At 46.5% G+C, this 70,673-nt stretch overlaps 2 protein-coding genes across 11 annotated transcripts; one reads left to right on the forward strand and one right to left on the reverse strand.

Moving 5' to 3' along the window:
- The first annotated feature begins 32,485 nt into the window (after positions 1–32,485).
- Positions 32,486–36,078, forward strand: PGLYRP1 (peptidoglycan recognition protein 1). The gene is made up of 3 exons (XM_077133594.1): positions 32,486–33,006; positions 35,217–35,338; positions 35,825–36,078. The coding sequence occupies exons 1-3, from the start codon at positions 32,720–32,722 to the stop codon at positions 36,001–36,003; spliced, it is 588 nt and encodes a 195-aa protein (XP_076989709.1). The 5' UTR covers positions 32,486–32,719; the 3' UTR covers positions 36,004–36,078.
- Positions 36,079–36,595: 517 nt separating this feature from the next.
- Positions 36,596–58,836, reverse strand: CCDC61 (coiled-coil domain containing 61). Of its 10 annotated transcripts, none has more exons than XM_077131377.1 (15): positions 58,648–58,742; positions 53,064–53,106; positions 51,292–51,450; positions 50,966–51,048; positions 48,350–48,507; positions 47,123–47,281; positions 39,503–39,713; positions 39,334–39,416; positions 38,736–38,905; positions 38,548–38,623; positions 38,165–38,310; positions 38,001–38,079; positions 37,762–37,816; positions 37,046–37,121; positions 36,596–36,923 (listed from the first exon to the last, which is right to left on the reverse strand). In XM_077131377.1, exons 3-15 carry the CDS (start codon positions 51,437–51,439, stop codon positions 36,826–36,828), a joined length of 1,542 nt encoding a protein of 513 aa, XP_076987492.1. In that variant the 5' UTR covers positions 51,440–51,450; positions 53,064–53,106; positions 58,648–58,742; the 3' UTR covers positions 36,596–36,825. The 10 variants fall into 10 exon arrangements, with proteins under 10 accessions (XP_076987492.1, XP_076987491.1, XP_076987489.1 ...); XM_077131376.1 differs by lacking the exon at positions 58,648–58,742 and adding an exon at positions 55,132–55,256; XM_077131374.1 differs by lacking the exons at positions 53,064–53,106; positions 58,648–58,742 and adding an exon at positions 58,790–58,836.
- Between the last annotated feature and the right edge of the window lie 11,837 nt (positions 58,837–70,673).

Raw genomic sequence — 70,673 nt, forward strand, 5'->3', positions numbered from 1 at the left:
ATGTGCAAAAATCAGTTACACAAGCAATGACATACTGAGGATTCAATTAAGGAAAACATTCCATTCATAATAGCAACCAAAAGAACCAAATATCTAGGAATAAACTTAACCAGGGCTGTAAAGACCCTATACACAGGAAACTACAAACACTGCTGAAGGAAATCAAAGATCTAATGGAAAGGCATTCTGTGCTCATGGATAGGAAGGTCAAATGTAGTCAAGATGTCAATTATACCAAGTGAATCTATGTATTCAATGCAATATCAATTAAAATTCCAACAACCTACTTTGAAGACTTGGAAAAGCTAGCTATCATACTATTTGGAAGGAAAAAAAACCTCAGATTGCTAAAAATAACCTAAAGGAAAAGAATAGAGTGGGAGGACTTACACTTCTTGATTTTAATGCTTATTATAAAGCCACAGTTGTCAAAACACCATGCCGCTGGCACAAAGATAGAAGTATTGACAATGGAACTGAATCAAGAGTGCAGAGATAGACCACCAAAGCTATGGTCAATTGATCCTTGGCCAGGCCCCCAAATCCATTGAACTTTGACAGAATAGTCTTTTGAATAAATTGGTCATGGGAGAACTGGATATCGTTAGCCAAAAGAATGAAAGAGGAACCTCACCTTACACCCTATACAAAACTTAACTCAATGTGGATCAAAGACCTAAACATAAGAGCCACTACCATAAAACCCCTAGAAGAAAATATAGGGAATCATCTTCAAGACCTAGTTTTAGCAGGTACCTTCTGAAAGTTGACACCCAAAGCAGAAGCTACGAAATAAAAAATGGATAATGGGAACTCCTCAAAATTAAATGTTTCTGTGCCTCAAAGGAGCTTAAGAGGCAACCAACCCAATGGGAGAAAATATTTGGAAGCCACAAATCAGATTAAAGTTTGATATCCTATATACATAAAGAAATCATACAACTCAACAACAAAAGAATAAATAAACCAATTATAAAATGGGCTAAAGATATCAATAGGTATTTTTCTGAAGAGCAAAAACAAGTGGCTAAAAAATACATGAATGCTTGTCTTCATTATAGATAAGTGAAATGCAAATAAAAACAACAATGAGATATCATATCACACTTATACGAATGGCTGCTTTTAAACAAACAGGAAACTACAAATGTTGAAGAGGATGTGAAGAAATTGGAAGTCTCATACGCTGCTGGTGGGAATGTATAATGGTACAGCCACTGTGGAGGACAGTTTAGCAGTTCCTTAAAAAACTAAGCATTGAATTTCCCTATGTTGTGGCAATAGAACTACCTGGTATATATGCAGAAGAGCTGAAAGCAGTGACACAAACAGACATTTGCACACCGATGTTAATAGCAACATTGTTCACGATTTTCAAAAGACAGAAACAATCCCAGTGCCCATTGACAGACAAGTGAATAAACAAAATGTGGTGTTCTAGTTTGCTAGCTACTGGAATGTGATATATGAGAAACAGAATGGCTTTTTAATAGGAAAATTTATTAAGTTGCAAGTTTACAGTTCTAAGGCCATGAAAATGTTCCAATTAAAGGAAGTCTATAAAAATGTCCAAATTATGGCACCATAAGAGGTTACCTTCACTCAAGAAAGGCTGACAAAGTTAAGGATGTCTCTCTCAACTGGAAAGGCACAAGGCAAACGTGGCAATATCTGCTAGCTTTCTCTCCAGGCTTCTTGTTTCATAAAGCTCCCCTTGGGGCATTTACCTTCTTCATCTTCAAAGGTCTCTGGAGATGTGGGCTCTCAAGCTTTTTTTTCCAAAAGTGTCTCCTCTCTTAAAGGATTCTGGTAAAATAATCAAGACCCATCTGGAATGGGTGGAGTCACATCTCTCTCTAGTCAAACATTACTACCCACAATTGGGTGTGTCACATCTCTGTGGAGATAATCTAACCTAATCAAGTTTCCACAAGCTGGATCAGGGTTAAAGCATGAATGTTCTAGGGTACACAATCATTTCAAACCGGCACATGTGGTATATACATATGATGGAGTATTATGCACTTGTAAGATGAAATGAGGTTCTGAAGCATAAGACAATGTGGATGAACCATGAGGACATAATGCTGAGTGAAATAAGCCAGACAGAAAAGGGTAGATATAGTATGATTTCATTAATATGACCTTAATAAAGGCAAAGTCAGAGGTTTGCAATGTAGACTATCAGAGAACTAGAGACACACAGAAGCTAGAGATGGGTGAAAGATTTGCTAATGAAGTTGAACTAAATGTAAGGGAATGGATAGAAATAAAGTCAGTTCCTTAGTGGGTTTATAAGTAATATTGCCATATTGAAGTTGAGCCAGGTTGAAAGGGGTTATATAGAGCCATTTATCCCACCACGTAACACTACAAATATAAATAAGTTCTTGCATGAGCTACTTCAAAGGTATGAATCTTGTAGAAAGAGTCAACAATAGAGAGAGATATGGGGAAAACTATTATAGTATGTTATGGCCTATATTTAACAGGGAGATTTAAACAGTACCACACCAATACCAAAGGTAAATAATGGGGGTGCAGGGGTGGGACAAGTGTTAAGGGGAAATTTGCATTTTCTATTTGGTGAGGTTGTCGTTTATCTGTTATTTTCCTGTTGGAGCAATGAAAAGTATCTAAAATTGGGAGTGTTGATGATTGTATAACTAAGTGAGGATAATGTGAGACATGGATGTTTACTTTAGACATTATCCATGATTCCCAGTGGATTTTTTTGGATGTGGCAAGAAGATACATGGACTGAAAAGCAGAATGGTGAACTGTGATATATACATATGGTGAAATATTGTGTGGCTATAGAAAGGAGTGAAGTCGTGAGGCATGCAACAAGCTGAATGAACCTTGAGGATATTATTGGTGCAAAATAAGCCAGAAGTGAAAAAAATATATTGTATTGTCTCTTTTGGAAAACAGGTATAAGAAAATTGAGGCCTAGACTGCAAGCTCTCATACAAGTCACACTTAGCCTGGGGCTGTAAATGTTATTTCCAGATTTTGAGATTCTGTGCTATTTAAGTATCACCTAGTATTTCCCTGCATCTTTGGGTAGCTGCGTAACACCTAAGACTCAGAGTTGGAGTTCTGAACCTCGGAAAGTCAACATGGCTAAATGCAACAACTGTTAAAGAAATCAAAAATTAGGTCAGGCTTCAATTAGAGAAAAGAACGAAGCCAATCTGGTCAGGACTAAGATAAATTAGAATACAGGGCAAACAATGATATTGTCTGTATTTTAGAACTTCACAAACTGTATGTGTTAAAGGAAGAGATATTCATTTTGTCCAAAACCTAAATCTTCTATAGTACATAAAATGAGATCTCTCTATAGCTCATTTAAACCATCTAAACACATGGAGCCCAAAATGGGAATGAGGGGTTGTAATTCTGTGTAGCTTAATGTAATACCCAGATACTTCCAGGAGCATGTTACGAAGATAATTAAACAGTATTGGCAAAATACCTAAAGGGGTAGAAGAGAAAATATGGAACTATTAAACTTTCTCACTGGGGAAATTCCTGATACTCTCTCAAACATTGGGGAGACTTAAGTCAATAAGTCAAGCACTTGATCTTGAGTCTCGCACTTATTAACTTTATTTCTGTAACAGAGAAGCTTAAGCTACCTATAGTTATGCCTAAGAATTACTTCACGATAACCTCTTTTGTTGCTCAGATGTGGCCTCTCCCTCAGCTGAACTCTGCAAAGAAAATCATTACCCTCCCGACTGTGTGGGATTTGACAATCCAGGGGGAAAGTCTCCCTGACAACATGGGACATGACTCCCAGCAGGGAGCCTGGCCCTGGTACCATGGGATTAGCAACACCTTCTTGACCAAACAGGGGGCTAGAAATGTAACAAAATAAAGTTTCTGTGGCTGAGAGAGCTCAAATAGAGCCAAGAGGCTATTCCGGGGGCAGGCCATGGTGGCTCAGCAGGCAGAGATCTAGCCTGCCATGCCAGAGACCTGGGTTTGATTCCCAGTGCCTGCCCATGCAAAAAAAAAAAAGAAAAAGAAAAAACAGAGGCTATTCTGGGGTCTCCTCTTACACAAGCTTCAGCCAGATATTAGTAATTGACAGGTTCGCCACACCCCAACCAACACCATTCCTATTAACACTAAATAACATATAGCAGTTTATATGAAATTCTACACAGGTTTCATGCACTGAGATTCCTTTCCAAAAACCTACAACCTCCAGATGGGTTCCTAGGACAGATAACTTCTGAAATCCAGAGGGGCCAGCTTCTCTAAGAACATCAACTAGTTCCATCCTCCTATCCCATTTGTTGATGCCCCTTTACAACATGAAAAATGGGCAGAGCCCAGATACCCCTAAAGGTTGGGAAAAGGATCAAAGGAGAAGGAGTTATAACAGAGAAGATGGGGTTTAACAAATGAGTATGATTGCCTAATCATTACACTGATGTTTCTTTTAGTCTCCAGCGTCTTGGAGAAGCTCCTAGGAAAGACCCGAAATTGTGGAACTGTAACCTGTACCAAACTTTGAAATCTGTCCTATAACTACTTGTTAAAACATACTTTGAAATTTATTGCTTTTTTATATATCATTTTTCACAATAAGAAGTGTTGAAAGTAAGAAAATACTTTGGAATGCATTTATACAAATTGTTGCAGGACTTGTACAATGAAACTACAAAATCTTGTTGAAGGAAATTTTAAAAGACCTAAATAAATGGAAAGACATTCCACATTCATGGATTGGAAGTCTTAATATTGTTAAGAAAGCAATCCTCCCCAAAGAGATCTACAGATTCAATGCAATCCCTACCAAAATTCAGCCTTTTTGTACAAATAGAAAAGCTGATCATCAAATTCATATGCCATTGCAAGGGACCCATAATAGTGAAAACTGTTTTTTAAAAGAAGCAAATATTAAATATTCACATTTCTTGATTTCAAGCTTTTCACAACACAGCAGTAATCAAAAGAGTGTAATACTGGTTATAATGATCAGCATATGCATCAGTGGAATATAAATGAAAGTCTAGAAATAAATATGGGCAATTGATTTTCAACAAAATACCAAGACCATTCACCACAGAAAAAAAAAAAAAGCCTTTTCAAGAAATGGTGTTGTTGTGAGGTATGCAATTAGATGAATGGAACTTGAGACCGTATGTTGAGTGAAATGAGCCAGAAATGAAAAAACAGATGTTATAATACTTACTAATATGAACTAACTATAATGTGCAAACACTGAGAATTGAATTCAAGACCATAAGTTATCAGGAGAAGACTTATTGTTAAGGTTCTTAGATGTAATACCTTACAGCAGTCACATCAATCCCTGAGTTGTAACATTTATAAATTCTGAGATGCTGAGCTCCTGTGTATAACCTGATTGGTCCCTGGAGCTTTGATTATCCGTGTGACCACTGGGTCTCAGAGCCAAAGTTCTGCAGCTCTGAAATTCAACATTGCCATATACAGCAACTGTTTAAAAGGCAGAAAACTAGATCAGACTTCAATTAGAGATATGAATGAGCAGATATTGTTAGAACTAAGGTAAATCAGACTAAAGGGTAAAGGATGATATTGACTGTGCTTTAAATCTTCAACTTCCATGTAAGATGAGAGAAAGAGATGTTTATTTGATGCAAAATTTATATTTTCTGTACCATACTATTTTATCTTGTATGGTCAGTTTATTCAAACACCATAATTGCATGGAACCTTGAATAAGGAGTGAGAGCTTGTGAGTTTGTATAGGTTAGTGTGATGCCCTGATACATCCCAGAGTATTTTGGACAGAGAATGAAAAAGTATTTGCATGGGTGGCTCAGTGGTAGAATGCTTGCCTTCCATGCAGGAGACCCAGGTCCAATACCCAGACCATGCACCCCCTATTCTAGTTTGCTAGCTGCCGGAAGACAATATACCAGAAATGGAATGGCTTTTAAAAGGGAAATTTAATGAGTTGCTAGTTGACAGTTTGAAGGCTGAGAAAATGTCCCAATTAAAAGAAGTCTATAGAAACATTCAATCAAAGGCATCCAGGGAAAGATATCTTGGTTCAAGAAGGCCGATGCAGTTCAGAATTTCTCTCTCAAGTGAGAAGACACATGGCCAACACAGTCAGGGTTTCTCTCTCACTTGAAAAGACACATGGTTAACACACTCAGGGTTTCTCTCTCATCTGGAAAGGCACATGGTGAACACGGCGTCATCTGCTACATTTCTCTCCTGGCTTCCTGTTTCATGAAGCTCCCTGGAAGGCTTTTTCCTTCTTTATCCCCAAAGGTCACTGGCTGGTTGACTCTCTGCTTCTCATGGCTAAATCATTCTCTGTTCTCTCAGAAATCTTTCTTTCTCCAAAAATGTTTCCTCTTTCATAGGATTCCAGTAAATTAATCAAGACCCATCCGAATGGGTGGAGACATGTCTCCCTCTAATCCAGTTTAACAACCACCTTGATTGAATTACCCCTACAGGGAGATGACCTATTTATAGTTTCAAACATACAGTACTGAATAGGGATTAGAAGAAACGACTGCCTTTACAAAATGGGATTAGGATTTAAACATGGCTTTTCTAGGGTACATACATCCTTTCAAACCAGCACACACACACACCAAAAAATAGCATTAGCAATGCTTCCTGGAGGGGCTAGGAAAAAAATGTGGAAATATTAAACCTTCCCACCTGGGGAAGACCTGATATGCTTGCAAGCATTGGGGACTACCAATTTAATAGGCCAAACCCTCAATCTTGGGGCTTGCCCTTAAGAAACAATGATGCCTAAAAGTCACCCCCAGAGAACCTCTTTTGTTGCTCATATGTTGCCTCTCTCTCTGAGTCAACTCTGCAGGTGAACTCACTCCCCTTCCCCCTACATGGGACATGACAATCAGGGACCTAAATCTCCCTGGCAACACTGAACATGACCCCCAGGGATGAGCCTGGATCTGGCATTATGGGATTGAGAATGCCTTCTTACCACAGAAGGAGGAGAAATGAAAGAAAATAAAGTTTCAGTGACTGAGAGTTTTCAAATAGAGTAAGAGGTCATTCTGGAGGTTATTCTTTTGCATTATATAGATATCCCTTTCAGTTTTTCTAACTAGAACTCTCAGGTTTCGGTGTATCAGAGGAGCTAGAGGGAAATGCCTGAAACTGTTGAATTGTACTCCAGTAGCCTTGATTCTTAAAGATGATTGTACAACTATATACCCTTTATAGTGAGGCCAGGTGATTGTGAAATCCTTGTGACCGGCGCTCCCTTTACCCAGTGTATGGACAGATGAGTAAAAAAAATAGGACAAAAAATAAATAAACAATAGGGGGTTATGGGGCACAGGGTATTTGTGTGTTCTATTACATTTTAATTTTTATTCTTATATGTATTTTTTGAGTACTAAAAATGTTCTAAAATTGCATTCCCAGCATTGATGTACCTGGTTGACCCCACTGGTTCCCCAACACTCCAGGACACCCACCTCCATTTTCTGCCAACACACAGACACAGGCCTTGACAAGTCCAAAAATCAAACACCTGCTTCCAGGTCCTCTCTGGTCACAACCCCACACTCGGCCTAACCTGCCAGCATGGGACACGGCTGTCATCATTACATGTCATCAGTGTGACCTCAGGGACTGTGGTGGTTAGATTCAGTTGCCACCTTGGCCAAGTGAAGGCACCTAGTTTTGTTGCCGTGGACATGAGCCAATGGTACGTGAACCTCATCTGTCACTGATTACACCTGCAGTCAGCTAGGAGACGTGCCTGCTGCAGTGAATGATGTTTGACTTAATTGGCTGTGCTTAAATGAGAGAGCGCAACATAGCACAGCCCAAGCAACTCAGCATATCTTATCTCAGCATTTGCAGCTCAGCCCAGGCCTTTGGAGATGCAGAAAGGAATCCCTATGGGGAAAGTTGTTGGAACCCAGAGGCCTGGAGAGAAGGCCAGCAGAGATCACCCTGAGCCTTCCCACGTAAGAAAGAACCTCAGATGAAAGTTAGCTGCCTTTCTTCTGAAGAACTAATGAAATAAATCCCCTTTTATTAAAAGCCAATCCGTCTCTTGTGTGTTGCATTCCAGCAGCTAGCAAACTAGAACAGGGACCGAGGCCTGAACCAGACCTCAGCTTCAGATTTCCCACCTGCGTCTGTGCAGTCACCACTGAAGGGATGCAAAGACTCTGATGGTGCTGGAGAGACAGGCTCCTTGTGGGCTCTTTTGTTGAATTTCTACCAGTTGATTGAAAGATAAGCACCTATTGTTCTATGAAGGAATTCAGCACCACCTTAATGAAAGATTACCAGGAACAAGGAGAACAATATAAGAACAATAAAGAAATTCTAAATAGATACATTCACGAAAATAAGTTGATCTTTAACAGAAATACAGGGACATTAGGATGAATTTATAACTACTTTCATCTATTATGAAAATCAATTAGTAAATAATAATCATTATATAAACTGATAACAATGTCTATATCAAGAAATCATAATGTTGATTATGAAAAATAAAATCATACTGAGTTTCAGAACAATAGAATCAATTCTGATATTTCTGGTGTAACTGGAATTACAAGCTTTGATAACAAATAGCATGCTGAGTCTACAAAACTGACTTTGGAATTTAATACATTTAAGTTATTTAAATGCTATTTATTCCCTGAGGTGCTAATAAAAAGATAATTTTTTATCATAGCCAAAAAGGATCCAAAGAACAATCAGAGGATTGAAGGGACCAAAAGTGTACTTTGTAGTCACCAATCAAACTTGAAAATGATGAATTTCATGGGAAAGCTTTAAGCAAATCATTCCTATTTCATTTGAATCTGGGAGCTAAACTGTTACCCAAAGAGTGTCATCCTTCTCTCTCAGGAGTTGAAATGAAGTCAACATGAACTTTGTCCAAATCTTGAGTCCAGGAGAAAGGTTCTTTCTTGAGGTCCCGTGACTAAGCAGTGTGTGTGTAGGAAACACGTCAGCAGAGACAGAAGTGCTGGGGCACGCTGGCTCACTGTCGCCTGGGGTATCACCCACAGGGATGCAGGCATGTTGGGGGGTCAGGCTGGTGAGCTGGGGGATGACAGTGCCCAGCATGGTGTAGTCGGGGAGGCGAAGCGACTCTCCTGCGGGCAACTGTGTGACAATAGCAAGTAGAAGGGCAGGCGTGGGTGTGGGGGCGGCAGGCAGGAGGGGCTCCTCTGCGGCTGGGGGTGTGGCCTTGACCAGGAACGGGGCGAATTGGGCAAGTCACTGCATCCTGCTGGCCAAGGGTGAGGGCAAGTCTTGAAGTGGAAGGAGTAGAAGAAAGCATGGCTGCGAGAGCCCGTGCGGTGTCCAGAAGGACATTCGAGGCATTTGAAGATACATAGGGATATGGAGGAGCCACTGCTGCATAGAAGGTAGATGGGGCAGGGAACACAGGGAGGTTTGTGAGCAGTCAGGGGCTCCCTGTAGATGATGTGGCCTACGTGGAGGAATGTTCAGAGAGTAGCTGGGGGCAACTGGGTCTTCCTCTAAGGCTTGCAGGAAAGTGACGGGTGTCATAGGACAGGACTCTGGTAGGATGTGTGAGTTACTCGGGGCTTCCTGTGCATGACAGGAAGGCTCTTGGAGAAGCTGGGGGGTGACTGAAGAGTATCTGGGAGACAGCAGAGATTGTCCTAAAATCTCGCAGGAAAGTCATATGTGTCATGGGACTAGAACCAGGTAAAGGTCTGTGAGTTGCTGGGAGCTTACTGTGAGACACGGCATGATTCTTGGACAAATTGGGGGATGGTCGGAGAGTAGCTGGGGAACACTGGGGATTCCCCTAAGGCTTGCAAGAAAGTCATGGGAGTCATGGGATAAGAACCTGGTGATGTTTCTGAATTGCTGGGGTATTCCTGTGGATGATGGGGAAATTGGGAGAAATTGGGGGATGAAGGAAGAGTAGCTGGGGTCACAGGGGATTCTCCCAAGGATCACAGGAAAGTCATGGAACTCAAGGGACTTGAACCTGGTGAGGTCTGTGGGTGGTTCAGTGCTTCCTGTGTCTGATGGGGTGATACTTGGAAAAATTGGGGGATGGCTGAAGAATAGCTGGGAGACACCAGCAATTCTCCTAAGGCTTGCAGCAAAGTCATGGGAGTCATGGGGCGGGAATCTAGTGAAGTCTGTGAGTTGTTTGGGATTTCCTACGCGTGATGAGATGACACTTGGAAATATGGGGTGGAGCGGAGAGCAGCTGGGGGACGCCCGGAGACTCTCCTAGGGCCCGCAGGAAAGTCATGGGAGTCATGAGACTTGAACCTCATGAGGTCTAGGAGTGGCTGGGGGCTTCCTGTGCATAATGGGGTGACTTCTGGAGAAATCGGGGGATGGTGGGAGAATAGCTCCGAGACCCTGGGTTTTCTCTTAAGATTGTGGTGGAAGAGATGGGAGACATGGGGAAGGAACCTGGTGAGGTCTGTGAGTGCTGGGGGCTTCCTGTGCATTAGGGGGTGACACTCGGAGAAATCGGGGATGGCTGGAGTGTTTCTGGGTGATGGTGGAAGTTCTCTGGTGGCTGTAGGTGAATTACTTGGCATTGGAAGTCAGAAGGTGTGGTACATGCCTGAAGAATATAGGGACTCAGATCAGCGGGCGAGATGTGGAGAGCGGAATGGGAAGTAGGTTGATGCTGGCGACCATGGAGGTGAAGCTGGAGAACCTCCAGGGTAGGAGGGCCCACAGCTTGTGGTCTCTGGGGAAGAGCTGACCGCCAGGGCTGAGTCGCTGGGGGAGGAGAGGGAGGAGCAGGGTGAGGACCATGAGGGATTTATGGAGTCAGGGCTGGGGGATATTTGATGGGGGAAGCCTGACCTCACCCACCTTTCCTCAGATGCAGATATGGTTGGGAATTCTGCAGCAAACGGGGCCCCTGCCCTTCTCTTCATCCTACACAAATGGAGGTCGGTAAAGTGCATTTGTGTGTGTGTGTGCTTGTGTGTGCATACACGTGTCCAAGACAAGATTGTAGGGATAAGCTAATGAAAAGTGTGAGATTCACTTCCCTAAAGAATTCTGTCCTAGGCTTTTCCGAACCGCTTCCGCGGAAGGAGGCCCAGATGCACCATGGCTGATGCTGTGCTCTCAGGAGAGCGCCTGACGGTTTCTGAGCAAGGGCTGAGTTTAAATACCCTTGGGGCGGGGGGGGGGGGTGGGGGGGGGTGGGGGGGTGGGGGGGGGGTGGGGGGTGGGGGGGGGGGTGGGGGGGGTGGGGGGGTGGGGGGGTGGGGGGGTGGGGGGGTGGGGGGGGTGGGGGGGGTGGGGGGGTGGGGGGTGGGGGGGGTGGGGGGGTGGGGGGTGATCTGCAGAGGGGGCGGGGCGATCAGCAGAAGGGGGCGGGGCTTCCAAACTCTGCCGCTCACCTCAGCTCTTCCATTTGCCAGCCACTTACACCACAGGAGATTGCTGTGCTGTCCGATTCCGTATCAAAGTGGCAAAGAGTTTTAGGCAAAAATTAGGATTTTTCAAAAACATGTCAACTACAAATGGGGATTCCTTTCAAAGTCAAAACTGGATTATTCTAGCGTCTCTTACCTGGTGGTTCAAAATGTTAATGTTCTGACACTATTTTTCTTTCTTCTACACTGTCTGAGGTGGAGATTTTCTTCAAGATGAGATTCAGCCGAAAAAGAAGGAGCAACAATTGAGGACTTAACTGCTCACCTGAAGGAACTTGAGAAAGAACAGCAAACTAACCCCAGGGCAATTAGAACAAGAGGAAATGAAGTAGGGAAGACTCTGAACGCTGCACAAGAATGCACCGAAGCCTCTGAGAAGCGAACAAGCTTTTATTGCCATGGCAGACTCAGAGGACTTCTATCCAAAGTCTGATCCCCGAAAACCCTTTGTTTCCAGATTATAAAGGCTAGCAGGCAGGGCAGGAGTCACTATGGGAAGGAACAGGAGCAGTGCCAAGCAGACCTTGCAGGGTGGGATTTTACTATGGTAATGGAAAAGGGCTGTGCTATAAACTCTGGCTCTTAGCTGAGTTCTTTGGTCTGGAATGCAGGCGAGCCTGGGCATGCCTAGACATGACTAAGCAGATGCAGCAGACATTCTGTTTCACTACCTGTCATGGTTAGGGACAGGTGTCAACTTGGCCAAGTTGTGGTACCTGTTCATCTGATTGGGCAAGCGCTGGCCTGTCTGTTGCAATGAGGACATTTCATAGGATTAGGTCATGATCGCGTCAGCTACATCCACAGCTGATTCCATTTGTAATCAGTGAAAGGGGAGTGTCTTCTGCAATGAGTGATGCTAAATGCAATCATGGGAAGCCTTTTAAGGAGGACTCAGAGGAGACCGGTTGCATTCCTGCTTTGGCTGGTGAGCCTCTCCTGTGGAGTTCATCCAGGCCATCCATCGGAGTCATCGGTTTCACAGCCTGCCCTGTGGATTTTGGACTCTGCGTTCCTACGGTCACGTGAGACACTTTCATAAATTTTATATTTGCAAGTGTTCCCTGTTGATTCTGTTTCTCTAGAGAACCCTAACTAATACACTACCTCTTTCAGAAAGCATGTTTCACACATTTTTAATAGTACACAAATTCATATAGTCATTTTAGTAAGGAGATACAGCAATAATACTGGGGCCACTCTTATGAACTACCCCCAAAATTACAAGGATTAAAGCAGAATAAATGAAGGGGAGGACAAAAGAACAATACAGAGAATCAATAAAACCACAAGTTGGTTCTTTGGGAAAATCTATGGGCCACTAGCAAGGCTGACATTGAGAAAAAGGAGAGAAAATGCAAATTGAAAAAATGAGAAATGAGATGGGGTGGTTACCACAGATCCTGAAAAAATAAAGGAAATCATAAGATGATACCATGCTCTAGGGTAACTTTCCAGAAACCTACAACCTCCACATGGGAGCCTGGACCAGGTAAGTCCTGAAACCTAGAGGGGCCCAGCCTCTCCAGAACACCAGCTTCTACCATCTCCTGACCCTTCATAACTGACAGCCCTTCCAACATAAAAAAAAAACATAGAATGAGCACAGCCCAGATACCCCCAAAGAATGGGAGAAAGATCAAAGGTGATGGTGGAGTCATACAGAGAAAGTAGGCTTTAATGAACGAGTCTGAGTGCTCAATCATTATATTGATATTTCCTTTAGTGTCCAGGATCTCAGAGCAGCCAGGAGTAAACACCTAAAATTGTGGAATTGTAACCGATACCCTACTCTGAAATCTGTTCTACAACTAATTGTTGTGTTGTGCTTGGAAATTTATTGCATTTTAATATATGTTATTTTTCACACAGAAAAAAAGGTGATTGCGAGGACAAAAAAAATGCATGTATTCCTTCTAGCCGCCTATATTGTGCAGCAGCTAGAAGAAGATCTGAGATGATGGTGTGGTAGCCCATGACAAACTCTGGGACCTGTCCTGTGACTGCTTGTTGAAGAGTGCTTTGCAAACCATTGCATTTTTCTCTCTTTGCTTTGTATATATGTCATTTTACACAATAAAAGAATCTAAAAAAAAAAAAAAAGATAAAATTCAGGCCAGTGCCCCTTTTAGGGGCGCGAGTCCCTGGTGCGATGGACACCGTTGGGCTGCAAGCGCTGCAGGGGTGGGGAGGGGGGCAGGGCCCCGAGGCCGCCAGAGTCTCACCCCTCCCCGCCCGGGCTGTCCTGCTAGACAGCTTGGAGCCCCCGGGAGGTGAGGGCGCTGGAGTCTGGAGGAGCTGGACCCCTAGGCTGCGTCGGGGCACCGGGGCGGCGCGGTGGGGGCGGGGGCCGCGAGCAAGACGTGCCCTTGGAGAGCGGCAGCGAGACCCCAGCCGGGTGGCCAAGGAGCGCCACAAGATGTACGAGGACCGAGGACAAGTAAAAGAAGAAGGAGAACAGCGACGAGGCGTTGAGCGGCGGCGCGGCAGGGGTGGCATCAGGCTGGAGGAAAGCGCAGATAGCACCCTCGCCGTTGTTACACAAAGAACGGATCTTTTGGAGACAGTCCTGCAAGACCTACATTTTTAGAACTAGTGTTAAATCGAAAAAGACTGCCCTTGCTAAGAAGCCTTGAAGTAGTGCAGTTTTTACCGAGACAGCAACAACTATTAAACCAGCACGTTTGGGAGCCAAGACAGCAGCGATTTCCAGGAAAACCAGTGTGAGGGAGTTTGCCGAGAAGATCTTTTATCTTACTGAAACAAATGAACATATTTTTATACTGAAGATAAACGGGGTAAGCTATGCCAGTGGAATATAAGCAGTCGTTTTCCTGCTAATGTGTGCATGCATTTGGGGATAAGTCAGTATTGCACTTTTGTGCATCTAAACCTTTCCAGTCGCCATAAATTTAAAGAAATCAGCTTATCTTTCCAAATAACATTTAATTACAGTGGATTTTAAACAAAACGTTCCTCTTCAGTCATTGTTACTGAAGGTAATGAAATAGCTACTTTCTGTGGAAGTCATGAAGTTAATAGATAATTATCCCGGATCATCTGACTAAGAAGTTCTTCTCACAGGGCAGCTGGAAGTGTATAGGTGTGTGTTTTGGTTGTGGCAGTGACCTTGATGACTGCTGAATTTTCGTGGATGGGTTGGGGATGCATAGTGTTCTGCCATGTCAGGGTTAATCCCACACAATTAAGGATTATTCCACTCACAAGCCATTAACACTGCTTCTAAGGAACAGAGAGTACTCTTGTTACAGTAACACATAGCTAGGACACCTAGAATTGGGTTCTAGTAGTAACCTTTTCTCTGCAGCTAATACTGGAGCTGTGACGAGGTAAGCGTATTTTATATCTGTAAGAAAAGCAGTCATTGTTCAGTACCTGTGAAATTAGGATGTGCGTCTCTTTGCAGAAATGTGCTGGTAAAATCCAACCAGGATTAACTAAATATGCTGGGGTGAATGCATCCCCTAAAGCTGACTTCTCTACTTCAATACCCATTGGTTTTGTTTGTTTGGTTGGTTTTTGGGTGCATGGTCCGGGAACCAATTAGTTTTTATCTCTTTTAAAGCAGACACTCTTTTATGTTGCATTTGTGAACAGTTATCCCACCAATGCCAGGTCAAATTGTTTTTTTATATGCATTTCCTTTTTAAAAAGATCCTGAAAATAAGAGTGACACCAGCATTTTGTCAATGTTTTTTGAAATTGAACTATTTAAGACTGTGTCATTCCTAAAAACATTCAAAGAATGATGAATAATCTGAATAGATGATGCTTTTTTTCTTGTATTTCTCCCAGGCAAACTTTAAAAAGGCAAATCTACCAATAAAAGTAACACATAGACCAAATGTTAAAATAAATTTAGTAGATTGAAATGCTAGTGATCAATGAAAGGGAGCGGTAATGGGTATGGTATGTATGAATTTTTTTCTGTTTTCTTTTTATTTCTTTTTCCGAATTGATGCAAATGTTCTAAGAAATAATCATGATGCATACACAACTATGTGATAATATTGTGAGCTATTGATTATATAACAAGAATGGAATGATCATATGGTAAGAATGTTTGTGTTTGTATGTGGATATGCTTCATAAAAAAAAAAAAAAAAAAAGAGTAACACATAGTCGGGGCCAGGGTAACTCCATGGTGGAATTTTTGTTTGCCAAGCGTGAGACCCACTCATGCCAAATACATATTAAAAAAAAAAAAAAGAGTAACAAATAAATGTCAAGAGAGTATTTCCAATATTAGGATTCTAAATGTATATGCGTTGGGTTTAAACATTGTGAAAATATTTAAAGATTTGTTAATTTCTTATAGATGGTTTTTAAGTTCTGAAAATATATCCACTTAAACTCAGGCATGACATTTCTAAGTACTTGTGGAAAGAATCTTCTCCTTCATTTTGTGTGTATATGTGTTGCATGTCTGTGCAAAAACACTTTTACACAAATGAATCATTAAAGTCCATGTGTTGACATAAAAAAAAAAAACAGATAAAATTCAGAATGTGATTCTCAAGTTCCAGGAAAATATTCAGGTTAGGAAACCCAAAGTTTGCACATGGACTACTGAGTTCACCTCTAGTGATGCTGAACAACCATAATCCTTTCATTTCAGCCAAATTCCATCTGAGTTCATTCTAGTGAGTTCCTAGAACGTGGCATCAGTGACCTTGAAACAGTGACTTTATCTGGGAGAAGTGGCGGCATGAGTGTTACTGCTCTCTCCCCTGCCGTCCTGTGGTGGTTTGGAGCTGTATGTGCCAAAGGAAAGAGCATGATTTTCAACTTAATCTGCCAGCATGGGGAAGCTTGGTGGGTCGGGCAGTCAGCAAATACTGCATCCCTGGGCCAGGGAGAACACTGACGTTGAGCTGGGCGGGTAGACCGGCTGCTGTGCTGCTACTTGTGTTGTGACAGCCATACGTGGTGGTATTTTTCCCTTGCTGAGAGACGGTGTGATGCTTTTCTCCAGGGCTTGCTCTAAGGCATAATTCTCACCCCAGGGGTTGCACCCTGTATGGATAATGGGCCCTCATGGCAAGATAAAGGCGGTCAATTTTGGACCTGGCTGGCACCCACCACTAGCCTTCCTTCAACCTAAAGGTCACCCAGACTGTACCACTGCTTGGTTTGGGAAATATAATCTGGCCTGTTGGTTAACCTGAGGGTCAAGGTGGGATTGCATCTCCCCTCAACAAAGGAGGGGAGTCTCTGCGCCCAACCACTTGATGGTTTCAATAGCAGAACTGAGGATTTCAGAGATCAAACAGAAATTTGGAGTCAACTTCATCACGGCTCTTGCCAAATTTACAAGCCACGAAGCTCTTCCTGGGGAGTTTGGACTAAGGACATCAGTGACCCCTTTATAGGAGTGTCCAGCTTGCAGCCCACCCTATGGATTTCACAAAATCCTGTGATCCACGTCCTTAAAAAAAATCTACTGTACTTATCTCCTTTCTCTGGAGAACCTTGACAAATACAACCCATCTTCCTTTGTTCTTCCCATTTGTTAACTATGGAACCACCTGCCACCCTGGAGGTCTGATCCCCATATGCCTTGCCTCTGGGGCTTGTGGTTGCCCTGTCTCTGCAGGCTTGGAGCCCTTGACCTGAAACAAAAGCATGAGACAGGTCAGAGCTGGGCTCCTCCAGGGTGACATGTGGGTGAAAACCTGGAAACCACATTTCTGTCTGCCTTCTGGGACCTCCAAGCCCCCGGAGCCCAGTTATCCACAGCTTCTGATACTGGGGACCTAGGATGTTGGTCTTATATGGGTTTTCATTTCTTTAAGAACTTAGAACAAAGGTCTGAACCCTTTCCTCACATCTTTCCCCATCCCGCGCCCCTTCTTATTCTCGAAAACGGGTTTCCCTGAGGCCAGTATCTGATCACAAGGCCAACTGGTGGAGGGATGGGGGAGTCTCTCCATGTCTGCAGAAGCTACATCCAGGCCTCACCTCTGCTTTCCAATCACGCGTCTCCCTACATAGGCCTGGGATGGGCAAAAGGAGATGCTTTGTGACATCTGGCGATGCGGATGGGAGAGGAAAGGAGACCTCTGTATGACTAAGTGACTGAACTGAGGGGCGACATCACCAGAGAAGCAGGAGGTGAAACTGTACCTCCCACGCACACAAACTGGGGAGTAGGTGGTGGCCTTCAGTCCAAATTCATTCACTGGATTTTAAATTTGAGTCCCGGCAGAGGTTAGGTGCATTATAATGGGAAACCCAGGCCATCACGCGTGGGAAAAACAGTGTGTTATTCATGGGTCCCAGAGAGAGGGAAGGACCATGAGGGGTTGGTGGGAACCACAATCAGCTTGGGAGGGGATGGCTTACCCAGCAGGTGGGAAGCACACAAGCAGAGCAACAGGGAGCTGGGGGCTTGTGCCTTTACTGTGGTCCAAGTGAAAAGGTGAGTAGATTTCCCAGGGAGGTAAAGGATAGGTCAGTTTAAAGCAAATACATGCGAAAAGGGAAAGGGACTAGGGGCCCAAGGGCAGTGAGGATGGTGAGCTCAACATTTGGGATTAGCCTTGGGTCTGCAGTGAGATGTGCAAGTTGTGGGTGGTGGCTGCAGATAAGGGTGTTGGGGAGTTTATGCCCCAGGGCTGGAGAGCGGCTTATTGACTAGGCCAAAGGTCGGTGTTGAGGTAAGTGGCTCAGCCAAAGTAAGATGGATGCTGAGGCAGCACACAAAATTGTTGACAGTTATAAGGGCAGATGTGAAAAAGTGAACACTAACATCACATTTGATGGTCAAAGACTGAAAGTTTTCCCTCTAAGATATGGAACATGACAAGGATACTCACTATCACCACTATTATTCTACATTGAATGGGAAGTTCTAGTCAGAGCACTGAGGTAAGAAAAAGAAATTAAAGGCATCCAAATTGGAAAAGAAGAAGCAAATCTTTCAGTTAATAAAAATCAAAACTTTTTTTTGCAGATGACATGATCATATATATAGAAAGTCCCAAAAGGTCTACAGCAAAGCTACTAAAGCTAACAAATGAATTTAGCAAAGTGGTAGGGTACAAGAACAACACGCAAAAATCAGTAGTGTTTCCATACACTAGCAATGAACAATCTAAAGATGAAATTAAGAAAGAAATCCATTTACAATGCTAGCTAAAAGAACCAAATATCTAGGGATAAATTTAACCAAGAATGTAAAGGACTTATATATGGAAAATTATAGAACATTGCTAAGATATCAGAGACAACTTAAATAAATGGAAGGACATCCCATGCTCATGGATTAGAAGAGTAAATATTGTTAAGGATATCAACTCTACCCAAAGCGATGTACAGATTCAATGCAATCCCCATCAAAATTCCAACAGCCTTCTTTGCAGAAATGGAAAAGGCAATCATCAAATTTTCTTGGAAGGTTAAGGGGTCCCAAACCAGCCAAAATCATTTTAAAAAAAAAAAAAAAAGAAGAAGAACAAAGAACAAAGTCACGGGGCTCACACTTCCTGATTTCAAAACTCATTACAAAAGTACAGTGGTCAAAACCCCATGGCACTGGCACAATGACAGATGGAATTGAATTAAGAGTTCAGAAATAGACTCCCCACATTGGGGGCCAATAGTTTTTTGACAAGGGTACAAAGTCCTCTCAACTGAGAAAGAATAGTCTCTTCAACAAATGGAGCTGGGAAAACTTGAGGTCTATACGCAAAAGACTGGAAATGGACCCCTATCTTACAGCATATACAAAAATTAATTCAAAATGGATCAAAGACCTGAATATGAGAACCAGTACTATAAAACTCCTAGAAGAAATCATAGGGAAGCATCTTCAGGACTTTGTGTTAGGCAGTTTCTTGGACCTTACACCAAAATCACAAGCAACAAAATAAAAATAGATAAATGGGATCTCATCAAAGTTATAATCATTTATGCATCAAAGGACTTCATCCTGAAAGTAAAAGGACAACCTGCAGAATGGGAGACCTTGGATCTTTGGCACACAGTCAAAGACAAAAGCCACTGCCATGGCTTTGGGGAGAGTCTTGGGAATTTTGTCTCAAACTGAGCTTTTCTTATATTTGTCTTTCAGTTTTTCCATGTATTCAGTCAGTTGTTCTCTTTATTTTGTTTCCAATGATTAATTTTGGTCCATTTTTTTTTCTAGGCCTGGTTTAAGAAAAAAAAAATCCTTAAGGATGTTTAAATTTCAAGTTGGATCAAGAACAGGACATTCATCTTCTCTTATATGGAATTTTCCCTTCTCAAGAAGCAAGTTCATGTACAAATATGTTGATCGATGTCTGCCTAAAGAAAACTATCACTGGTTATTGCTTATGTTAACGAATGACTTGGCTACATTAATGAGATACAGAGATGGCCAAAAAGTAGATACCTATAGATCTTGCGATATGAAAATCTTAGTCAAGGGTTGTTTTTTAAAAACAAGTACATTTAGGGTGGGCCACGGTGGCTCAGTGGCAGAGTTCTTCTTGCCTGCCATGCCGGAGGCCTGGGTTCGGTTCCCGGTGCCTGCCCCTGCAAAAAAAAAAAAAAAAAGGTACATTTAAAATTTTTGCAGGTACTGGTGGGCTGTTCACACTGAAGCAGCGTGACCACACTGGAATTTTAAGTTTTACATATTTTTCATGTGGTTAGAGAGGAAGATTTTTCCATCCTTCAAAGCAGTCATCTTCCCCAAGATAGCCAAATCTATTTTAGCAGAGAACCATGACAATTATCATTTGATGATGCTGACTCAGGATGAGAGAGTGATCGTTTCCAGCCAGTAAGCTGAAAACTCTTTTTGGTTTTTAATATAACTTTTTGACATGCATCAGTTGAATATGAGCTGGTTGTTAAAAGACTAGCTTTATTTTCTATCTAAATACTGGAACTTAATCTTTTATATTTTCTTTGCAGACCACGCCACTATGTTCAGTTTATGAAAGTACTTATCAGCCGATAAAATCAAATAGTAATTCAACTGATTTGGGGAAATGCTTCAAATGAAATGTAATAACCAATGATAGAACTTACCAAACCCCAATCAAAACCATTCCTGCCAATACTAAAAAAGAATACCTAGGACATTACGTAAGATTCTACAAAGGTTCCATGCACTGGGGTAACTTTTCAGAAACCTACAACCTCGGTAGGTCCCTGGACCAGATAAATCCTGAAATGCAGAGGGGCCAGCCTCTCCAGAACATCAACTAGTTCCATCCCCCATTACATTTTATGAACAGCCCCTTTCAACATGAAAAAGTTAGAATGGGCATAGCCCAAATACCCCTCAAAAGTGGAGAAAGATCAAAGGTGATGGTGGAGTTATACAGAGAAGGTAGGGTTTAACAAATGAGTATGATTGCTGAATCGTTATACTAATATTTCCTTTAGCCTCTAGTACCTTAGAGCAGCTAGAAGTAAAAACCTAAAATTGTGGAATTGTAACCCGTACCAAACTCTGAAATTTACAACAAATTGTTGCAATGTACTTTGAGATTTATTGCTGTTTTGTATATATGTTATTTTCCACAAAAAAGAAAAAAGGAGTATAACAGAGAAGATAGGATTTAACAAATGAGTATGACTGCTGAATCATTATATTGATATTTCTTTTGTTCTCCGGTGTCTTGGAGCAGCTTGAAGAAAAAAAAAACAATCGTGGAACTATAACCTATACCAAACTTTAAAATCCGTTCTGTAGCTACTTGTTAAAATGTATTTGAAAATTTATTGCTTTTTTGTACATATGTTATATTTTACAATAAAAAAGGTTTTTAAAAATAAATAAATAACCAGTGATAGTTTTCTTTAGGCAGACATTAAAGCATCCATTCGAAAGGAACTATCTTGTCTAATTTAAGGACATTGTCAAGGAAATAGGTCCACACCACCATTTTAGTTTGTTAAAGCTACTGGAATGCAATATACCAGAAGCAGAATGGCTTTTAAGAAGGAGAATTTATCAAGCTGCAAGTTTACAGTTCTAAGGCCATGAAAATGCCCAAACTAAGGCATCCAAAGAAAAATACCTTAATTCCAAAGAGAGAGTGGATGAAGTTCGGGGGTTCTTTCTCAGCTGGGAAGACACATGGTGACAACTGCTACGTTTCTCTACTCATTTCATAAGGCTTCCCCAGGGGCATTTTCCTTCTAAATCTGCAAAGGTCTCAGGCTGTGTGGGTTCTGTTGGTTCTGAAGCTTTTTCCAAAATGGTTCCCTCTTAAATCCTCCTCTAAGCAGCCTCCCCTTGAATGGGTGGAGACACATCTCCATGGAAACCTAATCAAACCACCTAATCAATCTCCATGGAGATGCTCAGAAAGCTCCCCACTCAGCCCTATTGAATGAGGATTAAAGAACATGGCTTTTCTGGGGTACACAACAGTTTCAAACCTGCACAACCACAATAAGACCTTTAAAGTCTAGAGGTAGCTCTCCCAATTTCTCAATTTTTTTCTGTACTTCCCCCTCCCCATATGTAATATTTGGTACTATCATCAAGGTTTCAGCACATCTTGACTTAATTCATTTGCACATTTCTGTGTGATTTCTGTATTTTTTGTTGTCGTTGTTCCTAAGGGAAAGAAAGGACCAGAAACTCAGAACCTACTTCAGGTTGAGGTTAGCGTCCGGAAGAGCACAAAGGGAATCCATCCACCCATTCCTGCACCCCAGAGGCGAGGGAGGTACCCCACCCCCAAGGAAAAGCAACCTCTTCCAGCTACTGCCTCTGTGTGTTGGAGCCTCGCCAGGCTCTCTCCCACTTCTCTTAACGGGTTTCCCCGAATCCACTGTGGCCCCTCCAAGCCATTCTCCACGCGGCCGCCAAAACGAGCTCTCAGAAGTGCAAGGGCTCCCCAGGCCTCAGCATGTGAAATGCAGACTGCTCTGTGCGGGATGAGGCGCAGCAAGCAGAGGCTCCCGCTGACCTCGCAGCCCCGTCTCTTCCAACGTGGGCTGGTGCTTTACACACCGGAAACATCAGTTCTTCTTATAGTCCCACGGTGCTCCAGGTGGGAGCTCTTACCTGCTCCACGCCTTGGCCTGGAACAACCGTCTCCCTCTCCTCTTTCTGGTTAATTATACCCGTAGAGTCAGGCAGACCTGTGAGACTGAAATGCTGTGCGACTTTGGACGTCTAGCCTCATTTCTCTTGGCCTCAGTTTCCTCATCTGAACAAAGGGTGCCTGCCGCACGGACCTGCTCTCGGCTGGTTGAGACGAGCCTGGCATCAGCATTAACCTCAGTAACTCTTGGCTCTTGGTTATTTATATTAAGGTTGCTATTACAGTTATTAGAAGGAAGTCACGCCACCCCACCCCACCCCCCGGAGAATCACGGAACAGGACCCTCGCGAGACTGAGAAGGCCTCTCTGGCGCTTGCAGGCTGCGGAGAAAACGCGCGGGGCTGGCGGCCGCAGCAAGGATAAACTAGAGGGCGGCGCGCCCTCTGGCGGCGAAGGAAGGGAACTGCGGAGAGGGTTGCGCGCCCTCTTCCCGGCGCCAAGGTCGGTCCAAGGTCGGAGCTGACTATGCCAAACGCGTCACCCACGTGAAATGCAGTCCATTGAGGTATTCTAATGCTTATTAGTTTATTAACCGACTGGCCTGCCTCCTTACTGAAATGTGGGTACAGAAACTTGTTTTGTTCACTGCTAGCAACGACAAAAGGTAGGCGGAGTATGCAGTGGGTGCTCGATACATAAGTGTAGGATGGAATCTGTGCAACTCTGCCCTTAGACCCAGGCCTGAGCTTTAAAGGACCTGCCCTGGCGCTCGTCTGACCTCATCCCTCTCGACAGAGACAAGGAAACCTCAAGACGAAGGTCCTTTTTGGACCGCGCTCAGGAGCCCCGGAATTCCCTGTACAGCCAGCCCGTAGCCTCCTTCCAGACCTGCGTGGGCCGCTTCCCTGAGCCACCGTCACGAGCTGGTCAGGTGTGCACCGAGGAACAGCTGTCTGTGGAGCTGGGGCAAGCAAGTGGGGTATCCAAGAGAGCCCATGGTAGACGGGGCGGGGTGGGGAGGTTAGAAAATAAGAGGAGTGGGCGTGGGGTTGGGGGTCAGAGGCCAGCTCTGCCCAAGCCTCCCTAGACCGAAATTCCCAGGTGTCGGAGAACTCTGCCAGACTCCGGTTCCTCTAAGGAACTTAAAAGGGATGTGGAGGGGCGCAAGGGTAGTTCAGTGGTAGAATTCTCGCCTGCCATGCGGGAGAACCGGGTTCGATTCCCGCCCATGCACTTTCCAAACAAACAAAGGGAAAACCAAACAAACAAAAAACTCAACAAATGGTGCTGCAATAAGGGGATACAGCACATGGAAAAAGAATGTAATATGATCCCCACCATACAGCATACATAAAAAAGGGGGGGGGATGATGTGGAGGGTGGGAGCACCTTGGGAACTGAGGTTGAAATAGTTAAGGGGAGGCTACACCTCTAGGCTCCCCTCGGGAATTGCCTGGATGGTGGGGGGGAAGAGAAGTGTGGTTCCCTCCCCCAATAAAGAGTAGGAGATAGTAGGTGATGATCGTGTGGATTTTCCAAGTGCCTAGAAGAGGAGGCTGACAGAGCGTGCCCAGGTGAGCCAACAAATGTGGGAGACAGCTGTCCCCACCCCTTCTCCTGCCCAGAGTGAACCACGGTCCTTGGTAGAAAAAGAACATCGGTGTTGAAATTGTGCTCCCCGTTATTTGGTGTGAACTGTTCCTTTGTGGGTCTTTTTCTCTTTTGTCTTTCTCGAAGGTGTTCTTGTGAAGGTGTTTTTGTTTCGCAGCTGGTAGGTGGGTGTGTAACTCTTGGCTCTTTAGCAATCCGGTACACAGACCCTTGCCCAGGAACCTGCAAATACGGGGGCAGCCCCGATTGTCACATCAGCCCTGTGAAGGAGGTAAGTCTATTTCACGGATGGAGAAACTGAGGGTGGAGCAACATGTTATCACATTGCCAACTTCGTTTTAGTAATTGCGGATGCAGTTTGAGCAAGAGGAAAAATTCAGCCCCTTCCTATAAACAGAAGATTCGTATACCCCTGATTCCTCGGAACAGTCCCAGACCCGGTATGATTACGAATAGATCTCCCTTTTACTCTCTAAGTGTCCTGATTTTCACAATAAATTGTAGGATGACTGTGCTTACAGACCTTGCTGTATAGTAGGAGAGAGAGAAGTCAATTAAGAATTTGAAAGATAAATAGTGGCTATTTCTCAATTAAAATATTTTTAAAAAAAAAAGAATTATACAGATCAATTGATAGCTACACCTGCGGTAAAATATGAAGAAGGCAAGAAAATGACGTGGGGGGAACAAAGAGAGGGGTTTGTCCCTATCGGAGACATCAGAGAGGGCTTTCCTGAGGAGGTGGCATGGAAGGAACAGCAAGGGACAGGACAGGGCATGGGAGCAAGGGAGGGAGGTGAGCTTTCTAGACTTAGAAGTCTGGGAAAAAAACAATCAAGATTCTAAGTTGTAGACGAGTAAAACATATGGAATAAAGATGAATAATAGGGAGAACAAATGTTAAAATCAATTTAGATTGAAATGCTGGTGATCAGTGAGGGGGAGAGGTGGGGGGTATGATATATATGAATTTTTTTCTGTTATCTTTTTATTTCTTTTTCTGAATAGATGCAAATGTTCCAAGAAATGATCATAACGATGAATATGCAACTATGTGATGATATTGTGAATTACTGATTATATACGTAGAACGGAATGATCAAAAGTTAAGAATGTTTACGTTTGGTGTTTTTTGGTATTTTAAAAAAAATTTTTTTTAATTAAAAAAAAGAATCTGAGTTGTGTTTTAAACACGTCCCTGCTATAATCACTGTGCCGGTGTGAAAGGATTTATGTACCCTAGAAAAGCCACTTTTTAATCTTAATCAGACTTGTGGGAACAACAGTTTCTTCTAATCCCTATTCAGTACTGTAGGTTGGAAACTTGATTAGGTTATCTCCATGGAAATATGCCTCAATCAGTTGTGGGTATTAAACTTGATTAGATGAAGACGTGTCTCCACCCATTTTCTGTGGGCTTTGATTAATTTACTGGAATCCTATAAAAGAGGAGACATTTTGGGGAGAGTGCCTTTTATATATATATATTAATGTTCTGATTATACTTTAATAATATTCCAATGATCAATTGTTACAAATGGGCCACACTAACACAAAAATGTTAACAGGGAAAATTTTTTGTGGGACGTGCATATGGGAACTCTGTTCCTTCTGGGTAATTTTTCTGTAAACCTACAACTTCTCTAGAAAAGAAAGTGTATAAAAAAAAAAAAAAGACTACTAAGAAATATTACTCAAAATTTGGAGATAATGCCAAGAGTCTAACATGTCTTTTCTTTTTTATATATATATGTTCATTCCATTCTTGTTATATAATCAATAACTCACTCTCTCATCACATAGTTGTATATTCATCATCATGATCATTTCTTAGAACATCTGCATCAATTCAGAAAAAACAATAAAAAGAAAACATAAAAAAATTCATACATACCATACCCCTTACCCCTCCCCTTCACCGATCATCAGCATTTCAATCTACTAAATCTATTTTAACATTTGTTCCCCCTATTATTTATTTCTTTTTAATCCATATGTTTTACTTGTCCATCGATAAGGTAGACAAAAGGAGCATCAGACACAAGGCTGTAACAACCACACAGTCGCAGAGAGAGTGCCTTTTGAGAATGAGAAGAGAGCCATTCTCAAACCATGACCGAAGGGCCAGAAAACCAGAGTCCACCAGCCAGTGACCTTCCAAGATGAAGAGGGAAAATGCCCCGGGGTGAGCTCCATGAAACAAGAAGCGTGGAGAAAAAACTAGCAGACGTCATTGTGTTCACCATACGCCCTTCCAGCTGAGAGAGGAACCCTGAACTTCATCGGCTTTCTTGAACCAAGGTATCTTTCCCTGGATGCCTTAGATTGGACATTTCTATAGGCTTGTCTTAATTGGGACAATTTCACAGCCTTAGAACTGTAAACTTACAATTTAATAAATTCCCCTTTTGAAAAGCTGTTAGTTTCTGGTATATTGCATTCTAGCAGCTAGCAAAACTAGAACAATCACTATTTGATTTTTATTTCTATCATTTTTGATACAACAAAGAAAACAAGTGGGGTTTTTTATTTGTTTGTTTTGCTAACTCCAGGAGACTCTGAAGAGTTTTATACTGGCCAAATGAATTACAACAAGATCAATAAGCCCAGTCAGTGGGTTCAATATTACAAAATTCAATTTCCAAAAAAACATACAGGGAGTGAAACTAATTTCCTCCTGCCAAAAAAGTACCCAGAAATACAGTCTCAAGATTAGAGGTGACGTGGCAATTACCCACCGAGGTTGCTATTAACACACACAGTACATGTCTTGATTTTATGTTGACAAGATACAAAATAAATAAAACACTAACAAAGGAAGACTTCACCCCACCTGGCTAAGGTTTATATTCTTAGACTCTTTAAGGAATCTGCTATATAAATATTTCCCATTCTGTCTTGTAAACCTAAAGCTAAGATTCAAAGTTTGTGAATTTCTTAAGGTTCCTCTATTTAAAAATTCTACAGTTTGTACAAAGGCCCAGTGGGGGATGGGACGGTCAGGGAATCATCGAGGCCAGCAAGAGCAGCAGTGTGGCTGGAGGGTGGAGAGAGGGTCTTAGGAGTGAAGGAGGTGAGGCTGGTGTGGGGGCAGTTTGGACTTTGGCCATTGTTCTAGTTTGCTAGCTGCCCGAATGCGATATACCAGAAACAGAATGGCTTTTTAAAAAGGGGAATTTATTAAGTTGCTATTTTACAGTTCTAAGCCCGCAAAAATGTCTCAATTAAACCAGGTTATAAATATATCCAAATTAGGGCACCACCAAGAGGTTACCTTCACTCAAGAAAGGCCGATGAAGTTCAGGGTTTCTGTCTCAACTAGAAAGGTACATGATGAACATGGCAACGTCTGCTAGCTTTTTTCCAGGCTTCTTGTTTCACAAAGCCCCCATGGGAGCATTTTCCTTCTTCATCTCCAAAGGTCTCTGACTGCATGGGCTCTGTGGCTCTCATGGTTCTCATGTATTCTCCAAAACGTTTCCTCTTTTAAAGAATTCCAGTAAACTAATCAAGACCCACCTGGAATGGGTGGAGTCACATCTCCCTCTAATCCAAGGTTAATACCCACAATTGGGTGAGTCACAGCTCCGTAGAGATACTCTAATCAAGTTTCCAGCCTACAGTGTTGAATGGGGATTAAAAGAAGCTGCCACCACAAGATTGGATCAGGATTTAAACATGGCTTTTCTAGGATACATAAACTCTTCCAACCAGCACAGCCATAGGAGGAGTTGGGGCTTTATCCTAAGAATTGTGAGAAGCCACAGAAGAATTTGACTCGCCTTTGAAGGTGGCCTTCAGGAAGGAACTGATCTGAGCTTTAACCTCATAGGGATCAAAGTGCATGCTGAGAGGTCATTGTGAAGGTGGGAGCAAGATCCAGGGGAGAGGAGGTGGTGTCCAGAGCAGGCTTGAGAGAGCAGAGATGGACAGGAGTGATCTAATTCATAAGGTATGTATGACTTGGGGGTGGGTTGGCTATTCATCCAGTCATTCTATAACTATCTGTTGAGTTACTGGTATGTGCTGGGCATTGTTTTGAGATATGGGAGGGAGTGGCAAGGATGGTGCTGAGATTTATGGCTTTTGTCACTGGACAATGGTGATACAATTCCCTTAGACAGGGACTCCTGAAAAAGGGCCAATTTTGGAAGAAAAAAATCATGAATCATTTTGGAACTTTTGAGTCAGGGGTGCTTGTGGAGAGATATGTCAAGCAGGTGATTGGACACATGGACCGAGAGCTGAGGTAAGAGCTCCATGCTGGACACACTTGCATGTTGGTGATGACTAAAACCACCATGTGGAAGAAAAACAGCTAGGAGAAAAAGTATAGTATAATAGCCAGGGAGAGAAGAATGAGTCAGAATGGAGGAGAAAGGACAGCCAGAGAAGGAGAAGGAAATCCAAGAAGGTCTTACATCACAGAAGCTAAGGGAAGTGAATATTTCACTAAGAAATAGTCAATTGTTGAATGCTTCCAAGTTGCCCAATGTCATCCAACTAATAAATAAACAGAACTGAAATGTAAAAACAGGTCTAACTACTTACTAAATAGTGCTGGGAAAAAGAGCTAGCCAATTTGGACAAAAAGTTAGACCCCTACCTCACACCATTTGCAACTGTAAATTCTAGTCAAGTTAAAGGTCTAAAAGGAAAATATAAAGCAATAATACTTTTTAAAATAAATTTTTATAATTTCAGAGTGTGCAAGACCTTCTTAAGGCATGACAGGAATACAGAAACATTTTTTTTAAAAAAAGGAGATTTTTTTTTTTCAATAGACTGGAAGTAAAGGTTTCAGGCACACTTGCCAAGACATCATGCTAATATCCCTAATATACAACAACCCCACAGGAAAAAATAATTAAAAGAGATGAAAAGAGAGTTCACGGACAGCCAATGCCAACAACTGGAATATGAGTAAAAAGAAAGACACCACTCTCACATCCAAGGCAATGAAAGTAAAATGATGAGACACATTAGATTGGTGACACATAGGAAAACTGGAGGAGGGGATAAGAAATGCTAATGCCTTTTAGAATGGCAATTGGCAATATCTATTAAAAGGTGTACATCTATTTCCTGATCTGGGTGCTGCATGCACTGGGTGTGTTTGCACTGTGAATACTAGCAGAGCTGTCCACTTAAGATTTGGGCACTTTTCTATATGTACAGTATTCTTTAGTTGTTTCTTACAAAAACTGAACACACAATATTTTCACATACATGCAAACCTATTCTAGTCTTCAAGCTGCTGGAATGCAATATATCAGAAACAGAATGGCTTTTAAAAAGGGGAATTTAATAAGTTGTAAGTTTACAGTTCTAAGGCCATGAAAATGTCCAAATTAATGCAAGGCTATAAGAATGTCCAAATTAAGACATCCAGAGAAAGATAACTTGGTTCAAGAAGGCATATGATGTTTGGGATTTCTCTCACAACTGAAAGGCACGTGGCGACATCTGCTAGCTTTCTCTCTAGGCTTCTCCAATGGCCTCCCCGGGGCTCTGTCCATTTTGTTGGCTCTGTTGGTTCTGGTGGCTCGAAACCTTTTTCAAAATGGTTCCCTCTTAAAGGGCTCCAGTAAGCAACCCCACCTTGAATGGGTGGAGACATCTCCATGGAAACCAACTAATCAAAAGTTACCACCCACAATCAGGTGGGTCACATCTCCATGGAAACAATCAGAAAGGGCCCACCCAGCAATATTGAAAGAGGATTCAAGAACATGGCTTTTCTGGGGTACATAATAGCTTCAAACTGGCACAATACCCAACAGCTCAACAGTCGTAGTAATGCCATTGTTTTCTTTATTTTGCAAATTGATAACAAAAAGACAATTCGACAAAAAAAGGGGTGGGGGGGGCAGAAGCAATGGATAGGAACAGGCAATTAACTGAATAGTCCAAGCAGGCAACACACAAAAATATATACTCAGTCTCCTGAGTGGGCATAAAAAATGTCAATTAAAGTTCCAATGAAATATCACTTTATACCTATAAATTTAAGAAATGATAACACCCACTTCTTGGTGGTAGGGTAGGGGTAGAGGTGGATGTGGGGAGAGGGTCCTCCAATACATGACTGGAGGAAATGTGAATTGTTGATAGCCTTTTGGGGAACTCAATCTGGTAATATCTGTTAGCATTTTAAAAGTGAATATGCTTTGACCCAGCAAGTGGCTAATTAATGAACGCTCTAGTGTGCAAGTTTCTATGCCCAAGAATATTTGGTGCAGCTCAGGGTGGGGGTTGGGGAGAAAAGTTGGAAAGCCTTCGACAGGGAAAAGAGTCCAACGACTCTAGTGAACCTAAACCATTGTGGTAATTAGGGGCTGTGCGTCCCCCAGAAACACATGTTCTTAAACCCAATCCATTCCTGTGGGCGTGAACCCATCCTGGGTAGGAGCTATTGATGAGGTTATGTCAGTTAAGGTATGGCCAACCTCATCAGGGTGGGTCTTAAACCTATTACTTGGAATCCTTTATAAGTGGAATGAAAGGGAGCAGCCAGAAGCTGAATATCAATGGAACCCAAAAGAAAGGGAGACAACGCCATGCTCCTTGCCATGTGACAAGCCAAAGCCCAAAAATCACTAGCAGCCAGCCCCAGAATGCTGCTGTCTTTAGGAAGAAAGCATCATCTTGATGTTAGTCTTGGACTTTTCCCAGCCTCAAACCATGAGCAAATAAACCCCCATTGTTTCACCCACCCCATTTCTCCGTATTTGCATGAGCAGCTTAGGAAACAAAAACAACCATGAACTATTGTGTAACTATTAGGAAGAATTCATTAGAATTAGGCGTGCTGAACTTGGAGATCTGCCAATGGATGGCTAGAAGGCAAGCAGCAGAGTGCAGCTTTAATTTGTTAAAAAAATAATAACAGTAAATAAATAAAGGTCCTTCTATAAATTGTGGAAAGCAGGATATGGTTGAGAATTTAATCTCTCCTCCACCTCCATGCCATAAGTGCCGACCCCTCCGGGCCTCAGTTTCCTTGACTGTGAAAGGAGATTCACAATGCAGGTTTGTTGTGAGCCTGTGATGACTTCATTTGTGTGGTGTAGACGAGCTTGGAGAAAGTGGTGGAAGAAAGCAGCAATCCATTAACTTATGCAGAAGGGAACAGGTGATTTAACATTTCGTAACATTCAGCATTTTACAGCTGGCATGTGTTACTTCTGTCATTTTGTTTAAAAATGTAATAAAGTAGGCGGGCCGCGGTGGCTCAGCGGGCAAGAGTGCTTGCCTGCCGTGCCGGAGGACCCCGGTTCGATTCCCGGCCCCAGCCCATGTAAAAAACAAACAAACAAACAAAATATAATAAAACAAGAAAATGTTTAAAAATGTTTCCCTTCCTTCCATCCTTCCTTCCTTCTCTGTCTTTCCTTCCTTTCCTCCCTCTCTCTTTAAAAAAAAAAAAAAAAAATGTAATAAAGTAGAAATGAAAAAGAAGGACAAATCAGGCAGGAGTTGTAGACCCAATTCCCACGGCCATGCTCCAGGGAGGGGTGGAAAAGGGTGTCTGAAAAACCTCTGGCCCAACAAGTGCCCCTAACTCACTCAGTGGCCCCCAGCAAGTGGCTGTGCCTCTCCAGACCTCAGTTTCCTTCTTCGGCAGAATGGAGCTACTGGTGGCACCTGTGAAAGCGTGTCCCTTCATAAGAAGGGCAGGCTGAGTTAAAGTCCCCCTGGCGCTATGTCACTATGTGCCAGACACTGTCCCAGCACCCTATGCTTGTCATCACACATCGGCCATACTATGATTGGGAATTTAAAGTATCATCCCCATTTGGGGACACTGAGGCCCAGAAAGGTTAAGTCCCCTGCCCAAGCTCACACACCAGGAAGTGGGCAGAATTCAAACACAGGCTGCCAGGCTCTGAGGTCCAGGACTGGACCACCAGGCGCTTCTCCCTCCCCCTTCTCTGCATTTAACTTCCCCTCTCCCAGCCTCAGCTTATTTAACTGTTAAGTAGGGGTCCCAATTCTCACCTCTCCAGTTTGCTGCAAGGGTTAAATGGCATTGACCTTGAACCTGGCAGAAGTAAGTACTTTAAATATGGGAGCTTTGTTACTTCAGCCAAAGCGGAAAGAGAAGGGGATGTCCCAACGCCCCAGGCCCCCTCATCCCCACCCCGTGTAAGTTCCTGGTGAGGGCTTGCATGCCCCACCGGGGGGGAGAGACAAGACAGGGCCAGGAGCCAGGTCCTGAGTCTTCCAGAAAGATGGGGCAGGGTGGGCCACGGTGGCTCAACAAGCAGAGAGAGTTTCCCCCTGCCATGCGGGAGACCTGGGATGGATTCCAGGTGCCTGCCCATGCCAAAACAAAACAAAACAAAAACCACAGGGCAAAGTGCCCAGGGGCCTGCGCGCCCCCTCTCCACCCCCATTCCCGCGCTGGGTGCGTGGCCCCCTGGCATCGCCCTGCGCTCCCCGCCCCGCCTCCTCACACCCACACCCGATTGCACCATATCCTGTCCTGCCAGAGGAGGAAGGGGTCTTCTGGGATCCGGTGTGGCGGGTCCAGGAAGTTCCCGCGAGAAGTGAAGCAAGGCCTTGCCCGCAGCTCTACCACAGCAGATAAAGGTGGCCTGCCCCGGCGCCGGCGGCCAAGTGCATTTCTAGCTGTCCTTGTGCGCCCTGTCTGCCATGCCCGCCCGTCGCACGTTGCTCGCCTGGGTCCTCCTCCCCATCCTTGGCCTCCTTGGAGTCGGGGCGACCAGGGAGGACATTTGCACCATGTCCATAGTCCCCCGGAGTGAGTGGCGGGCCCTCCCATCCAAATGCACCGAGTCCCTGTCCCTGCCCGTGCGCTACGTGGTGGTGTCACACACGGCGGGCAGCACGTGCAACAGCCCCACCTCGTGCGAGCAGCAGGCCCGGAATGTGCAGCACTACCACGCGCAGACGCTGGGCTGGTGCGACGTGGGCTACAAGTGAGTGCCGAGGGGCTTGGCTGGGAGCCGGGGCGGGTGGGGGGGGGGGGTGACACCTTGGGCAGATTCCTTGACCTCAGGTCCTTGGTTTCTCCTAGGGTCGGTGCAGAGGGCTGGGCGGGTGCAGGCAGCACAAAGCGGTCATTTTGGGGGCAAAGGGGTGAAGCCCAAGTTCTGCTCCCAGGAGGAAAGGGCAGGCTTTGCCTGGCATCCACAAAGGCACTCCTGGTGCTGGAGCCCCTTCATAAAGCCTGCTGCCTTTTTGAGGTGGCAGGAAAGCAGGATGGACCAACATGGGGCTGGGTTCTGGGCCCACCTTGGCTTATTGCTGGGTCCCTCACCCTCTCTGAGCTCCTCTGCAAAGTCACAAACCAGTGTATATAAAGCACTTAGGGAACAGCTTGGCATAAAACAGGCACCCCAAAATGCATGGGCAGTTGCTATTAGGCACCTACTTTGTAGCAGGCTACATGCAGGCCTCTGGGATGTAAGAACTTAGCACCAGAGGTGCAAAGACCAGCAGGGAGAAAGGGGCAAAGTCAGTGAGATGAATTCAGATGGTGACAGGTAACGGGAAAAAATGGGAGGCATGAGCATGGCCTTGGAAGCTGGAACTGGACCCACAGACTCCTCTTGAAGGGTGGGGTGAGGAAAGCCCTCCCAAAAGGGGGGCTTTGGGGTTGGATGTGGGGGTAGGGGAGCTGCGGGAAGGCTGTGGTAAGCAGCGGGGCACAGCAGGTGCGGAGACTACCAGGCTGGATTGAGCACATGACTCGAGGCCAGAGGGCGGCGTGGCTGGAGTCAGCAGGTTGGGGCCGTGCTCCGTAATGAGGAGGAAGAGGTCATGCGGGGCCCTGTGGGCCGCGGAAAGGACTTTGGCTTTGACTCTGGATCAGGCGGGAGCCAGAGAGGGCTCTGAGCAGAGGAGGGACAGGAGCTGGCTGAGGTTAGAGGCACCCTCTGGCGTTTGTAGGGAGAACAGACAGTAGGGGGTGAAGGCAGAAAACAGGGACGAGGAGGTTAGATCTGCCTCTGGGACCCACCAGCTCCCCCTTCAGTGTAACAGGTTGGGGTCCTACGTAAGGGTTTCCACCGCGGGAGGGCGAGTTCCAAACAACAGATTCCCAGACTTTGGTTAAACATCAGACTCACCTGGAGAGCTGACTAAACACACAGGTAAACCTACCCCCAGACACTGCTTCCCAGGGTGTGCCCAACTCTTCTGGCTCCAAGATTTTAAATTCAAAGGCCCGGGCTTCAAGGTTCTGTTTCCAGGAGTGCATGCTTCAAATTCTGAGTGCTCCCAGGAGGAACCAGAGGCCTTAAGTTTCTGGTTTAATCGCCTTGTAGAAAAGCAGATTGGAGTCTGTTTTGCAAATTTCAGAACTCAGAGTCTAGTTGTAAATCCCCTTCCTTTACTGTTGACCCTTGAGGGGAGGGCTGAGGCACAACAGCACGGGCCCAAAATGCTCGTCCTTTAGTGAACTCCTGTGTGCCAAGTCACACTCAGGCTCAAGTCACATGGAATGAATGAGTCTCAAGGGTCAGCTGCAGGACTGGGAACCTCAGTGAGGCAGATGCTGGGGTACCAGGGTCTGGGTCTGATCATGACCCTAATCTTTCAGGCTCCGATCTGTCCGGGGTGGCCCGGAGAGCAGGAAGGGGGATGGGGCGGAGCATGAGCTTCCCAGTAGAGTTCTGAGAGGTTGGGGGCCCTGGGGGCCCAACCTCGGGCAGATCATCTCCTTTTCTGAGTCCCTGCATCCTCAGATTAAAACAGGGGTGACAACAGCTATGGACGTCAGAAGGCTGCCGTGTGAGGCCTTGGCAGAAACAAGAGCTCAACAAATCCTCCAGGAAGGCAGGAGACAGCAAGGCATCAGATCATGTGGGTGGAAGTCAGGGAGACCTGGGTGAAAACCCCAGCTCTCGTCCTGACCAGCTGGGTGGCCCTGAGCAGGTGGTGCCACCTCTCCGATTCTCCAAGATACAGACGTGAGGACTGCTGAGGCTGCAATGAGGATGAAATAAGGTGCATGTAGAATAGTGCTGGAGACCCAGCAGGGGCTCTATAGATGGCCACAGTCTCCACTATGGAAGACCAGAGGATGAGAGGGTATTGGGGAAACTGCGTTTGAGTGGCAGCAACAAATGGAAGAAGGGCAAGGAGTCCTCCCCCAGGACTCATCAACCCCCCCTTATCCCCGAAGCTTCCTGATCGGAGAGGACGGGCTCGTGTACGAGGGCCGAGGCTGGGACACCAAGGGTGCCCACACAGGCGCCACCTGGAACCCCATATCCATTGGCATCAGCTTCATGGGCAACTACATGGGTGAGTGACCATTCGGCCGGGTAGGAAGGGGGCTGAGGCGGCGCCTGTACGAGGGGGCAGTGTGGAGGGCTCTGCCACCTATAAGTTCTGTGACCTCTGGCTTTTCAGGGCCTGGTTTCCTCCTGTGGAAACAGGGGTCCTTTTGCAACCACAGGGTTGGGGAAAGGATTCGTTCATCTACCTGAAGGTCCTTAGTCCAGTCCATAGTGGCTAAACAGTGCTCAATAATGTCAGCCACCGTTTTGTTTTTTGTTTTGGCCTGGAGGTCTGGGAGCAATAATCATAGGGAGGGGGCTGACTTGCATGCGGTTCTAAAAGCTTGGTGGAGAGGAGCTTGCTTGATCGCCTTGGGTAAGCGCCACCATCCTCTCTTCTCAGGCACAGAGAGGTAAGTCACTGCCAGGGAGTGCACGATTGTAACCACATCCCCACGTGACCTCTGCCCTTCCCCGAAGCCCCAGCCTAACTCCGGTCTGTCTCCCTCAGAGCGGGTACCCCCAAACCGGGCCCTGCGGGCGGCCCAGAATCTGCTGGCCTGTGGCGTGGCCCGAGGGGCCCTGAGCCCCCGCTATGAGATCAAAGGCCACCGGGATGTGCAGCAGACGCTCTCCCCTGGCGACCAGCTCTACCGAATCATCCAGACGTGGCCACACTACCGCGAGTGAGGCCCTGCCTGTCAGCTCCCCGTTCCTCTCCCCCTACCGCCAGAAACTCCACTGTCTCCTCTTCCAATAAAGGTGCAACTCAAAATGTATTCCTGATCAGGTGCCATCACACGCCTCCCTTCTCCCCTCCCCTCCCTCTCACAAGACCCCCTGCCCTCTGTCCTCACTGATGCTCAGAACCCAGAGGCCCCGACCCTGAACCAAGACCCCGGAGATCCGAGCTTGGAAGCAGCATCACTGTTCAGAACCCAGAGGTCTCAGGTCAGAGCCCAGGAATCAGTACCAAGTCAGCCCAGACGTCATGGGTAGCAGCTGGGGATCCTCCCAGGCAGTGCACATGCTGCAAAACACCCCTTCCCCACCCTGTGGCCAAACAGGTCCTTGTGCAGAATCTCTGCTTGGTCCTGTTTGGGATGGGCTGCTCACTACCACGCCAGTGCTTTAGAGTACAGAGGTTCTCATGAGCCTGACCCCCAATCTGCCTCCCAGTCACAGACACGTCAAGATAGCCACAGGTCCCAATTACACCCCACCCCAAATACTCATTTCTCCCCATACCCCCCCCTTCAAGCACAAGCTGAGGGGTCCCATGGGTAAAATATGTTTATTTACAAAATGCACACACCCTCCCTTCCAGCATGCACTGCCTGGGGGTCAGGGCCTCACACACCTGACACCCTAGAAGCACCAGGAAGGATGGGTCCAGGGTGGGGTGGGTGGGGGCTAGGAGGCCACCTTGGCCCCAGCCCCAAGCCCTACCCCAGGCAGAGTGGGAGGGGAATGAAGGGGCAGAACGCTGCCCCCCCCCCCCCCGCACAATGGTCATGACCGCATGTCCAGTCGGTTCATGTACTCCTGCAAGGCCTTCAGGCGTGCATCGATCTCAGCCATGTCAGCTGCCTGGTGGTCCGAGCTGTATTCTGTGGAGTGGGGTAGGGTGGGATACTGTGAAGGACCCGGTGCTGCCAAGAACTCCCAGGCCCAAGGCCCTTAGTACCATACCAGCTGGTTCTGGGGTTGAGGGGTACAGTCCCAGGCTCACCCTTCATGGGGACCCAGCCCCCCGAATTGGCCGGGTGTCTCTGGTGGTGGCTGCATTCCAGGGGGGTGGACTTCGGCTGTTGGGGGAGGCAGGAGAGGAAGTCAGGCATCCTCCCTCTATACCTGCCCACCTCCACCCCCCTAATCCCACTGGAAATGCTGAATGTAAGGACTTCAGAAAAAAGATAAAAGACTGACACCTACTGGGCACTTGCCATATAGCATAAAAATCTAGTATCTCCCCAGCAGCCCTCTTAACGAGTTACTATTAGCATCCCCATTTACCTGATGAAGAACTTGAGGCACTGGTAGGCTAAGTAACTGCTTAGAGTCACACAGGTGGGGGCAGGGGAGCCGCGTTTTAAAACTTTTTTTTCTATGCTGAATGGTGGGAGTCACATTTCATTCTTTTTCCATGTGACTATCCCATTATTACAGCACCATTTGTTGATTTTTTTTTTTGAAGGGAGGGAAGTGCATGGGTCGGGAATCGAACCTAGGTCTCCCACATTTAAAACACTTTTTTAACCAGCATCCTCTGTATTCCCTATTCCCACCTCCAAGCCAGCAAGCTTCAAAAATTCTATTTCCAGAGGCATTTTGGAGCTGCCTCTGCAACCCCCTTCCCCAGCATGGAGGCATGGGAGATGGGGACAGTAACTTCTCCAGGTGTAACGCTGCCTCTACCCCGTCCAAGGCTGAGAAAAAAACTCTCACCGTCTTGGACCGGTTCCAGGCGGTGGGACTGGGCGGTTTCCGGCGGCAGCGAACGCTGAGAGGAGAAGTCAGCAAGGCCCAATGGGGTGCAGGTGGGTGGTCTTCAGCACCTCCCACCTCGCCCTCCTCGGTGATTTTGAGATCCCCGGCCCGCATCACCCAATCTCCCTACAAAAGGCTGCTTCTAGCCTCCCCAGAAACGAACTGGGTGTGATTCTTTCCCGGGGCTCAAGTTTTACCCTCTGGAGAGCGACTCGGAGAAATCTTCGTACTCGCTGCAGGAGCTAGCAGAGGAGCAGTGGCTGCGGAAACTGTCCACTGGCGGAGGAGAAGGGTGTGAGCCCCCACCCCCATTCCGCGCATGCTAGCCCGCCCCGCCTGGCCCGAGATCCAGCCCATTTACCCGAGGAGCTGCGGTTTCGCGAGCGGTTAGCCGCATCCCCTCGGCCCGTCAGGGCGGCGGTGGGGGGCCGGGTCTGGCGCGACCAGGAGATCGACGGGCCATCCCCGCTGCCGCCGCTGCCCAGTCGGTTCCGCTGCTGCTGCTGCCTGGAGAAAAGGAGTCGCCCGCCTGGGCACCCAGCTAATGTGGGGAAGGGGCCACAGCCCGAGCCCGAGGGGCACGTGAGCAGGCAGGGAGGATCAGGAGGGGGCAGAGGTCAGGTGAAAAGTGGGGCAAGACAGAGTAGGAGAGCAAGGACCCGGCAGGGCTGCCAAGACGCGGCAGGGGATGGAGTCAGACGAAGGTCAGGGGGCCAGGGAAAGGGATGGGAGAAAGGCACTAACTTCATCTTAATCTCTTTTTGCTTCTTCTCCTTGGCTTTCACAAAGGCCGTGGGGTCGAAACGGGGCACGCGACCACCTAAGACGGGGGTGGGGGAGAGATTGGAGGAGGCTCGAGTTACAGGATCTGGGTTCCACGACTCCGGCCCGCCCGGTCTCCCGTCTGCGGCACGGCAAAGCAGGGCACAGACCTGTGGGCGAGGGCGAGGGGCGGGCGGGGCGGCCCCGACCCCTGCCCCCCCGGCCGCTCTCCCGGGACGAGGAGCGGGTGGCGCCGCGGCCCCGCGAAGTGGAGCGTTCCCGAGACGACGAGCACCGGTCCTCCCGGGCCGGGGGCGGCACCACCGGCGGAGTCCGCCTCCTGGAGCAGAGAACCCGTCGTCAGGCTCCCGGCGGCTCGGGCAACCCTCAGGCCCGTCCCCCATCAGACCCTAGAGGCCACGACCTCTCTAGAGGCCCTCCCGGAGCCCCACGGCGCCCTCCACAAAAAGCCCATCTGTCACCTCCTCCACTTTCTACCACCCCTCCTTCACCAGACCCTTCTTCGTGAGATCTCCCGTAGCTCCCAGGACACCTTCCAGTTCTCCGCCACCCTTCCCAATTAATGCCAGCAGACTGCACCCTGATCCCTGCCTACTGCTTCACAAGACCCGCCCCTTTCCAGGTCCGCCCCCCCTCCAAAGTCCTCAAGCCGCGCCCATCTCGCCATAGACCCTGCCCACCGATCCCGCTCCCAGGCCCTGGCCACCCTCTGCCTACCCGAGCCCCGCCCCCCGGGGCACCCCTCACCCGCGCCGGTACAGGGCCAGCTCGCTGTTCAGCGTCTTCAGCCGCATGCGCAGGCTCCGCTCGGACGCCTTCACCTCCTCGAGCTGCCGGGAGGACAGAAGGGCGCAGAGGTCCATACCCAGGCCCCATGCCGCCCCCGCAGGCCGTCCCTGCCGGCCCCACCCCTCACCTCCTTAGTTAGGCGGCGGCAGTCCTGGCCGCGGCGGCCGGCTGTCCGGTGCCCGAGGCCGCGCTCTTGCCGCAGCTCCAGCTCCAGGCCGCGCACAAGCCCGCGCAGCGCCTCGGCCTCCTGGCGCGCCGCCCGCCCGGCCAGCGCTTCCTCGCGCGACCGGCCCAGCTGCACCTCCAGCTCGCGCTTCTCGGACGTCAAGCGCGACACCCTGGGGGGAAAGGCGCGAGAAAGCCAGCTGGGGTGGGAGACACGGGCCCATCACCCCCAGCCTCCCCACGGAGGAAGAACGCGGTCCCAGGAGTCCCGATCACCATCACAATGGGCGGCGGGGGCGGCACGGTCCCACATCCCCCTCCTCCACGGGGGTAGGTACCCCCAAGCCTTTTCCCACCTCCACTTCCACCTCTTGAGGAGGGATCTGGCCACACAACGCCCAGCCACCCCAAGGGGACACCCCGCACACGCACCCGTCTTCCCCCAAGGGGATGACGGGGTGGGAGAGGGATACAGCTGTGTGTGTTCAGACTCCAAAATATTTCATCAATCTGTCTCTTTCTCTGTACCCAGAAAGCCTAGCCCTGAGGTACCGGCCCCAGCCTCGACCCTGGTCCCGGAGCCAAGTCTCACTCTCTCCCATTCAACCAGAGGCTCTTTCCAAAATGCAAATCTGACCAGGCCACTACCGAGCTCCAACTCTTCCTTGGCCAAATGAGGTGTATTCCCTGCAGCACTATCCGTAATAGCACAAGACTGGGCATAACCACAATATACATCAATAGAGAACTGGCTGAATCTCGCTGGCCTGTCTACTTGAGGCCACCTAATTGTAAAAAGGAGTGAGAAAAATCTAGCATGTCGCCTAACAGGCACCAGGATCAGTATAAACAGTATGTTTAGTATGTCCCTTTTTATACAAAAAAAAGGGGGGGGGATTATAAGTTATATATGTTCATATTTTCAAAAATATATAGACGGAAAAAAAGAAATTAACCCAACATTTAGAAATCATACCATTCTACATATGCAATCAGTAATTCTTAACATCATCACATAGATGCATGATCATCGTTTCTTAGTACATTTGCATCGGTTTAGAAGAACTAGCAACACAACAGAAAAAGATATAGAATGTTAATATAGAGAAAAAAAATAAAAGTAATAATAATAAGTAAAAAAAAAAATATATATATATAGACGGTTCAGTCAAAAACTAGTGAATTTGGGGCAGGCAATGGTGGTTCAGTGACAGAGCTCTTGCCTACCATGCCAGAAACCCAGGTTCGATTCCCGGAGCCTGCCCATGCAAAAAGAAAAAAACTTACGAATTTTTTTAAAACTAATGAATTGTGTGATGTGATTATATTTCAATAAAATTGCATTAAAAAAAAAAAAGGGCGGGCCGCGGTGGCTCAGCGGGCAAAGTGCTTGCCTGCTATGCCGGAGGACCTCGGTTCGATTCCCGGCCCCAGCCCATGTAACAAACAAACAAAATACAATAAAACAAGAAAATGTTTAAAGATGTTTCCCTTTCTTCCTCTCTTCCTTCCTTCCATCCTTCCTTCCTTCTCTCTGTCTTTCCTTCCCTTCCTCCCTCTTTAGCAAAAAAAAAAAAAAAAAAAAAATTGCATTAAAAAAAAACACTAATGAAAATAGGTTCCCTGGAAGGAAGGAACAGAGCAGACCGTACAGGGATAGAAACCAGACCTCTCCAAATGCTACGAAAATAATTTATCGAAATAAAAGAAAAGTTAAAATTTAACAAAGTAATCCCTAACATTTTAGAAGAAACTGGTTCAGACCTAACTCGATCAAAGTTGGTGGCATAATGGAGAAAAACTATGTCAAGTGATAAAAATTCACTATTTTATCAAGTGAGATACAGTCTAAGACACAAAGAACTGCAAAGAAATCTTAAACTTCCTTCAGTATTCTTATTATTAATAGTTAAATTAGTATTGGTATATTGGTTTAGAATGGAACAAATAAGTAATTATGTTACCGCCACTAGAAACTAAGATTTTAAAAATCTGAAAAGACTTACAAATATAAAATCAAAGAGGTTAAGTAAGCCCAAGCCTGTTATTTCCCTTTCTGAATATGTATCTACTTTCTGGCTCTTTCCACTAAAAAGGTCCAAGGGCAATGTCAACCCAATGGCAATTCACCCCTAATGACCAAACTGAGGTCTCTAAACACCATTTCCCACTAAAAGAAATCAGAGTTCCCTAGAACTAGAGACATAAGACATGCCAGAAGCAGGAATGCCATCAGAGACTACTAAAGTCATTTCAAAAGGGGCTCCTTCTGGCCAGAGATAAGAGCATCAAAAAGAATAACAACTTCAAGGAATTATGGATTCATCCTATCTGGGCTAGACTGAATAATGCCCCCCCCAAAAAAGAAAAAATAGCTATACTCTAAATCCCAGAGACGTAAATCCTTCCTTATATGGCAAAAAAAAAAAAAAAAAAAAGTACTTTGTAGACATGATTAAGAATCCGGAGGTGGGGAGATTAGCCTGTGTTATCAGGGTGGGTCCTAAATATAATCCCTGCAAGGTGGGGGTGGGGCAGAGGGAGTGCTGACACAGAAGAGGACAGGTGATGTGAGCACAGAGGCAGATATTAGAGTGGGGCAGCCACAAACCCAGGGATGCTGGCAGCCTTAGACTCTGGAAGAGGAAACAAAGGGCTTCTCCTCTCCTGGAGTCTCTGGAGGGAGCACAGCCTCACCAAAACCCTGACATCAGTCCAGTGTGGCTGAGTTTGGAGCTCTGTACTCCAGGACTATGCAAGAGTATAATTTCCATCGTTTCAAGCCACCAGACACATGGTGATTTGTTAGGGCAATCCCAGGCCTCTAGTACATCAGATAGGCTAAAATTCACAGATTCCTAATGCTCTGAAAAACAAAACTCATCTCCATAGAGGATGTGAGGGGATCAACTCATTATTCTGAACTGATAAAAAATAAAGGAAGACTCAAACACTGATCACGGCTTTCCAGTAGGAAATGTACTTCAGTGAAATCAAACAGTTGATAAGAGAACGTTTTGCTTTATTGAAAAATTCCAGTTAACTAAAGCCGAGGAAGAATTATAGAATAATAATAAAAGACCCATATCCTAACTATATAAAGAATTCCTGGAAATCAGTAAGAAAAAGACAACTAAAAGAAAAATAGGCAAAATATGTGAATAGGCAGCTCACAAAAGAGGAAATTCAAATGGCTACTATGCAGATAAAACAGTGCTCAACCTCATTAGTAATTCAGAAAATGCAAATTAAGACCACCAAGAGATGTCACAAATTGTTACATCCACTAGTTTCAATTTTATCTAGTAGGGCTTCAAGCTAGCACACCTTATGGAAAGCACTTCAACTCCTGAAAATCTACCCTAGAAACACGAGCATTTACATCAAGATGCATGTTCAAGGAATTTCATTTGTATAATACCCCACAATTGGATGTAACCAGTAGAAGAATATTTAAATAAATGGCCTTGTACTCAGTCAATGGAATAATACATAGCAATGAAAATGAATCAACTGCACATGGCTCCATGCAACTGCAGAGATGAACCTTAAAAATGTTAGGCAAAATAATCTAGATACAAACAAGTACATGCAGCATAATTCCATCTGTGTAAAGTGCAAAAAGAGACCAAATTAAATATTATTTAAGGATGCAGAGTTTGGTGGCAAAACCATAAACAAGGCAAGAGATGAGAACCAGAGCGTCTGGCAGAGGGGTTACCTTGGAGGGACTGGGAATTGAATCATATCCCCCAGAAGACATGCTCAAATCTTTTTTTTTTTTTTTACATGGGCAGGCACCGGGAATCGAACCCGGGTCCTCAGGCTTGGCAGGCAAGCATTCTTACCTGCTGAGCCACCGGGGCCCGCCCCATGCTCAAGTCTTAATCTATGTCCCTGTGGGCGGGAAACCATTTGTAAATAGGACCTTTCAAAGATGGTTATTATTAGTTAAGGTATGGCCAAACTGAAGCAGGGTCTTACACCATAGAACTAGAGATCTTATAAAGAGGCAATCTGGACACAGGAGAAGCCCGAAACTAGAAGACAGTAGAAACCAGAAGGGCAGACACAGGGAGAGTGACCATGAGATGGAGGACGGCCAGCACCCCCATGCTCCCAACTCCAGGAGAAAGGAGGACCTGCTGACAGCTTGATTTTGGACTTTTAGTCTCTACACTGTGAGTCAATAAATTCTTGTTGTTTAAGCCAAGCCACTGGGTGGTATCTATCACCGAAGTTCCGGTAAACTATAATAGAAGGGAAGGACGGGTTTCTTCTAGCAAAAGGCATGAGAGGCAATGGGGAAATGGCCACTTTTGATTTCCTAATCTGGGTAGTTGTTAGGTAGATGTTGGCTTTATGCTCATTGGATAAACTGCAAATATTTCTATTTTACAATCTTTAATTTATGTGCATTACATTTCACAATAAGAAAGTTAAACAGTGAGAAAGTGATAATTAGGGGCAGGGAGGGGGTGGGAGGGGGTCTGAGGACTGGTCAGGGCAGTGGATGTTTCAAAGCTCCCCAAGGCATCCTAAAGTGCAGCCAGGATGAACAGCTGCTTTGGGTGAAAGGCTGAAGGATACTTTCTAACAGAAGGATCCAGCCTTCAGCATCCAAACTCATCAGTCTCAACATCACCTGCCACCACGTGTCCCGATGGAGAAGAATACAGCACTGTCGAGGAAGGTGTCTTACTAATAATCTGAATCCCAATCTGGTTCTGCCTTCAGGTTTAATGAGCATTTTGATAGGGCGTATAGGGACAAAGGAACATGTGAACCAACACGGTGATAAGCTCAGCCAAATCCCGGGTATGTGTAGCTCTATAGGACAAACAACCTGACTTCTTCCAGAAATAAGTAGTGTTAAAAAAAAAAAATGCAGGGGAAGCTGGGGACCGTAAGAGATGAAGATATTTCAGAAACAAATCAACAAATTGTAATTAATAGGTGGCCATGAATGTATACTAATTTTCAAACAAATCAATTTTGAAAAGATATTTGTGAGATAGAGAAGTGTGAAGATGTAAGCACTGGGTACCATGTGGAATTACAATGACCAGGAATTTAGATTTAGATTACAATTTAAATTTAAATTACAATTACAAGGAATTTTTGTTAATTTTTCTGGGTGTGATATGTGCTTATGCTTCAAAAATATCACTATATGTGAAAGATATATATTGAAGTGTTTAGGATGAGTTATGAAGTCTGGGCTTTGCTATTCAGAAGATGAGAGGAGTTAGATAAAACCAGATGGCCAAAAGGAGGATAACCACTGAAGCAGGGGTGGGGGGATGAGGGTGGAGATGGGGGCAAGGACATGTGCATTTATATTACTACCTAGTTGTGTGTGTTTGTGTGTGGTTGGAATTTTTCCTAATAGAACATTTTGTTTGTAAAAATAATAATGATTTAAAAAATACAGTTAATAAAACCCATGGATCCCCTGAACTCTCCAAGGTGCTTCTATTGGACTCCTGCCCAGCTTCACCCCTCCTCTTCTCCCACCTCCCTCTTCCTCCGGTGCTCCAGACAGCGCTCTAACTAGGGGTCCTTTGCCAATGCAATCCCCTCCTCCTTCCTGGCAGGAATGACTCCACTCATCCTTCAAATGTTACCTCCTCAGGGAAGCCTTCCTGTCCCTTTGTCCTCTGCTCTCTTAGCTCTCTGTATATTTCCTTCCTGGCACCAACAACTGCAGAACTGGCACCTATCGGTGTGATGATCTGCTTTCTGTCTGAGGAAAGAGTCTCCATCTGTCTGGGTCACTGTGCAGGAACCGGGGCTCTGCTGCCAGGCTGTTTGCCTTCAATCCTTTACTCCAATTATTATAAGCAGGGTGACCTTGCGCAGTTTTGCTTAACATCTCTGGGCCTCAGTTTCCTTATCTTTGATAGGGATGATGATGAGAATGAGAATATTGCTTGATAAGGCTATAGAAGCTATGAAGAGTGCTTAGACCATGGAGAGTACAGTAAGTGCTCAATGAATGTTAACTAGTGCTGGGCAGTACGTTTTTTCATGCAGTATGTCTGATAAATGCTGGATGTGTTGGACTCTTCCCAAACTCCCTAACTCCAGATTGGCAGGAAGAAGATGAGAGACCACTGACCAGCTGTGCCATCTCAAGTCATCCTCTTGCATTTGGGGCAGAGTCGCCACCTTGTGGCCAGCCTAGGGATCACACCCCCATACACGCTGCGGGCACACACATACACAAACACACTAGGCAGATCCTGAGGCTGAAGCTGGTCCTGCCACCCATCCCGGCCTCCCCACTGCTGCTTTCCCGCCTTACACCAGTAGGGTGCATCCCAGGTCCTCCCAGAAGATCCCCAGGACCCCCCAGCCCAATGAGCAGCTCCCACTAAGAGGGAAGGAGAGGGCTGATCCTACGGGTGGGCACTTTGTGCTTAGCCTTGTGCTGGTATCAGAGAAACAAAAAACAGGGGCCCAGGGCAAGATGCCTGCCAATACTCAAGGCCTGGTTCACTGTGTGACCTGGGGTTAAGTTCCTCACCCTCTCTGGGCCTCAGTTCCCTCCTCTATAAAATGCAGGTGGTAACAGTGCCTTCCTCCTAGGGTGATCATGAGGATTAAATGAATTACATCATAAAACACTGAGTAGAGTCCCTGGCACACAGTTAAATACTCAATAAAGATTAGATGATATGTTATTATTCATAATAATATTTTAAGTCCTCCTCAATGAGCCAGGGCTCCTTCAGGTTAAGAATGAGTCCCCAATTCTGTTCTCTGACAGCCTATAGCATACAGCAAGCATTCAATAAATGTGCTGAAAGAACAAGAGTCTGGGTGGGCCACGGTGGTTCAGTGGCAGAGTTCTCGCCTGCCATGCCAGAGACCTGGGTTTGATTCCCAGTGCCTGCCCATGCAAAACAACAACAACAAAAAAAAAGAACAAGAGTCTGCCACCTTTACTTTCTTCACTTCGCTTTTAGTCCCCTTGTCCTCCACATTCCCACCTCTGCACATGCTCTTCCAGCTTCCTCGAATGCTCTTCCCCACCCCCTTTGTCTGACCCAACTGAAGACCCCCAGCTTCCTTTAACAACCCCACAGCACAGGCTCCCTTTCCTGCCTAACCCCATCTTATGTGTGGTGATGTACTCAGGTGGTCAAGTGATTAACATCTGTCTGTCCCCTGGGCTGGGCACTACAGGAGGGCATGGAGGGGGGCCAGCACCAAAAGGGCACTGGGTGTAGGTAGAGTCAAGTGAATTTAGCTCGACCTCCCACCATCTTTACTCATGCTAGAGTTGTCCTTCCTTACCAGACAGAGCCGAGTCCCCCCGCCGGAGATCCCCAACCCTGTCCCCTCAAAGCTACCACTGTCTTCTGACATGTCTGTTTCCCACACTGGACTGGGAGTCCCAGAAGGACAAAGGCCAGGGTCGCCTCGGTCACCCCTGTGTCCCCAGCACAACCCAGCACTGGGCCAGACCCAAAGGAATAGCTCAGAATAAACAGTTGGTGAATGAGGGGCAGCTGTGCTCCCAGCAGCGCATGCTGGGATGGGGCCCACCCCGGCCACCTGTCCCTTCTGGACTCACTGCTCCCGCAGGTGCCAGATTTCACTGCTGGTGTCCCGAGCATCCTGGCCATCCAACCCTCGAAGGCGGCCCAGCTCCTCCTTCAGTGAGCGGATGATGCCCTGCAGGACCACGGGGTCTGGTTTGCCCTGGTACGGGAGGGGCAGCGGGTAGTGAATCCTGAGGAAGGGGGATTAGAACCGCAGCATCTCAGAAACCAAGAATCCACACAATGGTTACTTCCAAATCCTGAGAGCCTCAGCTTGCAAAAATACACAATTCCAAAGACCTCATGTGCCTGGCTTAAGTTCTGAAAGCAGCTGCAACTCCCTCCCTGCCCCTGTACCACTTTCACTGGCCTGCTCCCCTAAGGTCCTCTCATACAGCAATTCTGAAATCACTGGGACCAAAGGCCCTGAAAGAGCCTGGAGTGACTTCCCTCTCACACATGGCTGGAGGGATCAAACACTGGTATCGGGTTACTTGCAGAATCTTCCATGGGAGATTCCAGTTGGCCTGGCCAGGGTCACCCTTTGGCTAGGAAAGGTAGGGCATCCTGGTTAACATCCCACCAGATCATATTCAGGGGTGGGTAATTTCCCACTACAAAATCCAGAAACTAGTAACAAACATGGCAAATATTGTCCCCTGGCTACCAAACGGCCATTCCCAACCTCTTCCTCCTTTGCTGCCTCCCAATGGAAAGGCTAAAAAGCCAGATATTCATTTTCCCAGCATTCTGAACAGCTAGGGAAGGCCATGTAACCATTTCTGACCAATCAATATTATGGGAAATCGGTCAGAGAGCTTTGGGGAAAACTTTTGTTCTTCTGATAAAAAGGGCAGATGCAATTAGTAAGCACAGCCCTAGTCCCCTTCCTTCTGCTCTGATATGTATGCAGCTATTCTCTGGCCATGAAGTGAGAAAGCCAAAAAGCCAACACAGTAAGGATGGTGGGGAGGACAGAGAGAGAGCCCTAATGGAATTTCTGAGCAACACCCACTTACCGTAGACATCACGTTATGTGAGAAAGATAAACTCGTATTTGTGGAAGCATTGATAATTGGCTATTTATTATTGTGGACAAACACAACAATAAACGCTACACACCCCAACACCCAAGACTCCAAAGGCAATGCTTAGCCAACATCCCCACCTGACCCTGGTGCCAGGGGTGCCTGTGGTGTCACTGCATCCTCTCCCACCCTGCCCACCAGTCAGGGCCTGGAGCCAGCCCCCTGCCCCACCTGTCAAACTCCACGGAATAGATGAGGATCAGGTAGCGCTTGGAGTTGAGCTGGGCCGATCGTGGGGCCAAGGGGCCTGGGCGGCCCCCCATCTTGCGACTCCGCAGGGACTCCAGGTCAGCGAAGGTTAGCAGATCCAGAGTGACCGACTCACTGCTCTGTCAGGAGAGGAGGGGAGGAGCTGCCACAGCCCTGACTCGGAGCACCCAGAGCACAAAGCCCATTGCACACAGTTGCATTCTCTCCTAAAAAAACTGATGCAAGGAGAGATCAGGTGGCCCTGAGCCTGGAGCTGGCATGACAAAGTCATCAGAGGGCGACACTGGAAAGAATCAAAATGTGCAACCACGAGGGACAGCTTAGAGCTGCTGTTCTCCAAGGGTTATCTGCAGACCCCTGGGGGCCGCTGAAAAACATGAATACATACATCCAAATGGCTTCTCAAATTCAAACAGGATAAACCCAAACAGACCCACATTGCAGCAAATTATAATCAAATTGTTGAATCCCAAAATAAAGAGAGAATTCTGATAGATACAAGAGAAGCAAGGTGTCACGCACAAGCAAACCTCAATCAGATTAAGTGCCAATTTCTCAATGGAAACCACGGAGGCAAGAAGGTAGGGGGTGACATATTTACAGTGCTGAAAGCAAAAAGATGCCAACCAAGAATTTGGTATTTGGCAAAACTTTCTCTCAAAACCGAGGGAGGGATTAAGACATCCTCAGATAAACAAAAGCTGAGGGAGTTCACCACCACTAGCCCAGCCCTACAAGAGATGCTAAAGGGAGTTTTGCAGGTTGACAGGAGAGGACACAAGACAAGTGACCAAAGCTGCATGAAGAAATAAAGATCTCCAGTGGGGTAACAACATGAGTAAATATAAATACCAGTCTTATGTATTTTGCTTTTGTAACTACACTTTTTACTTCCTACAGGATCTAAAAGGCAAATGCATAAAATGAATGATAAATCAGTGGTTTGGGTCTCATAAAGTACACACATGTCATTTGTGACAATAACTACATAAAGGTAGGGGGACAGAGGGCCCGTAGGAACAAAGTTTGTATATACTGTTCAAGTTGAGTTGGCATCAAACAAACAAGATAGTTACAGATTTAGGATGCTGCATATAAGCCCAACGGTAAGTACAAAAAAAGTCAGAGAATATGCAAGTTCACAGAGACAGAAAGAAGAATATAGACTGCCAGGGACAGGGAAAAGGGGGGATAGGAAGTCAGTGCATAACATTACGGAGGTGAGAAGAATATAGACTGCCGGGGACAGGGAAAAGGGGGGATAGGAAGTCAGTGCATAACATTATGGAGGTGGGAACATCATAGTAATGGAGGGTGATGAGGGAAGCGCAACATTACGAGCTTGGGAGTGGCTGAAATGGGAAACTTTACACTATATATATGTCCCCACAATTAAAAAGGAAAAAATGCAGCAAAAGAGACGAGGATAATTAAATGCAATATGTGATCGTGGATGGGATCTAAAAGGAAGGAGAAAATGCTCAAAAGGATGGTACTGGAGATACGAAAAAACTGGAATACAGACTGTAAACTTCATAGCAATGTTAAATAAACTTGATAACTGTCCTTAAGGTGGTTATATAAGTGAATGACATCCTTGATTTTAGGACATGTATTTGGCAGCGTTAGGTGTTCAAGGAGTATGAGGTATATAGGTCCCCACACTCAAGTGTTCAGAAAACAGATTGATAGCTAAATAGATAGATGGGTAGATGAGTAGATGGATGGGAGAAAGAAAAAAAGAAAAGAAAGAAACTGCAAAGGTGGCAAAATATTAAAATTGGTGGATGTGGGTGTCTGGGTAACTAAAGGTATGTTGGAGTTCTCTGGATAGAATTTGTATTATTTGTGCCCCATAAGTTTGAAAGTATTTCACAATAAAAAGTTTTAAAAGCTTAAAAGATTCTATATAGCTATCGAAATAGCATCCCTGTCACTCTAAGTTCTAACTCTGCTTTTTTTTCTATTAATATTTTTTACTACCTAACATCCACTCATCCTTTTTGTTAAATGCCTGTCTCCCCCACTAGAATCAGCCCCACAAGGGCAGAGACTGTCTCTTTTCCTCACTGTATTCCCAATGCCTATAAAATTACCTGGTACACTGTGTGCTCAGTAAATATTTATCAAACATGAAATGAAATGAGAGCCATAACCACTGATGTAACTAAATACATATGAAATATTGCTTAATTGTTAAAAGATGAGTTGCATAATACCATCAACGATATAATACATAGCTGCAAATACACATGCACACACACACACAACCACACGTGTGTATATGAATAGAGAAAAGGTCTAAAATGATTTTCACCAAAATATAACAGGAATGAGTAATGGGAGCAAAGTGATATTTACTTTCTTCTTGAACCTCCTCTGTGACCTGAATTTTCTTCATAAAGAATAACTATCATTAGAATAGGTATAAGACAATAAAGCCATTTACATATGGGAAACAGACAGCCCTGTCCTTCCCATGAAAGAGAGGGCAGAGGGCCTTGCATACATCGGATGGGGATCTGCCCCCCAGGAATCCAGGGAACAGAACCCCCAGGCCCCCGCCCTGGCCCCTACCTGGGTGAGGGCCGATTCCAGCATGTTACAGAAGATGCTGAACTGTTTGAAGTTCCCTGTCTTGTGAGTCAAATCTTCGATGACTGGATGGGGAGAAAAGTCCCATCCTGAGGTCTGACCACTTGTCCAGTCCCAAGGCCAATAACTCAAGTTCACCAACTCTCCCTGACCCCAGGACCTCTGGCTCAAGGGAGGAGCACTGCACCCTCTCCCACCTTGGACGGCTTCTGGCCAGGTAGAAGAGGCCAATGTTTTCTCTCTAGGGTTCTGGGAGAAGCAGATCAAGGGAGAGGAGAGGAGAACCCACCCCAGGCAGGCACACTCACAACTGGCATCGAACTCGCCCCGCCACTGGTCGGCTGTCATCCGGTCCTCCACCTCCAGCTCCAGCACTTGCCCAGAAACTACCACGCGGACGGCATGCTCCACACCTCGGAAGACGTAGTCCACCTGCAGGCCAGCTGGCTGGTCCATGGCCAGGATCGCTGAAGAGGGGGATGAAACAGAGAGCCTGAGACCCGAGAGTCCAGCTCAGGAGGTGGGAGGCCAGAATTCATCATCTGCCTCCATCATTTACCAGCTGTGGCGCCTTGAGAAACGATGTTACCTCTCTGTGCCTGTTTCCTCATCAAGAAAATGGGTATAATTACAACACCACCTCACAGGGTTGTTATGAAAATTAGTTAGATAATATATGTAGAAGCATTTAAAACTCTGTCCTGTACAGTACTTGCTAGCTAAAGAATATATGATTACTGTGCCAGTTTGAAAGGATTATGTACCCTAGAAAAGCCATGTTTTAATCCTCATCCATTTTATGGAGGCTGTTCTTTCTTTTAATCCCTATTCAGCACTGTAGGTTGGAGGCTTGATTAGATTATCCCAGGGAGCTGTGACACACCCAACTGTGGGTGTTAGCCTTTGATTAGAGGGAGATGTGACTCCACCCATTCCAGATGGGTCTTGATTAGTTAACTGGAATCCTTTAAAAGAGGAAACATTTGGGGAAGAGCCATGAGAACCACGAGGCCAAGAGCCCAAGCAGCCAGAGACCTTTGGAGATGAAGAAGGAAAACGCCCCTGGGGGAATTTCATGAAACAAGAAGCCTGGAGAGAAAGCTAGCAGACGCTGCCATGTTCACCATGTGCCTTTCCAGATAAGAGAGAAACCCTGAACTTCATCGGCCTTTCTTGAGTGAAGGTAACCTCTTGATGGTGCCTTAATTTGGACATTATGGACTTGTCCTAATTGGACCATTTCCATGGCCTTAGAACTGTAAACTTGCAACTTAATAAATACCCCCTTTTAAAAGCTGTTCTGTTTCTGGCATATCGCATTCCAACAGCTAGCAAACTAGACCAATTACCAACAAGGGAATTATAATTAATACTATCAATGATTAGTTTATTATTCTTCCTTATACCCATTATATATTTACTATTATTCATTCAGCAAACATTTATGGAGAAAAATGAAGCTAGAAAGAATGAAAGATGGGTTGGGGTGGGGCACAGCAGAGATTTTAAATAAGAAAGTTCAGAGAAGCCTCCCCAAGAAGGTGACATTTGTGCAGGAACCTCTCTGAAGGAGATGAGGGAGCAAACCACATGGCTCTCTGGGAAAAGTTCTCCACTAAGGAAACAGCCAGGGAGGGCTATATAATACATTATCCAGGATACACTTAAATCCTTTACATTGACTTGATTTTATTCTTAAGGCTATTGTGAGGATAAGTACATTCTCTTAGCCTAAAAAGTGAGTACACACTGTTAGTTCCATGAGGAAATAGGAGAGAGGGTCAGGCCCTCTGGCCTCAGCCCAGGACTCTTGAGTAGTGGTTCCACATGGGAGCCTTGGGCTGCTGGTGTTCATATCCAGGGTTCTGCTGCGTGCCCTAGGGAAAGTTATTTAAGCATTCTGTGCCCCCAGATACTTCATCTGCAGAGTGAATGCTGTCCTAGGTGCTCAGGATGCAATGAGAAGACAGATTATGACCCTGCTCTTGAGCAGGGGGAGGGGGTGGGGGAGGAACAGGCGGATGTATAAAAATGCTAAATGCTTCGAAGAGGGGTGCTGAGGGGGTGGGGGACGGTTTACCTTTTAGCTAGAGTGGCCAGGGAAGTCCTCTGAGAGCAGAGACCTGGAGTGAAGGAGGGAGGTGAATATCAGGGAGAAAAGTGTCCAGGCAGAAGGGACGCTCAGGAAAAGGCTCAAAGGTGAAATATTTCTGGTTTGCGCTAAGAAAACAAAACAGAGGTCAACATGGCCACAAGAGTGAGAGAAGGAGAGAGGGGTAAGTGATGTAATCAAAGATGTAACAGGGGCCAAATGAAGTTCACACAGGCCTCTGTAAGCCCAGAGGAGGACAACAGGACCCATCTCTCTGGGCTGTGAGGATTAAGTGAATCAATTCTGTTTAAAATCTTGGAGGAACTGAGCCAGGCCTGACACACAGCAAGCACTCAATTCATGTTGACACCACCATCATTATTGTTATTATTATGAATTCGTTGTTTCTGAGATTGAAAAGGACCATAAAGGCAAGTCAAGCCTATCCATCCTTCCCATCTCACTCCAGTATACAAGATGGGGAAACTGAGGCTCAGCGAGTAAAAGGGCCCTGACCAAGGCCCCACACTGCTCCAAAGACAGAGCCCCCCAGGGCTGCCCTGGGTCATGGAGACCTCACTGATGCCTGGGGCTCATCCTCATCCTTTCCCCTGGAAGCACTTATTGAATCTAACCTGGGAAAATGTAATGTTGTAAGGGAGTAAAGGAACCCTGAAACTCTAGAGCAGTGATTTTTAACCTTTTTGGAGTCCTTGAGAATCTAATTATATCTTTGAACCCCACCCTCCCTCCCCCCAAATATATGAATGGGCCCACAACATGTGCTGGTAATTTCAGGGGTTCTCAGAATACCCCCAGGCCCATCCAGGGGTCAACTTTCTCAGAGGCCCAGGGACCATGGCCTGAGTGCCCCAGGCGTCCTAACAGGCACTTCTTAGTCTCAACTGTATTTGAGAGAGGGATCTCTACTGCTTTGAAAGATCTGATAAAATCTGGGGAATCCTCCCCTGGAAAATACAAACGGCGCAAACTTGCTTTCATTCTCAGGAGGTCCAGGGGTCGGGTTGATAATCCCTGATCCAGAAGCAAACGAATCACCGCACATTTCAAAATACCCCTGATTCCTCCGCCCCCAATGCGGTGCCTGGCAGCGCACGCCCGGTCCAGCGCTGAGTCCGCGTAGCGGCCCGTCGGCCCCGCCCCCCAGACGCTGTCCGGTTACCAAGGCGACGGGCGCGCCCCTGGAACACCCGGGAGCTTCGGAGCATCACCGCCCCCAGACCTGGGACCCAACTCCGCGTGCGTATCCAAGGGGGGGAAAGGACCCACTCCCAAGCGGGCCCCGCCCCTCTCCTTGATCATTTCCCCACAGAAGCCTCACTCGCACTCCGCAAGTAGCATCTACCTGCCTGATATCACCAGCTCCCACCCCGCCACCTGAATCCCCAGATTTAAGCCTCCCAATAGTCTGCCCGAAGTCAACCCTCTCCTTATATATACACGCCTACTTCACCTCCACAAATTTCTTCCGCTTCCCTTCTCTGGGCAAGTCCAAAGCACTCCACAATGGCTGATGGAGTAAATTCCACGCCCCTGCCGGCTCGACCGGCGCTCTCTGGCCCTAGTTCCCCACCACTCACTCCGCAGACCGCCACGAGATTCCCCCACGCTGTCCCTCCTCTCTCTTCCACAGAACCTCCTCCCCTCCGTATTCCAGCCCGGTCCCCTTGCGCTAACGTTCCGGAAAACCAGCTCCCCTCCCCCGCCCAAAGTCTCTTATTTCCAGATTGGGGGGCGCAGCCGCCGTCCTCTTCTCCCTACACCAGCCCCCCATGTTCTCCTGGGCTGCCTCCAGTCTATCTGGATTCTGCCCCCTTTTTTGCTCAGGGTTCTATTCCACACACAACCCACTTTCAATCTATGTTCCGCCCTCCCCATATTTCACAAGTATTCTGCTCCCTCACCAAAGGCATGTAAGCCTCCGCATTTCCACCTCTCATCCCCGCGGAGAGTCCTCCTTGAACAACCTCCTCCCCAACTCCGGGACTCCCCAGGCCCTGTACTCCGCCCCCCTCCGCCGGCCCCGTCCCTCTACCTGCATCTTCTGTCCTCGCTCTGTGACCAGTGGTTCATCTCGGTCGCTTGTTTCGTGGCAGTCCCAAGTGTCTCCCAGCTCCTTATCGCTACCCTCAGCCTCCTTACTTCCGCCCCCATCCCAGCACTGCCTTCGAGGTCCCGCCCCCCCAACCCGTGATGTCAGCCCGGCGCCTGCAATGTGGACACCTCTGCGCCCCATCCTGGCCCACACGCCTGACCCCAGTTCTAGGGCCTCCTAACATCTCGGGCGCACAACATTGGACCCAGCACTCGCACGCGCGCGCGCGCACACACACAATTTTCCAGCACGCGCGCGGGCACACACACACGCGCACACACACACACACACTCAATTTTCCAGCCTCCAGCCCTCTCGCTGTTTCACTACCGTGGCGAGCCCCGCCCCATCTCCTGCGTTACATCATCGTTCCTCCTTCCAAACTGCGTTCCCAGCCCTCACCCCAGGGCCGGAAGGGAGAACCTTCCACGCCGGGTTCCCCAAAGCAAATCACATCACCGGACAAGGGTAAATCGCCACTGCCAGCAGCCCCCACCCCCCACGAAGGCTGTTTTCCCAACCTCTGCAGCCCACCCCTCACCACCTAGTTCAGCCCTGCCTTGCCCTAGCTGGACTCCCCAGTGCAGAGTGCCTGCCAAACACACACCCACACCCACCCACCCACCCACCCCACACACACACACGCCCTGGTCCAGACAACCCCTCCTCGTCCCCATTCTGAGGTCACCTCCCCACTATGGACATGAATTTGAGCTTGATAGAATCCCCTCCCCTTTCACCCAGGAATATTGACAAAAGTCTCACACGCACACGATGTCCCCTTGGAATCTACAGACACAAAAAAGCCCAAGAGGACACCCCACAACCCAGACCCCCATAGCCCACAGCACAGCCCTTACTTTCCCTGCTGTGCCCAGCTCCCCTCCCCTGCTGCCCTCCCCAACACTTTCCTTAGTTAGCTGCCCCCATGCATGCCATCGGCCCAGTGACCCCCACCCTAATTCTGCTCTCTGGTAGGTATTATAATCATCCCCATTTTAGAGAGGCTGAAACTGAGGCATGTCTAGGATCCTGTGGCCAGGGACAGGGATGTTTGTCCCCTTACTCATTACCCAGATGCCCTTCTCTAACTACCTCCCACCCCTGTTTTCTCCCAGAACTCCTTGAGCCTTTCTCTCCCTGCTCTAATCCACACCTGGCTTCACACCTACAGCTGGGCCCAGGCTGCAGGCTTAGGCCCCTGGGTCCACTGGCTCTACCACTGACTTGCAATGTAAGGGGCAAGGCATTTATTCTCTTGGGCCCCTTTCCCCACCGGTGAAGTGGGGATCACCCATGCTGCTACCTCACAGGATGGCTGTGGGGATTAAGTTAGCATATTTGAGGTGCTTGAAACAGTCCCTGGCACTGGGTCAGCTGTTTCCAGCCGTGCAATTAGTCAATGACTGTCTGCCTCCCCCAGACTGGGAGTCTGTGAAGACAGAGGCATTTGATCATTCTCGTACGTCAACACCCTGGGCATTACCCAGATCAGGACTGCCTGTGAACTAATGGGGGTTGGCAGGACACAGGATTCTGGCTCAGCTCCTATGCTCCCTCCTGCAGGAAGCCCTCCATGACCCCCCCAAGCTGGATCAAGGGCTGTCTCGGTCCCTGCAGTGTCCCCAACACTGCCCAGCAGAAGACCAAGCACACAGGAGCTTGGTGGTGAGAAAGCTGTTTCCATCCAACACAAGTTCTGGACCAGCCCAAGTTTTTCCAAATTGAGGGCCACAGATCATCAGTATCACCAGGGGCACCTGAAAATACAGGCTCCCGATTAAGTCCCGAAACCACTGAATCAAAATCTCTGGAGGTGGGCCCAGGGATCTGCATTTTATATAAGCCTCCCATACACACACACACTCTCACTAGAGCTGAGACCCTCTAGGAACCCCATCCTGACCCCATCACAAGACCCTCCCAGTGCAACAACCCTGCCCTGCAACAGGGAAATCCCTGAGAAAGGGGGCGATGGTGATGATAGTGGAAGGAACACCTTTTAAGCACCTGTATGCCAGGCACTCCTCTAAGTGCTGAGTTCTATATTCACAATGGGGCCAGCACTCTAGAGAGGGGCTGGGAAACTAGTGGATATGACCTAGCAGTACCGGATATGTCAGGTAGTGGTAGGTGTTATGAAGAGAAACAAGGCCAGGTGAGGGGCTGGAGAGTGATCAAGAGAGGAGTTCTAGCATGGCTGATGCGAAGTTGAGGTCCAAAAGAGATCTGAGGGACGTGAGACCTGAAGGTGAGAGGGAAAGCCATGCAGACCTCAGGGAGGCACCTGATCCAATTCCAGACTGGGCCAACAGCAGGTATAAAGGGCCTAAATGTAAGTGAGTTTGCTTAACCAGGGATGGTCAGGGGTCAATGTGGCTGCAACAGGGTGAGTGAGGGGACATGGGAGGAGCTGAGGGCAGGGAGGAGGGGCCACCTGGACCATGTGAGTCCTCCTGGGCCTGGTGAGGACTTTTACTTAGTGAGGTGGGAGTCCTTAGAAGAACTGAGGAGAGAAGCAACATCCTCCTGACTATGGGAGACAAGGGCAGCAGACACCAGAGAGGATTGAGGCAGCCCCTGCAATAGTCTGAGTGGAAGGAACGGACTGGTACTAAAGGAGTGGGGAGACTTGGCTGAATTCTGAATGCATTCGTAAGGTAGAGCTGATAGGATCTTCTGGTGAACTGGACTGTACGTGGGTGAGCAAAAGAGACAGAGTGAGGGACAACTCCAACTGTTGTCCTGAGTACCTGGAATGTGAGGACAAAGACTTGGCCTTGGGGGTCGAAAGGGGGCAATCACAAGTTTGGTTTGGGGCATGATTAAGTGTGGATGCCAGTTGGACATGAGTCTGGATCCAGGCTAGAGTCACACACTTGGAATTTGTCATCGCATAAAGAAGATGTGAAGCCGAGAGACTGGGTGAGACCACAGGTGAGTGGTAGAGATAAGAAGACATGAAAGAGGCCATCCCACCCATGACGACACTGAAACCCAGAAGGGTTAAACTCGCCGAAAGCCACTGTGTGTTCCAAGGCAGGATCGATGGGGGAGCCACGATCCAAACTCGGGTCAGAGCCCACACTTCGGCCTCCGCGGAGTTGGTGGGGGTCTGGGACACGGTCAGCCCCCGGTAAACGCCACACGGGTCCGGGGCCTTCACCTCCTCCTTCTCCCTGGAGGCTTCACCTCTTCCCCAGGCACCCAACACCAGCCCCAGATCAAAACTCATAACTCATCGCAGGGAGCCCACGCCCCCCTATTAACCCTATTAACCCCCCGCCGTAGAACCTCCCATTAAATCGAACCTCACATGACAAGGGCATCTCCATATTCCACCATCTGCTGTCTCCTGCCTTACACATTCCCCGAGAAGGACCCTCCTACGAAGTACAGGCCACCCCAGACTCCCATAAGTGCCCTCCGCCACCCAACTCTGACTAAAACGCCTACCTGTATTAAAGGGTGCCTCACCCCCACCATTCCCACACTGCCCGGCCTGCTGCCCGCCGCAGCCCACTCTCCCCCAAGGCACCCCTCCCCCCCCAGGGCCGCTGATCCTGCCTGCGCACCCGCCGCTCACGCCACCTCTCACCTTCTCCACAGACACCCCTTCTCGCGATCGGTTCAACTGCCGAAGCCTCAGCCCCGCCCCAGGATCCGGCCTTGTCGCTTCTGATTGGTCCTGGCTGACCCATAGCCAAGCTTCCATTAGTCAAGGCCGATGCCGGTCACGCTGTCCCGCCCAGCAGCGAACCCGCCCTCCGAAGCTTACAATTGGCCAATTTAGAAGAGGCGTTCCTCAATGGCTTGAGGGAGGTCTCTTCTCCAAGCACTACTGGCTAATGACGCTGCCAGTCATTCAATTTCCCATGGCGGGGTTGGGGGAGATCCCGGAAGCAGTCCCTTGACCCCGCCCATCGTCCCCTGGCGGCATGGTAGGCCACACCCCACATGAAGGGGAGGGCTAGAGGAGAGGGTCAGGCACGCTGTGCACAGGAAGGTCTTGGTGGCAGGTCCGGAAGTTGCAGGGATAGTCTAAGGGTTAAGACTGGCTGAGATTTATCATCGCGCAGTGCCAGACCTGCACTAAAAGATTTTGTAGCTTATTTAAAGTTCACAATAACTCTGCCAAAGTAGGCACTGTTACGATCCTCGTTTTGCAGCTAAGGAAACGGGTTCAGAGAGGTTCAGCCTTTAGCCGGGATCACACAGCTTGAGAATGACCCTTGTTTTGAGGCAATGTGTCATCAACAGGGCAGATCCAGGTTTTGTGGTGCGGAAACATATAGAATTGTTGAGGCGGAGACGAGTACAAAAGGACAAATGCAAAATCGGATATAAATAAAACATGAAGATTTACTTAGAGAATGAAATAACGAAAGTACATATTTAAAAGAGCCCATGAATACCACAATGTTGCAAGACACCAAAAGATGACGTAATTTTTAAATTAATTACTGCCCTGACGCACCTCTGGGACATGTTTCCTACTCTTGGCTGCATACCCTTATTTTACAATATCCTTAATTATAGAGCAAATACAAAAGTAAATTACCTTTCTTTTAGCATGGTTGGTGGGAGTTTTTTGTGGTTATTATTTTTTTTTAACTTTAGCATTGATGATGTCATCTAAATATTTAGGAAATTTGGAAACTTCAATGAACTTTAGTCCATATCTTAGCTATACTTTTTGGAAAATGTTTCCACAGACTAGCTTCAGGCTCCAAACCTTTTCATTTCTTGCCTCACCTCCATTACACATGTGCTTCTGATACCAGCCACTACAGACCAGGTCATGTCAATATGTGACCGGTGGCACTGTAGACAGTAGGAGCATTCCTGAAAGCCATTCCTACAATCATGACAACCGATTAGGTCATTTAGGTATACAGCAGTAATCATTTAGGTATTTAATAGCCTCATGAAAATATCCCTCTAAACCCAACTCACCTTCCCTTCAGCTGGATCCTATAATGCCTGAAGCCACTCCAAGGCCACCCATGGTAAAGAGAAGTGTGACAGAGAAAGTAGGACTGGAAAAAGACCATGGTCTCAACCAATGGTGTTTCAAATGTCTCCCTTCAGCAATTTTTATGAAAACATCAGACCATAGGAACATATAGCTAGGGATCTATACTTTTGAAAGTTCTATGCAAATTATGGGCCCTGAAGCTTACATGAGTTTTATGATAAAACCATGCCTCCACATCAGTACCAAGAATTTATTGAGTGCCCACTGTGTGCCCAAAAGTAGTGCCCAAACTCCAGCCCTGAAGTATAACATCCATTCTTGGCACTGGCAGCAACTAGCTGCGGGGCTGCATTCCCTCTCTAGATCTGAGATTTCCCACCTATAAATTGGGTATGGCTACGGATCTAACATTTAGGATTGTTATGAGATCCAGAGATAAAGTTCTCAGTCTAATTAAAAACTTGAGCTTTTATAGGCTGAGCCCCAGTCTTGGGGTTTGTTCATATGAAACTTAACCCCACAAAGGATAGGTCAAGCCTACTTAAAATTTAGGCCTAAGAGTCACCCCCAAGACAGCCTCTTTTGTTGCTCCAGCCAACACAACAAGCAATCTCACCACCCTCCGCCTGTCTAGGTGGGACATGACTCCCAGGGGTGTGGACCTTCTTGCCAACGTGGGACAGAAATCCTAGAATGAGCTGAGACTCAGCATCAAGGGATTGAGAAAACCTTCCCCACCAAAAGGGGGAAAAGTGAAATGAGACAGAGTGTCAATGGCTGAGAGATTCCAAACAGAGTGGAGAGGTTATCCTGGAGGTTATTCTTATGCATCAAGTAGATATCATCTTGTTATTCAAGATGTAATGGAGAGGCTGGAGGGAACTGCCTGAAAATGTAGAGCTGTGTTCCAGTAGCCATGTTTCTTGAGGATGATTAAATAATGATATAGCTTTCACAATGTGACTGTGTGATTGTGAAAACCTTGTGTCTGATGCTCCTTTTATCTACCTTGTCAACAAACGAGTAGAACATATGGAATAAAAATAAATAATAGGGGGAAAAATGTTAAAATAAGTTTAGTTTGAAGTGCTGGTGATCGGTGAGGGGGAAGGGTAAGGGGTATGGTAGGTATAATCTTTTTTTTCTTTTCTGTTTTCATTTTATTTCTTTCTCTATTGTCTTTTTATTTGTTTTTCTGAATTAATGCAAATGTTCTAAGAAATGAATATACAACCAAGTGATGATATTGTGAATTACTGATTATATATGTTAATGTTTTACTTGGTTTGTTATTTTTTTAATTAATAAATAAATTTTTTTAAAAAACTAAATACACACACACAAAAAAAAAAAAACTTGAGCTTTGCAGTCAGAAAGACATGAATTGGAAACCCAAGACTATCTTTTACCTGTGGGAACTCCCCCTAGTCATGCCTCTTCTGTGAGCTACACTTTTTTCATCTGTGAATGGAGTTCCATTTGTTCATTTGTCAAGCATTTATTGAGCAACTGCTGTGTTCCAGGCACTGTTCTGGCTGCTGGGGGTATACTCATCAATGAATGGAAATAAATAAATGCCACATGGTGGCAAGTGCTGTGGAGAAAATGAAGCAGAGTAAAGGGGACAGAAATGTCAGGGAAGGTGTCACAGGGGAGTTGACTTAGAGCAGAAACCGGAGAAAGAGAGGGAGCCAGCCTTTTGGGCACAGGAGGGGGGCGTTCCAGGAAGGGGAAATGATGCGTGCAAAGGCCCTGAGATGGCCTTGTGACAGTGGGGAGGTCATTGTTGAGTGAGTGGGAGAAGATGATGTCTGGGAGAGAGCAGGAGGTCACGTTGTGAAGGGCCCTGTAGGCCATTGTGAAGTCTTTGGGCTTTACTCTGAGTGAAGTGGGAGCTACCAAAGATTGTAGGCGACCGGGACACAGTTTGACTTATGTCTTCAGTGATCACACTTGACTAAGTTAAGAATAGGCCACTAGTCTTAATATTAATTCTTAATTCGAGTAAGATAAAATCAAGACCACAGTGACATACTATTTCACACCCAGTAGGATGGCTATTATTTAAAAAACAGAAAATTACAAATGTTGGAGAGGATGTGGAGAAAAAGGAACACTCGTTCATTGTTGGTGGGAATGTAAAATGGTGTAGCCGCTGTAGAATACAGTTCAGCAGCTATTCAAAAAAATATTAAACGTAGAATTACCACATGACCCAACAATTCCACTGCTAGATATATTCCCCAAAGAGTTGAAAACAGGTGTTCAAAGAAATACTTGTACAGAAACATTCGTAGCAGCACTATTCCCCAATAACTAAAAGGTAGAAAGAACCCAAATGTCCATCAATGTATGGATGGATAAACAAAATGCAGTACACCCATACAAAGGAATATTATTCAGCTCTAGAAAGGAATGAAGTTCTGAGACATGCTACAGCTTGGGAGAACCGTGAAAATGTTATGCTGAGTGAAAGAACAAAAGGACAAATTCTCTGTGTGTCCACTTATGTAAGGTGTCTAGAACAGGCAAATTCATAGAGACAGAAAGCAAATTAGAGATACCAGGGATTCGGGGGAGGGGAAAAGGAAGAGTGACTGCTTAGTGAGTGCAGGGTCCCCTTTCAGAGTGATGAAAATGTTTTTTAATTACACAAAAATGATGGTTGTACAATATTATGAATATACTAAATGCCACTGAATTGCATGCTTTAAAATGGTTAATTTCATATTAGGCAGATTTCACCTGAGTAAAAAATAAATTAAAAAAGTAAAAGATTAGAAAAATTAATTCTGGTAAGAGATAATGGTGGCTTTTACGAGGGTGGTAGGAGTGGAGGTGGTAAGAAGTAGTTATAATCTGCATATATTCTGAAGGTAGGACTGACAGAAGTTGCTGATGGATTGGGTGTCAGGAGAGAGAGAGAGAAAGAGAAGAGTCAAAAATGACTCCAAAGTTTCTGATGTGAGAAGCTTCCAAGATGGAGTTTCCTTTGACTGAAATTAGATGAATAGCAAGTGTGTATGGGCGGGGGGCGGTGGAAGAGTGTGGTTTTAGATGTATTGGGTTGAGATGTCTAATAGGCATCCAAGTGGAAATGTTGAGGACACTGTTGGATATATTAGTCTGGAATCAAGGCTGAGGTCCAGCCTGGATATATAAATTGTGGAACCTATCACCAAAGGGGTAAGTGAAGAGAGGAAAGGGAAAAACACCAAGGACTGAGCCCAAGATGCTCCAACATTTCAAAACACACAGATAGGGAGAAAACAGCAGAGGAAACTGGGAAGGAGCAGCCCATGAGATAGCAGGAAATCATGAGAGTGGGATGTCTTAAAAGACAAGGCAAGAAAATAAACAAAGGAGGAGGGATGGCCATGAGTCATATGAAAGAGTTCTCAAGTAACATCAGGGTAGTTAATTGGACCATTGGATTGGGCGGCAAGAACATTCTGAAAACCTTGTCAAGAGCTGATGTGGCAGAGCAGTGGGCTCAGAGTCTAGCTGGAGTGCTTCAAGAAGGCCTGGGAGGGAAGAAATCGGAGACATGCGAGCTGACAACCTTTTCTGAGAGTTTCATTGTAAAGAGCAGCAGAACATTGGAGGGGTAGCTAGACGGGGAGGGTCCAAAAAGCACGTTTGCGTTACAGCATGTATTACGGAGTGTTCTTACATCAATGAGAAGGGTCCAGGAGAGTAGCAAGAATTGATAACACAGGGGAGAAAGGAGAGAACTGCTTGATCGATGTTCCCTAGAAGGTAAGAGAGGATGAGGGATCGAGTGTGCAGGAGAAGTGTCTAGTAGAACACCAGTAGAAGTCGGCCTGGAAGTTTCTGTAATCAACAGGAGGGCAGAGGATATGGGCGCAGCTACAGGTAGCACTAACACAGGTGGGCATCTGCAGGAATCCTCTTCCAGTGGGTTCTCTGCTGGCGGTGAAATAGGAAGCAGAGTCAAGGGTGACAGTGAGGATGGCGGAGGAGGTGGTGGAGGTTGGAGGAGAAGGTGTGAAATGATCTTCCAGGAGTGTGGGAGAATGAATGGACACGAGCAGTCTTGACACAAATTCCCCCAGGGTGAGTGAGCATGAGAGATTTTAGGGTGAGCACATGCTCCCTGTATTGTGTGTTTTTCTCCAGCCACATTCAGCTGCACAGGTGCCGGTGCAGAGCAGGTAAGAGAACCAGTGAGAATTGCTGGCCCTCAGAAACGCCTCAGGTGGGATCCACTGAGCTCACAGGGAACAGAATCTGGCAACTGGTAAGTGTTGGAAGGGTGGGCAGCTGGGATGGTTATAAGTGCTTTGATTTGGGAAGCGCGGGGTCCGTGCGAAGAACTGGGACCAGGAATCTCGACTAACCCTGTCCCTTCACAGATGGGGAATCAGAGGTCCAGGTGTGGACCCATTCAGGGCTCACACCCTCTCACGTGACTTAAAAACCTTTTTTTTTTTTTAACTTAAGTGAGGAAGGAAGGGGAGGTTATTGCTTGTGGATGCAGAATTACTGTTTGGGGTGATGGAAAAGTTTCTGTAATGGATGGTGGTGATCATAGCACAATACTGTGGATATAAATAATACCGCTGAATTTGTATACTTACTTGGAAGTGGTTAAAGTTGGAAATCTTGAGTTGCGTATGTGTTACTACAATAACAAGTGTCTTGTTTTGTTTTTTAACTGAGGTGCTATTATTATTATTATGCTTGTCAAATGTCCCAATAGCTAAAGCCATTACGGAATTCGCTGAGGCAGTCAGTAAACTTTCCCCGAGCCCCCGTGCCCCTGAGTAGGGAGTCCTGGTGATGCGAGCACTCACGGAGTCCCAGCTGCTTTCCCTGCAGCATCACATTGAGGGGCAGTGAGTGGTTCATGCCTGCCTGGGTGCGAATTCCATCTCTGCCTCTTAGAAACAGTGTACAGTATTCTCATCTGTGAAATGGGAAATATAACAGTAGCATGTGTGTCCTGGTGTTTTTGTGAGGAACAAATGAATTAGTACAGGTATAGGGCTTAGCACAAGCCTTCCCGTGTAGTAAACACTTAATAAATGGTGGCTATTAAGGACCTAGATGAATCCTTACAGTAGCCTAGCAGCCCAGTGTATGTATATGATCCTTTTTTTTTTTTTTAACTAGGACAGGGACTAAAATATTAAAGGGTTAATTTTCACAGCCTTGCATACAAACTTCTGTTAGCTTGTGGCACTTCTGGGTAGAGGTGAAGACCAAAGAAGCCCAGAGAAGCTAAACGGATCTGCTTAGGAAAGTACATAAAGCAACAGTTCACATCCAGCAGATTGGTAAAAGTTAGACAGGCTAATCACACCCAGTTCTGGAGAAGTATGTGGCAGAATGGATCTCTTGGCTCTGATGGCAGGAGTGATAGGCACATCCTTTCTGGAGCACAATCCAATAGTACTTTTAGAAATTAAATAAAAGGTTTCCTGATGATCCACCCAACATCCCACTCTCCAATAGGCCTGTAAATGAGCTCTGTGTGAGGAACACACTGACGTGCAGTTTGACGTAGCAAAGAGTGGGAAGGAACTAGGTGTCCATCACGAGAGTGCAAGAGGTGGAATGTGGAAGACTCCACAGCAATATAGAAAAACTGATGTCAGTGTAACGCTTAGTGGATACCCAGTGAAAATGCTCTGAGATTCAGGCTCCCAACGATGCTTTCAGAAAAGTGTCACTATTTAACTTCTCTTCCTTTACAAATTGAGAAACTTGGGCACACAGAGGTTAAATGATCTGACCAAGATCATTCAGCTAGAAGCAGCAGGATTGGGACTCGAACCCAGGCAGCCTGTTCCAGGGACTTACTATGAGCTAGAAATAAGCATAGCAACACAGGGAGCTCTCAGAGAGCACAAAAGAAAAAAATATAATGAGGTTCGTAACTCGATGCCATTTTTTGCTAATTTAAAACACACGTGTGACCAAACTTACTTTAAGGGTACACATCTTTTTTATAAAAGGATAGAAGACACATTGGAAGGACAAAAAATAAGCACACTACAGTGGGTGCCTAGGGGGGCGGACGAAGGGGGGAAATTGCCAAAATTAAAATCAACCGAAGATGATGGCAAAGAACCACTTGTGGTTCTGAGCCAGAGAAGCACTGAGATCTCCAGGCAGCCAGGAGCCTTAAGGGGGCGGGGGGGGGGGGGGTGTGGTTGGAGGAAATTTTCAGAGGAGAGGGGTGAGTCAGAAAAAGAGGCAGTATGCGGAAGTGGGTAAAAAGGTAGCTCCTGCAGCCAGGCCACTTGGGTCCAAATCCCAGCTCTGCTATGGTCAATTATTGCTCCCAAATGTTCCGTGAAAAAGCCCATTTTTATATGTTTTGGATGCAACACAGTGCATAGCTGACTAACCTTTTTAAAGGACGACTCTGGCTGCTGGGTGGAAAGGGCAGTCGGGAGTGGACTCAGGAAGCTCCCGGAGGAGGCTTCTGCGAGAGTCCAGATCGAAGTCTATGGGGAAACTTGGTGGTGATGGAGGTGGTGAGATGGGGTCAGATGTGGAATATGGTTTAAAGGGGCAGCAGAAAGTGTTTGCCAACTAATTGGATGTGGGGTGGGGGGGAAGGGGTGTTAAGGATAAGCCAAGGTTTGGGTCCTAGGCAGCTGGGAGAATTTGGCAGTAGGAAGTCATGGGAAGATTCTGAGGCTGTCCAGGTGGGGAAGGGACAGGGTCAGAGGCCATAATGACCATTTGGGCAGCCAGGACCAGGAGCACAAACAGATGGGAAATGGTGATTTTAGCCCTGGTTCAGCCTCCAACCCACAGTGGACTGCTGGGCAAGATAAAGCCCCTCTCTGGACTGCAATCTCCCTCAAATTCTGAATCAAACATTCCCAGAATAAACACTGGACATCATGCATGCAGGATTCCCTCCTCCTCTCCGCACCCTCCTCTCTACAGCCCACGCTTGGCCACTGGACAGGAATCAGAGTTTCCCTGGTCCAGGAGCCTGGAGGATAATATCTTTGACAATGGCAGTGGCAGGTACTATTCGTCAAGAACACATTTTGTGCCAAGGACTGTGCATGCGTGATTGTACCATCCACACCACAGCCCTGGGATGTGGGTACTTTATTAAAGAGGTAAAGTGACTTGTCCAAAGAGACTCAGCTAATACTTGGGAGAACCAAGACTCCACCGACTTCTCCCCACCTGCACTGCTCTCACCCTGGCCCAGCCCCCCGCACCCCTCACCTGGATGGCTGCCTTCGCCTCCTCATAGGTCTCCCCACATCTATCCCTGCCCTTGATAGTGTGTGCTTTGAACACAGCCGGAAGGGTCTTGTGATGAAACCTAAGTCAGGTCACGTCCCTCCTGGGCTCAAAAGCCTCTCATGGTTCCCATCTCTCTCAGAATCAGGGCCAAGTCATTACAGTGGCCCTCCAGGTCCCACACAGTCTGTGGTCTGCCTAACTTTCTGGCCTCATCCCTCCGCAACTCTTCTCCAGTTTTCCTGGGCTGCTCAGTGCTCTTCCAACACAACAGGTGCACTCCTGCCTCAGGACCTTTGCACATGCCATGACCTCTGCTCAAATGTCACCTCCTCAATGAGGCCTTTCCTGAACACCCTGTTAACACTGCAGCCACACACACACACACACACACACACACACACACACACACACACACACACACACACACACACACACACACCCAGCAGCCTGGTCCCTCATCCCCCTTCCCTGATGCGTTTTTCTCCATGTCACTCACCACCCTGCAACATACTACGTGTCTTCCTGCTTGTTCTTGTTTATTGCCTGTCTCTCTAGAAAATGGGCTCATGAGGTCCAGCACACAGTAAATGCTCAATTAATGTGTGCTGGAGTGGATGAGTGAGTGTCTGGCTTCAAGGCAGTGTTCTTAACAGTTCCACGATCTATATGTGACCCAATACGCTCAAGGTTTTGTGTATTGGCATCTGGCCTCTTCATTCCATCTCCCCTGTCCCTGCCTGGTCCAGGTAAAGAACTTCTCCTCCCTGGAGTCTGCTCTGGCGTCCATCCCAGACCCCAGTCTGGATCCTTTCATTCATCAGCCCTCTGATGCCCAGAGGTCACTCCCCTGCTTAAAATCCTGCCATCGCTCCGGAAATCCCATGCATAATTTCCACACCAGCATTTTTCAAACTGTGGGCCACACACCCATTAGCGGGTTTGTGAAATAAAGTTAGGAGATCTCAACCAGAATTTTCTATAGGATAGGATGGGATGGGATGTAATAGGATAGATCCGAATCTATGCACATATTATAGACTAAAAGATAGGTGAAGAGTTGTTTCATGAAAGTTTTGTTTCAGTTTTATGTTACTGAATCACGATGTAAGTGAATTTCTTACCACGGATCAAAAGAAGTTTCCAAACCCTATACTACTCTGACTCTCCTGAATCCCTCGTACAGACTGGATAGATGATACTAATATCACCTCAGCTTTATCTCTTGACTGGGGCCCACACATGTTGATTTTACCTGCTTTGGCTCATGGGCCCCTGGCCACCGCCTCAGCCTGTTATGATTCCCATTTGACAGATGGAGAGACTGAGGCTCAGGCTGGAGAAAGTCCATGCCCAAATTCATCCGGCTGTGGAGGGGAAGATAGGGAGGCTTGAACCCCCGCCAGCCTGCCTCCTGGGCCTGTGCACTTGACACCTCCCCAGCTGCACTGCCCCTCCCAACCTGTTGCCCACATACAGAGAGCACTCAGGGGCCAGGTGTCCTCAGAGTCCTGCAGGTGCGAGCTGCCTTCTGGATCCTTCCAACAGCCCAGTCAGCAGTACCGTTTCAACTCCCCCCCTTTTTTTATTTTTTATTTTTATTGCTATAACAATGTACAAATACATACATTCTTAACATATAAACATTCATACATGGTGTTCAATCAACGGCTCACAATATCATCACATAGTTGTACGTTCATCACCATGACCATTTCTTAGAACATTTGCATCACTCCAGACAAAGAAATAAAAAGAAAAAAGAAAAAACTCATACATACCATACCCCTTACCCCTCCCTCTCATTGACCACTAGTATTTCCATCTATCCAATACATGTATTTTTTAATTTTAACGTTTATTCCCCTTATTATTTATTAATTTTTAATCCATTTTCAACCCCCATTTCGCAGTTTGGAAAACAGAGGCCTTTCAGCTCAGAAAACTAAAGCTAAAAAGCATTCCTAAGAATCCATCGTTCTACTACCCTTCTCCAAACTCCCCTCTTTGAGAGACAGGAGAGAGAAATGGCTAAAGACATGCCTTTGTCTGGGTTCAAATCCCACTCTACAAAACTTTGTTTTTAACTGAAGTGAGAGAGGGAGGGGAGGTTATTGCTTAATGGATGCAATTTTTCTAGGCCTCAGTTTCCTTTTCTGCAAAATGGGATAATAGTACTACCTACCCATCAGGTCATTTTCAGACTTAAATTTAGAATGCATGCAAAGTGCCCCACCCCTTACATGGAGAATCTATGAAATCTATTCCCCGACCCCACCAACTCTGGCACAGAAAGGGTAAGGCCCTTGCCTGAGCTCACAGAGCTGGAAAGCTGGAGAGCCAGAATTTGGAAGCACTTGCTTGGGCTTTTGCCCACTACGTCACCGCAGGCACTTAGAGTATTAGTGCCAACAGTAATAGCAGCAGCATTTTCCAAATGAGGAATGTGAGATTCAGAGAGGGTAAGGACAAGCCCAAGTCACACAGCATATAACTGGCAGAACCAGGATTCAAACCCAGGCCTGTGAGTGTCAAGGTGCAGGCTGACCTTCATGTCAGAGAACCTCATGTAAAACTCTAGCTGTATGGAAGGAAAGAGTAGCTTCAGGATTGCCCTGGCCCCAGCTTGGTCTGGGTCTCTGGTGTCCCAGCCTAGGGTGACCCTTCCCTTGGAAGCTCTGAGATGGGGTTACTGGGGTGGCACGGATGATGGCAGAGGATGCAGCAGCCCCCTCCGTCGGCCTCTGATCGGGGCCTTACAATCCCCCAGGATTTGGTGCTTGGAAAGCTGACGTTGGGTTGCTATGGTGATGGGTTTGGGGCGGTTGCCATGGCAGCTGAACTAGCCTGAGTTTAAAAATATCTAGGAGGAGGTTTGTGTTTGTGTGTGAGTGTGAGTGCGTGACCGATTGTGCTGTTGTGTGTGTCCAAATGGGAGAGCTTGCGTGGGGTGGAGCTGGGGCCGCAGGCATGATTTTGGGGGGTGGGGACTGAGCAGCACAGGGCACCCCACGTGTGTTGCATGTTCCACTGTGAGCGGCCTGAGGGGTCCTGATGCACGTACGTGTTAGACTATGTGTGGCCATGAATCGAAACGTGTGTGTTCACCCAGCTCAGGTGTGAGGCATGATGAACCTGTGTGGCAGCTCATCCCACGTCAAGCATCCCTTACATGTATGTCCCACGTGGCAGAGGCCATGGGTGTCTCACAGCCATGATCCAGTGTTTGAAAGTTCTCAGGCTGTGTGTGGCCAAGTGTGGAGCT

Source organism: Tamandua tetradactyla, chromosome 16 (genome assembly GCF_023851605.1).
Source record: "Tamandua tetradactyla isolate mTamTet1 chromosome 16, mTamTet1.pri, whole genome shotgun sequence".
Classification (NCBI taxonomy): Eukaryota; Metazoa; Chordata; class Mammalia; order Pilosa; family Myrmecophagidae; genus Tamandua; species Tamandua tetradactyla.

Coding starts and splice junctions, on each gene's coding strand:
- PGLYRP1 (XM_077133594.1), top strand. CDS start 32,720: ATGCCCGCCCGTCGCACGTTGCTCGCCTGGGTCCTCCTCCCCATCCTT. Junction 33,007..35,216: donor TGGTGCGACGTGGGCTACAA/GTGAGTGCCGAG, acceptor TTATCCCCGAAG/CTTCCTGATCGGAGAGGACG. Junction 35,339..35,824: donor CTTCATGGGCAACTACATGG/GTGAGTGACCAT, acceptor TGTCTCCCTCAG/AGCGGGTACCCCCAAACCGG.
- CCDC61 (XM_077131373.1), bottom strand. CDS start 54,141: ATGTGCGGTGATTCGTTTGCTTCTGGATCAGGGATTATCAACCCGACC. Junction 39,417..39,502: donor GCCGCCGCCTAACTAAGGAG/GTGAGGGGTGGG, acceptor TCCTCCCGGCAG/CTCGAGGAGGTGAAGGCGTC. Junction 38,311..38,547: donor CAAAAAGAGATTAAGATGAA/GTTAGTGCCTTT, acceptor CCTTTTCTCCAG/GCAGCAGCAGCAGCGGAACC.